General features: G+C 42.1%; 1 protein-coding gene across 2 annotated transcripts; it reads left to right on the top strand.

Moving 5' to 3' along the window:
- Window positions 1-16,473: 16,473 nt before the first annotated feature.
- On the top strand, window positions 16,474-44,663 carry HS3ST1 (heparan sulfate-glucosamine 3-sulfotransferase 1). 2 transcript variants are annotated; one of them, XM_056551589.1, is made up of 2 exons: window positions 16,474-16,975; window positions 43,438-44,663. In XM_056551589.1, exon 2 carries the CDS (start codon window positions 43,552-43,554, stop codon window positions 44,467-44,469), a length of 918 nt encoding a protein of 305 aa, XP_056407564.1. In that variant the 5' UTR covers window positions 16,474-16,975; window positions 43,438-43,551; the 3' UTR covers window positions 44,470-44,663. The 2 variants fall into 2 exon arrangements, with proteins under 2 accessions (XP_056407564.1, XP_056407560.1); XM_056551585.1 differs by lacking the exon at window positions 16,474-16,975 and adding an exon at window positions 28,241-28,270.
- Window positions 44,664-72,089: the final 27,426 nt, after the last annotated feature.

The raw sequence follows: 72,089 nt of genomic DNA, 5'->3' as shown, positions 1-72,089 counted from the left end.
CAATAAAAATGAAAAACGTCTGGTACGCCACTCTTTCCAAAATGGAGCCTCCAGCTGTTGCAAAACAACAACTCCCAGTATTGCCAGACAGCCGTTGACTGTCCAGGCATGCTGGGAGTTTTACAACAGCTGGAGGAACCCTGTTTGGGAATCACTGGCGTAGAATACCCCTATGTCCACCCCTATGCAAATCCCTAATTCAGGCCTCAAATGCACATGGCGCTCTCACTTTGGAGCCCTGTCGTATTTCAGGGCAACAGTTTAGGGCCACATATGGGGTATCGCCGTACTCGGGAGAAATTGCCTTACAAATCTTGGGGGTCTTTTTCTCCTTTCACCCCTTATGAAAAGGTGAAGTTGGAGTCTACACCAGCATGTTAGTGTAAAAAAAATAAACTTTTTACACTAACATGCTGGTGTTGCCCTATACTTTTCATTTTGACAAGAGGTAAAGGGGAAAAAAGCCCCACAAAATTTGTAACACAATTTCTCCCGACTACGGAGATACCCCATATGTTGGCACAAAGTGCTCTGGGGGCGCACAACAAGGCCCAGAAGGGAGAGTGCACCATGTACATTTGAGGTGATTTGCACAGGGGTGGCTGATTGTTACAGCGGTTTTGACAAACGCAAAAAAAAAAAACCCACATGTGACCCCATTTCGGAAACTAGACCCCTCACGGAATGTAATGAGGGGTGCAGTGAGAATTTACACCCCACTGGTGTCTGACAGATCTTTGGAACAGTGGGCTGTGCAAATTAAAAATGTTGTACAGCCCACTGTTCCAAAGATTTGACAGACACCAGTAGAAGGTAAATGCTCATTTTATGCCTTGTTACGTTCCTCAAGGGGTCTAGTTTCCAAAATGGTATGCCATGTGGGGGTTATTTTGCTGTCCTGGCACCATATGGGCTTCCTAAATGCGACATGCCCCCCGAGCAAAATTTGCTCTCAAAAAGCCAAATATGACTCCTTCTCTTCTGAGCATTGTAGTTCGCCCGTAGTGCACTTCAGGTCAACTTATGGGGTACCTCCATACTCAGAAGAGATGTGGTTACAAATTTTGGGGGGTATTTTCTGCTATTAACCCTTGTAAAAATGTGAAATTTGGGGGGGAAACACACATTTTAGTGATTTTTTTTATTATTTTTTTACGTATGCAAAAGTCGTGAAACCCCTGTGGGGTATTAAGGCTCACTTTATTTCTTGTTACGTTCCACAAGGGGTCTAGTTTCCAAAATGGTATGCCATGTGGTTTTTTTTTTGCTGTCCTGGCACCATAGGGGCTTCCTAAATGCGACATGCCCCAGAGCAAAATTTGCTCTCAAAAAGCCAAATATGACTCCTTCTCTTCTGAGCATTGTAGTTCACTCATAGTACACCTCAGGTCAACTTATGGGATACCTCCATACTCAGAAGAGATGGGGTTACAATGTTTGGGGGGTATTTTCTGCTATTAACCCTTGCAAAAATGAGAAATTTGGGGGGAAACACACATTTTAGTGAAATTTTATTTTTATTTTTTTACATATGCAAAAGTCGTGAAACCCCTGTGGGGTATTAAGGCTCACTTTATTCCTTGTTACGTACCTCAAGGGGTCTAGTTTCCAAAATGGTATGGCATGTGGGGGATTTTTGCTGTTCTGGCACCATAGGGGCTTCCTAAATGCAACATGCCTCCCAAAAACCATTTCAAAAAAACGTACTCTCCAAAATCCCCTTGTCGCTCCTTCGCTTCTGAGCCCTCTACTGCGCCCGCCGAACACTTTACATAGACATATGAGGTATGTGCTTACTCGAGAGAAATTGGGCTACAAATATAAGTATACATTTTCTCCTTTTTCCCCTTGTAAAAATTCAAAAATTGGGTCTACAAGAACATGCGAGTGTAAAAAATGGAGATTGTGAATTTTCTCCTTCACTTTGCTGTTATTCCTGTGAAACACCTAAAGGGTTAAAACGCGGACTGAATGTCATTTTGAATACTCTGGGGGGTGCAGTTTTTATAATGGGGTAATTTGTGGGGTATTTCTAATATGAAGACCCTTCAAATCCACTTCAAACCTGAACTGGTCCATGAAAAATTGTGAGTTTGGAAATTTTGTGAAAAATTGGAAAATTGCTGCTGAACTTTGAAGCCCTCTGGTGACTTCCAAAAGTAAAAACACGTAAATTTTATGATGCAAACATAAAATAGACATATTGTATATGTGAATAAAAAAAAAAAATTATTTGGAATATCCATTTTCCTTACAAGCAGAGAGCTTCAAAGTTAAAAAAATGCAAAATTTTCAAATTTTTCATAAAATGTTGGGATTTTTCACCAAGAAAGGATGCAAGTTACCACAAAATTTTACCACTATGTTAAAGTAGAATATGTCACGAAAAAACAATCTCGGAATCAGAATGATAACTAAAAGCATTCCAGAGTTATTAATGTTTAAAGTGACAGTGGTCAGAATTGCAAAAAATGGCTGGGTCCTGAGGTGTAAAATGGCTGGGTCCTTAAGGGGTTAAATATTTATATCAAACAATTACTTCCAGGGCCGTGACCTCAGGAAGCTAACAGCTAAAAAATAATAAAGTTACTATTATGTTGACCAGTTGCCCATAGCAACCAATCAGATTGCTTCTTTAAGTTTAAACAAGGCCACTGAGAAATGAAAGAAGCAATATGAATGGTTGCTATGGGCAACTGGGCAATTTTTCTATTCACAGGTTTTGAAAATCTTCCTGTTTATGCTTAAAAAAGGTAAAGGACCCCCATTCAATTAGGTCAATTATGAAAATTGTGTAGCTGGGTGCTTCATGAGGGGCAGTGGATGTAACCTCCATCATGGATCTGTAGTCCTCCCATTATCCACCTATATCATAAGAAAAGTGGAAAAACCTAAGATATCACTAGCAGTACTGTGGCCCAATGGCCAGAATTGGTTCGCTGGAGTCTCAGGTTCAAATCCCACCAAGGACAATAATTGGAGGAGATTTCCTAAAACAGAGTGGATGTAGAGTGGTGCATTTTACCATAGGAACCAATTAGATTTCTTCTTTCATTTTTCAGAGGTCTCATTAAATATGAAAGCAGCAATCTGATTGGTTGCTATGGGCAACTGTGCCACTCTTTCTTGCAGAATGATCTCCCACCCACTGGTCGCTCCACCCATTGAAGCAGGACAGGCTTCCTTTGCACACCTGACTAGTGATGTAATGTCTCAGTATGCACTCCAACCTGGGAAAACCTGAGTAATTTTGTATGCTGTTAAAAAAAAATATTGTCAAATAAAAAAACATCACAGAATACCCTATTAAACTCTACAAGGAGGCGTTGACTTCTCATAGGGAATCCTGGAGTCAACCACTGGAATATTCTCTGTTAGGAACAGTTGGCATATAGCTAGAGAGGAGACACAAGGACACAGCACTTTAGGTAAACTAGAAAAATGGTCAGAATAAGTGGATAAGTGCAAGAAAATGCACTTGGGCCATAAAAACCCAAGGGCTGAGTATAGACTATGTGATACAGTCCTAACCTCAGTATTTGAGGAAACAAATTTAGGGGTCATAATTTCACTCCCCTCCCATAGACTGATGAATGGAGGGGGCGAGGCGTGATGTCACGAGGGGGCATGAACATAGTGTTCAGAATGCCAGATGACTGCATGGAGATCGTGGGGGTCCCAGTGCCAGACACCTGCGATCATAATCCTTTGGATAGGGGATGTCTAGAGGCAGAGTACCCCCTTAAGGAGGAGAGAAAATTTAATAGAAGAACTACCCCAAGAGGACATAGTTTTATATTAGAGGGGAAAGGTTTATGCAGTAATATGAGGAAGTATTACTCTACTGAAAGAGTAGTAGGTACATGGAATAGCCTTCCTGCACGGGTGGTAGCTGCAAATACAGAGAAGGAGTTTAAGCATGCATGGGATAGGCATAAGGTTTTTCTTCATAGAAGATAAAGCCAGGGACTATTCATAATAATCAGAATATTGGGAAGACTAGATGGGCCGAATGGTTCTTATATGCCAACACATTCTATGTTTCTATATAAACAGTCATCAGGCATAGGATGGGCAACCGGGTTAGGAACAGAAAAAGCAAGGACTAGAACCTTTGCAGACAGCAAGAACCAAATGGATCCTATTGATCAGACTCAGACTAATGAGGGTTCTCGAAAAATCTGGGACACATTGACATGGGTTAAGGTCGGGGCATTAGGTGCATTGTCTGCTTAAAAGTGCCCCCGAGATTTCCCCCATCAGTATTAAGGACATCCCTGTGTCCCAAAATATCTTTTTGGTACACAAGGATGCCCAGGTTAACTCTCTGCGGCTCCGAATTAACTTTAAAAACGCTGGGGCTGCCAAGAGGTAGCGCATGCAGGGACATCACTGATGTCACTGTGTGCGCCCACAGGAGCGGAGCATTGGGGAGGAGGACGTGCTGGCCAGCATGGTAAGTTACCAGCGGCACGTCAGCTTTGATGCTCTGACCACTGCTCCTCCGGTCCCGGGACATGCTGCCATTCTAATGTGGGGGTACTATACTGCCAACCTAATGTGGGGGGGACTATGCTGCCAACCTAATGTGAGGGGAACTATGCTGCGTACTTAAAGGGGTAGTCCACTGCCCCAGTGGTTGGAACATTTTGTTCAGAACGCTGGGTGTGGGCTGCGGGGTTGACACGCCCCCTCCCATAGACTTGCATTGAGGTGGTGTGACGTGATGTGAAGAGGGGCATGGACGTGACGTCACACCCCCTCAATGCAAGTCTATGGGAGGGGGCATGTGGACCACCACACAATACTCTGATTGTGCCCCTCCCGAGACTAGACTCTGGATCCGCCCTTGCATCATACATTACATAGATTCACACATACACACATCATACATGCACACACCATACATGCTCACATCATGCATACACATATCATACATACACCCGCTGCTGCCTCCCCACAACGTACATTACATGCATGCACACATCACACATACATACATACACCATACATATACACACATGGTAAATATACACACACATCATACATATACATATAATATATACACCCGCCACTGCCCACCCACATCATACATTACATACATACACACACATCATGCATACACATATCATATATACACCCTCCGCTGCCCCCACATCATACATTACATACACACATCACACGTACACATACATCATACATATACACATACACACATCGTACATACACACGCATCATACATACACACACATCGTGCATACACATCTTACATACACCCGCCGCTGCCCCCCACATCATACATTACATATATACACACATGACACATACACACACACACATCATACATATACACACATCATACATACACACATATCATGCATACACCTGCCACTTCCCCACATCATAATTACACACATCACACATATGCACAGTATACATATACACATGCACACATTATACATCTACACACATCATACAAACACAAACATCATGCATACACATGTCATACATACACCAGCTGCGGCCCCCTTAAATCATACATTACATACTTTCACACATACACACACCATACATACACACATCATGCATATACATATCATACATACACCTGCCACTGCCTCCCCCATATCATACATTACATGCATACACACATCACACATTCATACGCCATACATATACACATACACACATCAGACATATACACCCATCGTACATATACACACATCGTGCATACACACATCACTCATACACATATCATATAAACGCTCGTCACTGCCCCCCCACATCATACATTACATACATACACACACATCATGCATACACATATCGTACATACACCAGCCGCTGCCCCCCCACATCATACATTACATAGATACATACATCACACATACACACACACATGTCATACATACACCTGCCACTGCCCCCCACATCGTACATACACACAGCATACATGCACTCATCATACATACACACACATCATGCATACACATATCATACATACACCGCCGCTGCCCCCCCATATCATACATTACATACATACACACATTACACACACATCGTACATATATACAAACACACATCATATATATACACACACATCATACATGCACACACACAACATGCATATACATATAATACATACACCTGCCGCTGCCCCCACATCATACATACACCCGCCACTGCCCCACCACATCATACATACACCCGCTGCTGCCCCCAACATCATACATTACATACACACATCATACATATATACACACATCATGCATACACATATCATATATACACCCGCCACTGCCCCCTCACATCATACATACATACATACACACATTACACATACATCATACATATACTGTATACAAACACACCCGCCTGCGCCCACTGTACAGAGCCTATAGCTGCGCCCGAGGCAACTGCCTCAGTTGCCTCATGGCAGCTACAGCTCTGAGACTGTGCATACATTTGATCCATAAGCTGAGTTGTGGAGCAGAGCAGGGACTTGGAGATGAACATCAAATACTGCTGTGGAGGAGTCAGCTTGGGCTGGCAGGTCATGCTTGATTTGAAAGGACTGTTGTATTGTAACTACTATTGAAATTAAGTCTTAAAGGGGTACTCGGGTGGAAAAAATATATATTTTTCAACTGGTGTCAGAAAGTTAAACAGATTTGTAAATTACTTCTTTTAAAAAATCTTAATCCTTCCAGTACTTATCAACTGCTGTATACTACAGAGGAAGTTGAGTTGTTCTTTTTTAGCGTGACCACAGTGCTCTATGCTGACACCTCTGTCCATGTCAGGAACTGCCAGCAAATCCCCATAGCAAACCTATCCTGCTCTGGACAATTCCTGACATGGACAGAGGCGTCAGCAGAGAGCACTGTGACAGACAGAAAATAAATTTAAAAATAAAAGAACTTCCTCTGTAGTATACAGCAGCTGATAAGTACTGGAAGGATTAAGATTTTTGAATAGAAGTAATTGACAAATCTGTTTAACTTTCTGGCACAAGTTGATTTAAAAAAAAAAAAATGTTTTCCACCAGAATAGCCCTTTAAGGGCAATCCTAAGTGGATATCAACCTGTCGTAATACAGATAAAGATAATTGTGGGAAACCATGTGCAGGAAGTTTTTTTTTTGTCTTTTTTCTTAACTACTTTAAAGTCAATTAAGTGATTCATCAAGGCATCGTCTGTATATAAGGTGTTACATTCATCTTTCTTCATATCTAGTAATGTGTAAACTATGTGGGAAATCAGCTTTTATACTTGATATTCTCTCGTGTTCATGAGTCTTTGGCAAACGTGCTATTTCAAGAAAACAACTACCTGCACATCCTATCTAGTTTAGTGGGTGTATATGGTGAGTAATATATCAAACATTCTGAACAAAAAATAAAAAACTACTATTCCCAATGTAATGTACTTATTTGAAATTCTTCCTTCAAAGTTTCTCTATTTCATAAATACTGTACATATAATATACACTGTTTAGCAACTGCAATTATGTCTTCCATAATTGTATTCCTACGTAATGTTTGACCACAGGACTATTGATTAAAGGACAAGTATCATGTAAAAAAAACTTAGCCCCTATCCGAAGGATAAGGGATACGTTTTAGATCTCTATGGGGGAGCCGTTCGGCAATCTTCGGCTATCCCATAGACCTATATAGAGGGGGGTGTGGAGGCCCCCGCATCGGGCAGGGGATTATGACACGCAGCTGTATAGGAGAGCTGGGGCTCTAAACAGGAGTTGGGGTCCGAGATGGGGGGGCCCCAGCGCTCGGACCCCAGTGATCTAAAACGTATCTTCTATCCTTTAAATAGGTGACACATTTTTACATGATACTTTTCCGTTAAGTACACAATGTTTAGAAACATATTCTACTTTAGACCTGATGTACATGGCTCGGAGCCATACAATAAGCTGGAAAGACTGCTTAAAAATGTTCAGGATTTTTCTCATCTAATTAAATAGTCAAAATAATCAAATAGTTAAAGGGGTACTCCGCCCCTAGACATCTTATCCCCTATCCAAGGGATAGGGATAAGATGTCTGATTGTGGGGGTCCTGCAGCTGGGGACCCCTGCGATCTCGGCTGCGGCACCCCAGACATCCGGAGCACAGAGAAACTTCGCTCCATGCTGGATGACTGGCGATGTGGGGCGGAGACTCGAGACATCACGGTTACGCCCCTCCCATAGACTTGAATTGAGGGTGTGTGGCCGTGAGTGGGGCATGATCATGACGACACAAGCTTTCGGCGCTGCACCTGACACTCTAAATGAACGCTAGGCGCAGCAGGGAGATCGCACGGGCCCCCAGTGCCAGGACCCCCGTGATCAGACATCTTATACCCTATCCTTTGGATAGGGGATAAGTTGTTTATGGGCGTAGTGTTTAGGGGCGGAGTGTTTAGGGGCGGGGGCAGTGGATACGGGGGTTGGGGGAAACATCAAGAGGGAAACACATCATCATGTAGGCCACTGGATATGCAAAATTGCTACATGATGATGTGTTTCCCTCTTCATGTGTTCCCCTCTTTATGCACTGAAGCTGGTACGTTCCCTGAGTTTTCCCAGCAAGATGGTGCACCACCACATTATGGGTGTCAGGTCCGAGCATTCCTAGATGAACAGTTTCCTGTAAAGTGGATTGGTCGTCGTGGGCCAGTTGAATGGCCCCCAAGGTCTCCCGATCTGACCCCCTTAGACTTATCTTTGGGGTCATCTAAAGGCAATTGTCTGTGCTGTGAAGATACGAGATGTGCAGCACCTGAAACTACGGATACTGGAAGCCTGTGCTAGCATTTCTCCTGCGGTGTATATAGTAGTATATAGCAGTGTATACAGATACTGGAAGCCTGTGCTAGCATTTCTCCTGTGGTGTATATAGTAGTATATAGCAGTGTATACAGATACTGGAAGCCTGTGCTAGCATTTCTCCTGCGGTGTTGCTATCAGTGTGTGAAGAGTGGGAGAAGAGGGTTGCATTGACAATCCAACACAATGGGCAGCACATTGAACACATTTTATAAGTGGTCAGAAACTTGTAAATAACTCATGAAAGAATAAAGTTACGTTAAAACCAAGCACATCATTGTTTTTCTTGTGACATTCCCAATAAGTTTGATGTGTCACATGACCCTTTTCCTATTGAAAAAACAAAGTTGGATTCAAAATGGCCAACTTCAAAATGGCCACCATGGTCACCACACATCTTGAAAAGTTTCCCCCCCCCCTCACATATACTAATGTGCCACGAACAGGAAGTAAATATCACCAACCATTCCCATTTTATTACGGTGTATTCATATAAATGGCCCACCCTGTATATTGAAGGCAAAGGAATACCTGGGACCCTACATACACGAACTATGCCATTCCCACTCACCGAATATTAGTTCTGTATAAGATATTTTTAGCTATATAAAGGATTGTATAACAGAGCAATAAAAGAGCCTTGGATTAAATGTAATACGTGGTGACTGTCAACACCCAGCAATTACCTGCAGCCTGGAATCTAGGTATTAGTTTTCTTATAACAAAGTATCCAATATACTGTATATTAAATGAATTAAATGAAAGGAACACCATTGTGGAACATTTAAAAAAAAAATTGTGGCTATGAAAATGAAAGCACACACAAAAATCCAGCATGCATTAAGACATATGCAAATTCTAAATACTTCTATAATTTTACATTGCATTACTACTATAGTTATTGCATTGGGGATTTAAGATGCACATTTGTATCAGAGCAGAATTAGGGCTTTTTCTTACATTAAATGTTTTTCTTTTAAGCATTTTGATTAGTATTTTTTATTGTGTTACATTTTGTACATTTTTTTTATTTTTTATTTTTGGTGTTTTAAAAGTCTTAGGCTACGATTATTTTGTAACTCATTTTGGTCAGTGGTTTTAACACAACAAGAAATGCTTCCAGTACCAACACAAAAACTATAATGCATTGCTGCTTACTGTGAGGCCCAGAAAGGTAAGTGGTGACTTGATATATCACCACTTTCAGGGATATTGCCACAGTGCTCTCTGCGGCCACCTCTGTCCATGTCAGGAACTTTCCAGAGCAGAAATGATTTGACATGGGGATTTGCTTCTACTCCACACAGTTCCTGACACGGACAGAGGTGTCAGCAGAGAGCACTGTTGTCAGACTGGAAAGAACTACACAACTTTCTCTGTAGTATACAGCAGCTGATAAATACTGGAAGGATTAAGATTTTTAAAAAGAAGTAATGTACAAATCTGTTTAAGGCTGGGTTCACCTCACATTTTTCCCTATACAGGACCGCATATGGCTGGGGAGAGCTAAAAACTTGTGCTCCCGTATCCCTGCTGTATGCAGTCCCATATGTAATTCATTTCAATGAGCCAACCGGAGTGAACCAGTCAGCTCATTTTTCCCCGTATGCGGTTTTCTACCGGTCCTAAAACCGTAGTCAACCACGGTTTTAGGTCCGGTAGAAAACCGCATATGATGTGAACCCAGCCTAATTTTCTGGCACCAGTTTATTTGAACACATTTGTTTTCCTCCGGAGTAAAGGGTACCTCTAATTGGACTCCCAGCATCATGATATGTCATAAAATATCGGGGCCCCTTCTGATCCTGTGACTGGTTTGCAGACTATTGCAATCTGGGGAAAGAATTGTTGGAAATCCCATAGACTTGCCCAAATCTCAGGCACTTTGATCATCATTTTTTCTTTTTTCCTTTTTTTTTCTTTAAAGCTATAATTGAAGTGCCCTTTTACAAAGAACACAAACTGGACACAAAAGAACAAAAATAGTTTTACTTTTACAATTCTTTTTTTTTATCTAATTAAGTAATTTTTTTATGGATTTCTTCTAAGTAGGCATATTATATGACATACAGTATGCTCTTGAACTAAACCTTCAAAAACTTGAAATCAGTCTAAATAAGAATCAAACTGGAAGGAACACCATCCAACCTGCACACTCAGATAATAATTCTTTATAACAAAATTAAGTTCCAAAAAACAATATCAAGTTTTCAACAGGAAAGCATTGCAGGGGACGTTTCTGCATTGTATTGTACTTTATATTTTGGGAAGGAGGTTATTACAAATCATTCCGTGTCATCCTTTTAATTACTGACACTTATAACAGTTCTTCAGCCGACAGGAGTCTGTCTGTATTGTACCTGGCTCAAAAAAAGTCACATGGCCTGAAAATTTTACCTGTGGCTATAATTAAAGTCTGGGCAGGATAGGACATAGAAATACACAGAGCACTGGGTGCTAATTTTGTGTAAGTGTACATAAGGAAAAAATTATTTGTTAACCTAAGTGAATCTTTTTCTTCTAAAGCAAAAATAAGTCTTCGTTTTTTTTTATTTTTATTTTTTTAAACGCTTTAGGTATAAAAATATGAGGTAAAGAAGTTTAATAAACCTTAAGGGGAACTCTGGAGACAAAGTGATTATTTTCAAAACAACTGGTACCAGAAAGTTTTACAGATTTGTATTTTATCTCTGTTTAAAAAACTCAAACCTTCCAGTACTTATCAACTGCTGTATTCTCCAGAGGAAGTTGTGTAGTTATTTCCAATCTGACACAGTTCTCTCTGGTGCCACCTCTGTCTATTTCAGGAATTGACCAGAGCAGAAGCAGAGCCCCCAGAGCAAACCTACCCCTTTAAAGGGGTACTCCGGTGAAAACCTTTTTTCTTTTAAATCAACTGGTGGCAGAAAGTTACACATATTTGTACATTACTTCTATTAAAAAATCTTAATCCTTCCAGTACTTATTAGCTGCTGAATGCTAGAGGAAATTCCTTTCTTTTTGGAACACTGATGACATCACGAGCACAGTGCTCTCTGCTGACTTCTCTGTCCATTTTAGCAACCATGCATAGCAGATGTATGCTAAGGGCAGCATAGTGGCTCAGTGGTTAGCACTGCTGCCTTGCAGTGCTGGGGACTTAGGTTCAAATCCCACTAAGGACAACAATAAATAAAGCATTATTATTATAATAACGTCAGCAGAGAGAACTGTGCTCGTGATGTCATCAGAGAGCATTCCAAAAAGAAAAGAATTTCCTCTGTAGTATTCAGCAGCTAATAAGTACAGGAAGGATTAAGATTTTTTAATAGAAGTAGTTTACAAATATGTAACTTTCTGCCACCAGTTGATGTAAAAGAAAAAAGGTTTTCACCGGAGTACCCCTTTAAAGCTACAATATCCCTCCTGATAAATTAAAGTAGGGTTTAGAAGGAAGCTATATTTGATTCTGCCAAAATGCTAAAATAACACATTTCTCAATAGACTTACCTTTTGAATTCCTCACTGTTTACTCAATGCCATTCTTCCGACCATTCAGTCTCTCTTTACATGTGTGTATGATGATGCATCATACAAGATGTGACATCGACACATCCCTGCAAAAACCCATAACTTCACAGTTCTGATGCAGATATCCAAACTAATGTTTTCAGATCCTGGTGGTTGAATCCCCTCCAATACCAAGCTCAATGCCAGTCTACTCAAACTATATGGGACTGCTGGAGATAGCCGATTACTGTACTCGGCTATCATCCGTGTTCTATAGATTTTAAATGGACTAGAAATGTGTATGGCAGTCCAGGGATCTATGAAGCTTTTATTTTGGGTTGGTAGGCCATGTTCACACGGCGCAATGTCCACCTGGAAAATTTCTGGGAGGACAGAACTTGCCGGCGCATGGACCGCTCGGAATTGCGCTCTGCTGCATCAGAATTTCCTGTGAAATTTTTTTAAGCGGAATTCTATGCAGAGATTCAACTGTGTGAATATGGCCTGATAGGACCCAGAGCTGCAACCATATTGCCTCAAACCAGCCATAGTGTAATGTTGCTTTGCCAGCTTTCACTGAACTTAATAGTGTGTCAGAATCACAATTGTAAATAAATAGAGAAGACAGAACATAAGAAACAAAGATTTTACTGTTTTGTTACAAAATAAAAAAAATCTAAAAGTTTTAGGTAACAAAAATAAGCATCATAAAGAGTGAATTGAGACATTGTTGCAGACATCTCAGCCACTGTTTATTTTATGTAAGTGCAGCTTGTAGAAATCCATGCGCTCAGCATCAAAACAACCCCATGTAGATAACCGAAAAATCTGCACCAAAATCTGCCACGAGCAAATCCATCACATAACAAAATTACATTTTCATCTCTGCTAATGTGCTAAAAATCTGTTCTGCTCAATGTGGTAACAAGGAATTTCTTTTGATAGAGGATCAAATTTTATTTTGCTAAAATTTGAATATTATTGATTCGTAACATATAAAAAAATATAATAAACTACATTAGGGTGCTTTCACACTACGTTTGTAATGTACGGTTGCTGGATCCGGTTGGGAGGGGCGAAAACCGGCCGCTCCTGTATCCCAGCTGGATCCGACCCGAACCCCATACATTTCAATGAGTCGACCGGAGTCAAACGCTGACTCCGATTGTCTCCTTTTTGCCCCATATACGGTTTTCTGGGATACGGGAGCGGCCGGTTTTCGCCCCTCCCAACCGGATCCAACAACCATACACTACAAACGTAATGTGAAAGCACCCTTACAGATATAAAAGAAAAATAACCAGTCAAGTAACAAACCTACATTTCTAAAACTATATATAATAAATACCTTATTAGAAAGATATAATAAACTATATTACAAATATAAAAAATAACTTGTTGAGTAACAGATCTGCATTTCTAAAACTAAGAAAATAAATGATATATATATATATATATATATATATATATATATATATATATATGTGCAACAAATAATATAAACAAATGCATGTACCATACCTCTAGGCATGTGCTAGCCCAGCCATCTGTTTGTTACCTGTTTGTAAGAGGAATGACATTCACTACGAAGCCCAGGTGAGCTTAAGCAACACAAATTTTTGTCGTCTTCTAAACAAATTAATGCTAATTAAATAAAGAAATAAACAAATAAGTAAACAAATGTATAAAGCTCAATGATTGCGGATGCTGTGGATTTTATCTTAAGAGTTTATTCACACATATTTAATGCACAGGATTTGAATCTACAGATTTTATGCTGCAAAGTTCAATGTAAACTAAATCACTAAATGACAGCAAATATCAAATCAAATATGTGCAGGATAATGTAGGTGTGAATAGAACCTAAGGGTCGGGTATTTTGCTGCTTATTTGCTGCTACATCTTTTCCTACCAGATTGACTTCAATGGGTAGGAAAATATGCAGTAAATATGGCACATGTGACCCTACCCTACGGGTATGTTCACACAGGTGAATTTCCATGCGGAATTCCGCAGGAAAATTCAACAGCAGCAGAGTCCCATTAATTTGAACATGTTTAATATTTTTGGGGATTCTGCATGAAAATGCATTGGCATTAGAGATGAGCGAATTTACAGTAAATTCGATTTGTCACGAACTTCTCGGCTCGGCAGTTGATGACTTGTCCTCCATAAATTAGTTCAGCTTTCAGGTGCTCCGGTGGGCTGGAAAAGATGGATACAGTCCTAGGAAAGAGTCTCCTAGGACTGTATCCACCTTTTCCAGCCCACGGGAGCACCTGAAAGCTGAACTAATTTATGGAGGAAAAGTCATCAACTGCCGAGCCGAGAAGTTTGTGACGAATCAAATTTACTGTAAATTCCCTCATCTCGAATTGGCATCTATGAGATGCCGTATTTCCGAACGGTCCAAACAGCCACTGCAGAGATAAGGAAGTAAGCGCTCCATAGAATAGTATTGTTGGACCCAGGGGGCTAAATATATATAAATTAGAACTGCTCACCCTGGGTGGTTGTGTCAGCACATACACAACAATAGGATAGGTATATAGAAGAAGGTTGTCTGCTGCCCTCCGGAGTATAAGTGGTAGTAGGTACTTGGCTTCAGAGGAACCTTGCTCACGGCGCTGATCGACCAGACAGAAAGATATGCTAAAAGAGGATTTATTGACCAGAACGCAACGCGTTTCGCTGCGCATGCGCAGCGAAACGCGTTGCATTCTGGTCGATAAATCCACTTTTAGCATATCTTTCTGTCTGGTCGATCAGCGCCATGAGCAAGGTTCCTCTGAAGCCAAGTACCTCCCAACAGCCACTGGTTAGTCAAACACCTGTTTTTTGTGCAGACATTCCGCACATTTTATGCCCATGTGAACATAGCCTAAGGGTACATTCACACATACAGGATCTGCTGCAGATTTGAAGCTGCAGATATCAATATAACTAATTGATTGAACACAACATCAACCCTGCAGATTAGATTTCAACCACTTCTAAGGGGCTTCTTCCCACTGCCAGCGCGCTCTGCTAAAGGGATCTCTGTCGGTCACTCCGTCAGGAGGATGTGAGTTAAGCTGAGGAAAAATAAATAGTGTATGTCCGGACACCCTGCAGACCCCACTCAAGTCAAAGAAATATGTCGGGACACAGCAATGTCAATTGTGCTGTGACTCATTCTGGGTCCGTATGGCGACAAAAAACAAACAAACCAAATTTACCCCGGACAGGTCGGAGCACAACAGTCGTAGGAACTTAGCCTAATCTGTAACAGATGCTGCATGTGTGATTGTGCCCTAAAAGTTTGTGTACTGTGATTATGATGATGATGGATATGCTTGGAGTTGTAGTTTTGCAACAGCTGGAGGCACCCTGGTTGAAAACACTGTTACGCCCCCTTCATATATGTGCATCTAACAATAATAACTAAACATAGTAGATGTGTTCTTTTTCTGTGTTGTCAGCTCTAGCTGTACTGAAGAAATACCATAGTGACCATAAAATATTGGCAGCCAATGGCTGTCCGGGCATGCTGGGAGTTGTAGTTGGGCAACAGTTGGAGGCCCCCTAGTTGGTAATCATTGTTTCACCCCCTTCATATATGTGCATCATATAATAATAATAGTAATAATAATAACTAAAAATAATAGATGTGATCTTTTTCTGTGTTGTCAGATCTAGCTGTACTGAAGAAATACATTAGCGCCAATAAAATATAGATACCTTCAGCTGTTTCCAAACTGCAACTCCCAGCATGCCCAGACAGCCAAAGGCTGGTAACAGCTGGAGACACCCTGATTGGGAAACACTGTTAAGCCCCCTTCACATATGTGCGTTGCCTGGCTGCGTTTCCCTGTGGCGCTGTAGAAAAAGCATCGGAATGAAACTGATTGTAGAACTGATTGCATTCATTTAAATGGGACAGTTCACATTCATCACCAATTGGATGGTGAAACCCAACACATTGATGCCTGACAGGGCAAAGCTTGAGATATGCACTTCCGATAAACTCCAGATCCTAAACTATTGATGCCAGCGGATGCCCTTTTGTCATCTGTTGTGGCATCAGTTGCAGTGAGTTTAGGCTGAGCCGAATGCCGGACATATGTGAACCCAGTCTCATAGAAAAATGCTAATTTGTTTAGTCACCGGACAGGTTTACGTGAAGGTTCTTCTTCATCACACATTCCTTCACTCAGGTATTTCTGAGTGCTCATTTACTCCGAACATTACGGTAGTAGAGGAGGCTTCGGCTGGAAGGCACCCTGCAGAGATACAACATAATAGTGTCTCAGTGCTGGGAAGTAACATTGGAGTTAGCAGTGCAGGCAGCACAGGCGCTGAAGACACAACTTCCCCAGTCTCTGACACCAATGACCAACGAGGCACTGTCACCTGTGTGCATTGCAACACAAGCATTTCGTCAGCACATGCGGCACTCCTAGCAGGAGAAGGGCCGGGCAGCCTCCAATAGGTGGTGGCAATGAGGTCCCAGGTTACAGGATAAAGGTTTATGGGAGGGAGAAAAGTGCAGACGTCACAGAACACACAGACTTAGAAGAGTGCAAACATCTGATCGCTTCTTACAAGGGCACCTGGATGGGCAGAGGTGCCAGGCTCCAATCATGAAGGCAGCACCTGTGTAGACTGGGCTCACCAGGTAAGTTTCTTCCTTAGTAGAGATTAGATTTACATTGTATTCATTTCTTTGTATCGGTATAGCTAATTTATTCCAAGGCAGCGTGACTGTTCTCAACACATCGCAGGGTTCTGTGGCTGCTGCAGAACATCTTTTTAGAGTCGTAGTAGTTTTTGAAACCTAGCATTACAGATGCCTGTAACCTGTATATGTAGCGATACACATACCTTTTTGATATACCAGAGATCATTGGTCTCCAAACTGTGGACCTCCAGCTGTTGCCATACTACAACTACCAGCATGTCTAGACAGTATGACAGATGCCTGCCATTATAGCTAGCGCTTATATATATATATAGCAATACATATCATAGATTAGTGGTCTCCAAACTGTGGACCTCCAGCTGTTGCCATACTACAACTACCAGCATGCTTGGACAGTATGTCAGATACCTGCCATTATAGCTAGCGCTTATATATATAGCAATACATATCATAGATTAGTGGTCTCCAAACTGTGGACCTCCTGCTGTTGCCATACTACAACTACCAGCATGCCTGGACAGTATGACAGCTACCTGCCATTATAGCTAGTGCTTATATATAGCAATACATATACCATAGATTAGTGATCCCCAAACTGTGGACCTCCAGCTGTTGCCATACTACAACTACCAGCATGTCTAGACAGTATGACAGATGCCTGCCATTATAGCTAGCGCTTATATATATATATAGCAATACATATCATAGATTAGTGGTCTCCAAACTGTGGACCTCCAGCTGTTGCCATACTACAACTACCAGCATGTCTAGACAGTATGTCAGATACCTGCCATTATAGCTAGCGCTTATATATATAGCAATACATATCATAGATTAGTGGTCTCCAAACTGTGGACCTCCTGCTGTTGCCATACTACAACTACCAGCATGCCTGGACAGTATGACAGCTACCTGCCATTATAGCTAGTGCTTATATATAGCAATACATATACCATAGATTAGTGATCCCCAAACTGTGGACCTCCAGCTGTTGCCATACTACAACTACCAGCATGCTTGGACAGTATGACAGATAACTTCCATTATAGCTAGCGCTTATACATAGCAATACATATCATAGATTAGTGGTCTCCAAACTGTGGACCTCCAGCTGTTGCCATACTACAACTACCAGCATGTCTAGACAGTATGTCAGATACCTGCCATTATAGCTAGCGCTTATATATATAGCAATACATATCATAGATTAGTGGTCTCCAAACTGTGGACCTCCTGCTGTTGCCATACTACAACTACCAGCATGCCTGGACAGTATGACAGCTACCTGCCATTATAGCTAGTGCTTATATATAGCAATACATATACCATAGATTAGTGATCCCCAAACTGTGGACCTCCAGCTGTTGCCATACTACAACTACCAGCATGCTTGGACAGTATGACAGATAACTTCCATTATAGCTAGCGCTTATACATAGCAATACATATCATAGATTAGTGGTCTCCAAACTGTGGACCTCCAGCTGTTGCCATACTACAACTACCAGCATGCCTGGACAGTATGACAGCTACCTGCCATTATAGCTAGCGCTTATATATAGCAATACATATAGCATAGATTAGTGGTCTCCAAACTGTGGACCTCCAGCTGTTGCCATACTACAACTACCAGCATGCCTGGACAGTATGACAGCTACCTGCCATTATAGCTAGCGCTTATATATAGCAATACATATACCATAGATTAGTGGTCGTCCAGCTGTTGCAAAGTGGACCTCCAGCTATTGCAAAACTCCAACTACCAGCATGCCCGGACAGCCATCGGCTGTCCGGGCATGCTGGGAGTTGGAGTTTTGCAACAGCTGGAGGTCCACCGTTTGGAGACCACTGCCACAGATAATGATATAATCTCCTTTTCTTCCAACAATACCTTTTTAAAACAGCCAACAACTGTCTGGACATGCTGGGAGTTGGAGTTTTGCAACAGCTGGAGGCCCTCAGTTTGGAGACCACTGCCATAGATAAAAACATTATCTCCTTTTCTTCCAACTATACCCTTAAAACAACAGAACAGAAAATATTTAAATTTAAATAAATGATATTATTTTTTTATGAAATACATATTTGTTTTTTATTATTACGATTCCTATAATTAGTCATTTATTGCACTTTTTTTTCCATTCGGAAATGTGTGATTGTGTAATAGTGAAATGTATCTGACAGCCGGATGAGTCATTAATGATAATTAACTTGATATATTGATAACTGTCACGGCTGCCAATGGTTTTGCCAATTGAACATTTAGAAATCATCTTTATTCTACAGTTTATCCTTTTTTATCCTTTATCTTATGCATTTAGTTGACTTGTGCATTTCGTAAACCTAACAGGATCAGCTCCGGGGATTGTCATCTATATTGAACCTTTTGGTCTTCAGCTTCTGCTCCCTTTTACTATATGAACAATTAATTCCTCCATTATCTTCTTAGTTGTTATGTCAGTCCCCTACATAGTAAGCTGACTGAGCAATGGCTAATCCCACTGTTGATCTAGTTTTGTGAATGGGAGACGGAGTAACCAGTATATTTAACCATTGTACTGGAACGTGAGGTGTCTAGTGTGCACAGTGGATGCTCCGGAAGGTGACATTTCCAAGGCAGACTAAGACTTTAGTTATTTAAGTCGGTTTTCCTGCCAGAAAACATATAGCATGTGCATAGCTCTGGGATTTACACCTATCTGGGGAATGACAGTCACGTTTTCGGGAGGTCGAATGGCAAGAAGGCTGCCCATGTCCGCTGCTCCCTGTATTCGAGTCAGTGAGAGTAAATAAAGCAGCAACCAGTATATGAAGAAAATAATCAAAATTAAACTTTTGTTGATCCAGAGGAAGAGAGAAAACTTCTATAATTAAAAGGGTAAAACAGCAGGAGAATAGGGGGGCGGCACTACTGGGGTACAGATGGTGGACAATCCTGATAATACACTGCAAAGTAGTGGGAAGGGTGGAGGATGTTCCGTCAAGGTGTGTTGGGGGTGAAGTGCTTACAACAGAGTCTAGGCAAAGTACGTAGAAAAAGAAATGATTTATTATTCAATCCATTAAAAAGACTGAGACTGGGCAGCAGACACCGATGGACATTTTGCAGTACCCTTCTTTTTCCAGCCAGTTGAACGTGAACATGCCTTTAATGAAAGAATGTAGACAAGCTGCATCCCCCCTGAATGAATGGAGCCCTGAGCTTGGCAATGTTCAGAAGACCCATTGAGAATGAATGGAGCAGTGGCTGTGCATGCGCCCTGCTGCTTCATTCAGAGGATTTTTGTCCTCCATTCTTAGTGCATGGACCCCCATCAATCCGCTAGTTATCCCCTATATCAGTGTTTCCCAACCAAAGTGCCTCCAGCTGTTGCAAAACCAGAATTCTCAGCACACATCTATTGCAAAACTACAACTCTTAGCATGCCCAGACAGCCTTTGGCACCACCAATTCTACTTTGCAGTGATAGTCATTTTACCCAAAAATCCACAGCAAAATGGAAAAATAATTAATTGTGTCACAAAATTGAAGAAAAAATGTAATTTTGTAAACTTTGGGGGCTTCCGTTTCTACGCAGTGCATTTTTTGGTAAAAATTACACCTTATCTTTATTCTGTAGGTCCATGTGGTTAAAATGATACCCTACTTATATAGGTTGGATATTGTCGTACTTTGGAAAAAAAATAACTACATGCAGGAAAATTTATATGTTAAAAATTCTCTTCTAACCCCTATAACTTTTTTTTTTTTTCCGTATGGGCCGGTATGAGGACAAATTTTTTTGTGCCGTGTTCTGAAGTTTTTATCGGTACCATTTTTGTATTGATTGGACTTTTTGATAGCTTTTTATTCATTTTTTCATGATATAAAAAGTGACAAAAAATATGCTATTTTGGACTTTGGAATTTTTTTTGCGTGTACGCCATTGACCGTGCGATTTAACGGTATATTTTTATAATTCGGACATTTCCGCACGTGGTGATACCACATATGTTTATTTTTATTATTATTTACAGTTTTTTGTTTTTTTTATGGGAAAAGGGGGGTGATTCTAACTTTTGTTAGGGAAGGGGTTAAATGACCTTCCTTAACTTTTTTTTTTCACTTTTTTTTTGCAGTGCTATAGCTCCCATAGGGAGCTATAGCACTGCACACACTGATCTCTTATGCTGATCCCTGCAAAGCCATAGCTTTGCATGGATCAGCGAGATAGGGGCTCGATTGCTCAAGCCTGTAGCTCAGGCTGGGAGCAATCAAACCCAGATCAGACGCAGCGGAGACAGGTAAGGAGACCTCCGCTTACGTCCTAGCTGATTGGGACATTGCGATTTTATCGTAATGTCCCGATCAGCCCGATTGAGCTGTCGGGAAGCGTTTACTTTCACTTTCAGACTGAAGGGTTAATAGCGCGCGTCACAACGATCGGTGCTGCGCACTGTTAGCCCAGGGTCCCGGCTATGAATAGCAGCCGGGACTGACCCGGTGTGATGCGGGGTCACGGCATGACCCCGTTTTAAACATCGGGATCGGGCGTAGGGCCCTTAAGAGGTTAATATTATTGCAAAGTTATCTGAGTTTATGTCTTTGAATGGGTACTCCGGAGAAAAATCAACTGATGCCAAAAAGTTATACAAATTTATATATTAATTCTATATAAAAATATTAGTCCTTCCAGTACTCATCAGCTGCTGTATGCTCCAGAGGAAGTTGTGTAGATATTTCCAGTTTAACCACAGGGCTCTCTGCTGACACCTCTGTCCATGTCAGGAACTGTCAAGAGTAGTAGCAAATCCCCATAGGAAACGTCTCCTGCTCTGGACAGTTCTTGACATGGGCAGAGATGGCAGCATAGAGCACTGTGGCTAGACTGGAAAAAATTACACAATTTCCTCTGGAGCATACGGCAGCTGAGTACTAGATGACTTAAAAATTTTAAATAGACATTATTTACAATGTGTAATCTTCTGGCACCAGTTGATTTAAAAAAAAAAAAATTCCTCCTAAGTACACCTTTAATCTAAATGGGTCCACCATTCTGTGATGGTTAATTTTATATCTTTATAATAGTCAGAGCTTCTGGTACTCTGCACCAAATCTTCTGCATAGACATAGAGGCAAATTTATAACATTTTATATTGTACTGTAGAATAGGGATGAGCGAATGAAATCTGACAAATTCGAATTTGTTACGACTTTCAGGAAAAATTTGATTCACAATGAATGCAAATATCGGTGCGATTTGATCGCCCGAATTGCTTCATTAAACTCCATTTAGTGTGTTTAGGCTTCAGGGCAAATAAAATGGCAGATTCACATGTGAGGACATGAGGCAAGGAATCCTGGGAAGTCGGGAACAAGGGTCGGCGGGATGAACCTGAATCACTTGCAGCCTATCAGCAGCCAGCCACCCCTGTGATGTCACAGCCTTATATAATCGGCAGCCACATCACATCACATCAGCGTTCTATTACAGAGCGAGAGGGGCAGACAGCAGTGTGTGTTGCACAGAAAATAATTTTTACAGCAGCGATTCCCCTCCCAGTCACATCAGGGTTCTATTGCAGAGAGAGAGAGAGGGACAGAGAGCAGTGTGTGTTGCACAGAAATTCATTTTTACAGCAACAATTCACCTCAAACGCAAATCCAGCCTAGAAGCACTGATAGGGAAGGGAGTGAGATTGAGAGAGAGTGGGCAAATTTTGGTGTAGTACACAGGGACTGTGTGCTGCAGTACTGGTGTGTACAACAACTGAACAGCTAATAGTAGCCAGCCAGTTAGGGTGAGCAGAGAACTAAAAGCACATTGCCCTTTATTAAGTGTAACTTGTGCGTACATCTAAGTGGTGTACCATTTTGTCCCAGTTAAAGTCTTAAAGGACCTAGATACTGTGAAAGGCCAGCCAAAAGTACATGAATGCTGGTGTTGTAGACAAATACTGTTTTAAGCGTAGTGGAGCATATTGTACTCCCCTCATATACGCACTAATTATGTCAGGCAGAGAAGTGCCAGGAAGTGCACAAAGGAGTGGCAGAGGCCTAAATTCATCAGGCAGAGGTCGCAGCAAACTAGGAGCGAGTGGCAGCTGGAGTCGCAGCCAGAGGCCTGAGATTACGGGATGAACAACATCATTCCACTGCTTTATTTATTACAACACGTGTTGGAAATGATGGCTGGTCAGGGCACTGGAGACGTGGGGCCTACATCTCACGGCCACATGAGCCCTGTGGGGGCTGAACAGGAGGAGGAGGGGCACAGTGGAGCACAGTTTAGGTTTCACAAGATGGGTGGTTTTTCTAGTTATCTCGCAGGAGAGAAGCAGCAGCCAGAGGAGCTAGAGGGTTATGAAGAAGGCGAGATAGAGGACCCAGACACACCATGGCAGTATACAGTGGAGATGGAGGCAGGGAGTCCCTCCGAGTCACTTGCACAAATGGCACAATGCATGCTCACTTGCTTGCGTAGTGACTGCCAAATTGTCAACATTCGGCAGCGGAATGACTTCTGTCTTTCCACTTTAATATACCCTCTCTACCGGCACAAAATGGGGGCCTTTTTTACACCCACTGAGAGAGAGGACAAACTGACCTACTACAGAGATATCCTACGTAGTCAGTTGGCCGATGCCTATCTGCGCCATCCTCCATCCTCACGCAGGTGTGACTCTGGGGGCGCACTCTGCGCTCATTTTCCACTGCCATGGCTGTTGGGGAGGGGTGGGGTGGCAGGAGCAGTACCAGCTCCATCAGCAGCAGCCTGAGTCTACAGTTGCTGATGAGTAGCTTTCTTCACCCGCATAGTGAAGCAACTCATCAGCAGCAGTTTCCTGATGGAGCTTACTGCATACAGTTCATAGATTAAACTCAATAGAAAACTATAATATGCAATAAACTGCTAAGCTCCCTCTTGTAATAGCTACTGAATTGTATCTATATGTAAAATGATCTATATACAGAATATTTGGAGCTTTGGATCAGGAACATGAAACTCCAAATGCAAGAAGAATGAATTAGCACAGAATGTTGGATCTAAAAACATGGTGCTAAAAGGTGGAGGTCTACTTTAAGCCGTCTGAACAATTGATTCATTCTACTGGTGCTTGAAAATTGGGTGTATAGGATGCTGAGGTCTGCATCCTGTATAGTTGATGCACCAGATTTTAGAAGCTGGGATTTTTACATTAGGACAGAAATGCCCCTTCAACCATACAGATCCTGCATTGTAATTCTTGGGGATTTCTATTCATTCACTCTAAGGGATTTACCACAAACACATGTGAGTTAATGTACAACCACTTTAAAGTTGCAATAAAAAGGAGTCTTAAAGGGATACTCCAGTGAAAAATTATTTTTTTTAAATCAACTTGTGCCAGAAAGTTAAACAGATTTGTAAATTACTTCTATTTAAAAATCTTAACCCTTACAGTACTTATCAGCTGCTGTATGCTCCACAGGAAGTTCTTTTCTTTTTGACTTCTGACTTTTGACTTCTTTTGTCTGACCACAGGGCTCTCTGCTGACACCTCTGTCCATGTCAGGAACTACACAGAGCACGAGAAGTTTGTTATTGGATTTTGCTCCTGCTCTGGACAGTTCCTGACATGGACAGAGGTGTCAGCAGAGAGCACTGTGGTCAGACAGAAAACAACAATACAACTTCCTGTGGAGCATACAGCAGCTGATAAGTACTGGAAGGATTAGGATTTTTAAATAGAAGTAATTTACAAATCTGTTTAACCTTTTGGCACCAGTTGGTTTAAAAAAAATATTTTCCACTGGAGTACCCCTTTAAGTAGAACTGATATAGTTCACGGTGAAGTGGACCTTTGTTCTATTCCTTGACTGAGACATTGCAGCCTAATCGATTCCTTTAATGGATGGGAAACCTTGTGAAAGAGCTGCCATACATATGCACATGTTTCCAGACACTGCAGATATGTCAGATTGAGAAAAAGAGAAGAGTTCTCTTTTTTTTTTTTTTTTATAAATAATTAAAATAAACAAATAATTAAACAAAACAGATAACATACATTTTAAATAAACAAAATTAAATAAATGATTAAAATAAATAAGCAAGTAAACTTGTCTGTGTTGTTTGAATACAAATAGTTTATTGTTGCATGTTATGATTAGATCACTGTAGAGATCTTATAGAATATATTCATTCTTCAACAATATAACAGAAATAAATAAATAAATAAATATATAATATAATATGCGCAAGTAAACCTGTCATTGTTGTTTGGATACATTGTAACCTGGGTTCATTTAGGTGTTACAAGCTCCAGACTTGTGTCCATGCTGGGGGGCTGGAATGCATGGGACATTCCTACACTGACAACATTCCTGATGGGGGTTGCAGTGTTTTTTTTTTTTTTTTTTTTTCAAGCATTTTATTTATTTTTATTTTTCAATACAGAAGGAGGTACAGTAAAAAACAAGTTTTAATTGCAAAAACATTGGCAGAGTATTGGCGATAATTTTTGGTTTATATTTTAGATTGCGGTAGTTATTGTATTTCCTTTTGTATATAAGTAAAACAAATGTGATCTTACTTTTTAGCTAAGTAGGAGTCGTCCCACCTCGGTATGTTTCTACTTAAACCGATTAGACTAAATACATACAGCTGTGAGCTTTGCTTCTAATATATTGAATAATATTTACTATATTAGGTTATAAGGTTTGGTGGACCTTTTCTGTGAGTACGGCCTACGAATGATGATTTACATTCTATGGGCATATTGCATTGTTTTGCCTTGACTTTTGCACCATATAGATAACTCCTGAAGCTAATCTTGGTGGGTGGGGGTGTCTTGTAGTTTGTAAAGAAAGAAAATCCTAGTTGCTTTAGTTCTGCAATAGGGCACAATGCATTCCTGTTGACTTCAATAGATTCCAATATTTCTCCAAAGCAGAGAGTTATTAGGAGACCCCGCTCTGTTACCTGACAGTATGGTATGGCAAACCTCATATTCATATAATTTTCCCATTATCCTGCTTCCTTGCATATTTGGATTTTTTCAACAAACTTTATTGGTGCCAGATGAACATAACAACAGAGGTGAGGTGAACCTTATCTGCTAGTCTGCCTACACCGACACTGCTATAGACCAATAGGTTGCAAGCCCCAATCTGAATGCCTTCCCTTTACAGTGGGGCAAACAAGTGTTTTGTCTGCCACCAAATTGTGCAAGTTCTCCCACTTAAAAAGATGAGGCCTGTAATGTCCATCATAGGTATACCTCAACTATGAGAGACATAATGAGAAAAAAAAATCCCTAAAATCACATAGGATAGGGGATAAGATGTTAGATCGCCGCGGTCCCGCTGCTGGGGACCCCGGGGATCACCGCTGCGGCACCCCGCCATCATTACTGCACAGAGCGAGTTCGCTCTGTGCGTAATGACGGGCGATACAGGTTCCGGAGCAGCGTGATGTCATGGCTCCGCCCCTCATGACATCACGGCCCGTCCCCCTAATGCAAGTCTATGGCAGGGGGCGTGACGACCACCACGCCCCCTTCCCATAGACTTGTATTGACAGGGCGGGCCGTGACGTCACGAGGGGCGAAGCCGTGACGTAACGATGCTCCGGACCCTATATTGCCCGTCATTACGTGCAGAGCGATCTCGCTCTGCGCAGTAATGATAGCGGGGTGCTGCAGCAGCGATCCTCGGGGTCCCCAGGATAGGGGATAAGATGTCTAGGGACGGAGTACCCCTTTAAGATTTTTTTTTTATAGAAGTAATTTACAAATCTGTTTAACTTTCTGGCACCAGTTAATAAAAAAAAAATTTAAAAAAGTTTTTTACGGGAGTATCTTTTAATGTTCTCCCCCATCACAGATAATGTTCTGTCAGTAAAATGGTGAGATGAATATTCAGCAGTGAAAAGATTTTCAATAGGTAAAAACTACTCAACTCACTCTCACTAACATTTCTAATCCTTCCCCTACAGCAGTGTTTCTCAAGCATGGTCCTCAAGTACCCCCCAACAGGTAATGTTTTCAGGATTTGCTTAGTCTGTCACAGGTGATATAATTATGGTCAGTGAATCAGGAATTACCACAGTTATATCACCTGTGAAAGACTAAGGAAATCCTGAAAACATGACTTGTTGGGGGTACTTGAGGACTTGACTGCCCTATGGTGTGTGTTCTGCATTTTTTTTTTAGTTGTGTGTCTAAGAGATGATTTTATAATGATAAATGCATTACAAAGGGAGGAGAGCAGCAATCCTGTGGCTAATGGCAGAAGCAGCAGAGTGGCAATCCTGTTACTGATAGCAGAGGCAGTAGAGCAGCAATCCTTTTACTGATAACACAGACAGGCTCGTTCTATGTATGCTGCAGTAAGTACGCCTTTGACTAAAGGTCCACCCCCACTTCCTACAAGTCTTAGTTGAAGTTTATCAAAACCTGTCCAGAGGAAAAGTTGCCCAGTTGCTCAAAGGAACCAATCAGCTCGCTTCTTTCATTTTTAACAAGGCCTCTGCAAAATGAAAGATGCGATCTTATTGGTTGGGCAACTGGACAACTTTTCCTTTGCACAGATTTTGATAAATCTCCCCCTTAGTGTCTCTGCTACTAGAGACTGACTGATTGATATATATATCAATCAATGTGTGTGTATATATATATATATATATATATATATATATATATAATCAACCTACAAATGCCAAAGGCGTAACAAGTTGTAACCCCAACACCAAATAAAATGCAAGTCAATGTATAAAAATTTCTAATTTTTATTGTAATTAAAAAGACATCTCTCTAAAAATGTATATAATAGATGGAATAAAAAATAAATATCAATCAATAAAAAAAAATTAACCACTAGATATATGCAAAATAAGTTTCTCATCACACCACCATATAAAGGTAGCGTGCCCTCTGATCAGCTCTGGTTTAGAACTTTAGAACAGTAGATGTTCTGTCAGTAAAATAGTCCAGATCTCAAGCAGTCCTCTATCTAAAGCCTATGAGTACAGTATACATCCTGAACAATGAAATAACCAAAGTTGAAAATTGGAAATTTATTTGCAGAACATCCATTTCATAGTGTGGGGAAAAGAAAAAGAAAACTGTAATAGACTGGAGCACAAATCAATAACTGTATTTTAGAAGCCGCATCTTTGCTGTTATGTAACGCAAGACCTTTTTGTCCTGATTTTTTTTTATGGCGACCTTCAAAAATGACCCACCATGACAGCAGTGCAGTTCAATACAGAACAGAACATTGGAAACTACAAGACAATGACGATTTTAGTGGTATCGGCTTCTCATGCTTGTTGACTTTGTAGTGATTCAAGGAAAAATAACTTGGCTGAAGTTACTTTCTGATGTATTTTATTTTGATGTATTGTATTTCATAACCCTTTAAGACAGCCAACCCCAACATCCACTGCCTTAAACATTGGTAGTACAAGTAATTCTAATGAGTACTTTTCATATTTATTGAGTGGTTTTACTTCTATTTACCTACATTTTAAAGGGGTACTCTGGTGGAAAACAAATGTTTTCAAATCAACTGGAGCAAGAAAGTCAAACAGATTTGTTAATTACTTCTCTTAAAGAATCTTAATCCTTCCAGTAATTAGCATCTGCTAAATACTACAGAGGGAGTTGTGTAATTCTTTCAAATCTGACCACAGCGCTCTCTGCTGACACCTCTATTTGTGTCAGGAACTGTTGAGAGTAGAAGCAAATTCCTATAGACAACCTCCCCTGCCACGGACAGTTCTTGACATGGACAGAGGTGGCAGCATAGAGCACTGTAGTCAGACAGGAAAGAACTAAACAACTTCCTTTGGAGACTACAGAATCGGATAAGTACTTCTAGGCTGCAATTTTTTTTTTAAGAGAAACAATTTACATATCTGTTAAACTTTTTGGCACCAGTTGATTTGAAAACATTTTTTTTTATAAGAGCAGTAGGTTCCCAATGTAGCGTAGCTTTTTGAAGTAAATGCAGTATGCAAGTATCTTACATGCATTTACAGGGTTGTGAGGAGAAGGTGGGGGGGGGGGGTAGAGAAATAATTGATTTCCTAGGTCACATGTGGTCAAAATTTATTATTTATATATTCTTTACAGTTTTTATTTCAACAGAAGGCATGAGGTGGTGCTGTTAGAAAATATTAACTCTATTTTTCTATTCATGGATAACTCCTTTATCTCTACTGCAGTAACTTCATTCACATAATTCAGTTAACGGTGCACAAACCCACCCCTTAGGCAGTTGGCCACACCTGCCATGTAAGTGTATGACGGGGAACCGACTTTCCACTGACAGAATTTGTCCATAGAGAAAAGGGCTAGGCATGTTTAATTTCAAGTGCCTGACCCGATGATTGTTAAAGAGATAAGATGCCACTAGAGGTGATTGGCTGTGGCTTTCCCCTACCCACTTCATAGAGGACACATGGTCCATGTGGTGGTCTAAAATAGCAGCTTAAAGTTCTTCCCAGTAACAATCATGAGGACAAGGCTCTTAATCTGTAGTGCATTGCTTGTGCTGTAAAAGTTTATACTGAGAAGCTAAAAGGAGAATTTTTTTTTTATTTCTCCCATATGCCCTTCTGGAATAAAAATAATACACCTTAACTTACCTCCCACCATTCCTCTGGTGCATCAGCTTATTGCTGGCGTAGTGATGTCCCACCTCAGCAGTTTATAGGCTAAGCAGCAGTGTGATGTAACTGTCCCAGTGTGGGTGGACAAGCAGGGCTCTGTGCACCGAGGACAAGCAGGGCTCTGTGCACCGAGGACAAGCAGGGCTCTGTGCACCGAGGACAAGCAGGGCTCTGCGCACCGAGGACAAGCAGGGCTCTGCGCACCGAGGACAAGCAGGGCTCTGCGCACCGAGGACAAGCAGGGCTCTGCGCACCGAGGACAAGCAGGGCTCTGCGCACCGAGGACAAGCAGGGCTCTGCGCACCGAGGACAAGCAGGGCTCTGCGCACCGAGGACAAGCAGGGCTCTGCGCACCGAGGACAAGCAGGGATCTCTGCACTGAGGCTCTATGACACACTGGCTCATACATCAGGATGATTGACAAGCAAGGAGCCTGCACAGGACCCTGCTTGTCCCGCCCTCACTTCCTGTATTTGGACTACTCACAGATACACACAGACAATAGCTACAGGGAAAGCATTTTTTTCTCCCAAAAATAAACACATTTTATAATCAATGTATATAATAACAAATATACAGATAGCGGTTTTATCTACATTGTATCAAAAGTATTTGTTAACAACAGGTACACTTTGACATTAGGTGACCGTTTTGTTTTCATTCCCTGTCTTTATTCTTTCTTGACTAATTTCAAGATAAAGAATCTGCTACAAGGTTCACATATCCTGTCACAGGACAGCCCATGTGCACGCCAGCTATAAACACAAATGTTCCCATAAATCAATCTTTTCTTTTTATTTCTTTCCGGAATGATAATTGCACACCTGCAAGCGATTTGTGCCCAGTGTAAAGTTTCTTTGCCAAGTTTACCCAGTGTTACAACCTATTCCAGCTTACTGTTATAATGTAATATATTTAGGGCGTTGCATCTTTGCTGAGGGTATTTCACGTTTTTAGGATCTCAGAATGTTGCTTACAGCAAGCAATGCATGCGATAAAGTCTTGTTTGCAAGGTAAAATCGGAAACTATGTTTTTGTATACATCAGTGACAATTTCAATACATGGAATAATATTACTTTCCTGTACATCAGGGATTGACAAATCTCAGCCACCATAGTAATAAAGAAATTATCTACAATGGGTCGACCTTCCTGTCAGCCCTACGTTGTCACAGGAAGTGTCTGACATGCCGAAGACCCCTTTTTTCAGAGATTGTTCGAAGAACAGGACTTAGCAATGTTGAGACTTGCTATCCATCCACTTTAGCAGAAGTGCTGGGACTGGGACTACTATAGCATGTGACTTAAAAAGAAACTGACAGTAGGATCACCCAAACTAACCTGAATATAGCCGCACTAACCCGAATATAAGATTTTTCCATTAGTTCACTAAGCCGTGAGGACGCTCCTGGTGGAGCGAAACATGTTGGTGAGGTATTTGATTTCTGAGTTTTAATAGCTGACACACGCCAGTGTAAGTGTGTAGTCTGCAGTTTGGCAGAGTTTTAGTATTCCAAGCAGGGCTCAAAAATCTAGTACCTCTAATCACACCACTGGTGAAATGTGCATGTGTACATGTATCCAAGCATTGACTTATACTACAGTGTTTTTTAACAAATCACACATGCTTACATTAACACTCTGTTTCTATCAATATTTAAGGAATACTAATCATAATAAAAATAGGGTTTAAGTAGGGGGTAGATTTCTTACCAGGGGTGTATATAGCCTTTGGGCCACATGTTGTTTTAGTGATTTTGACCATTCACCCCTTCTCCGGTGAGTAGCATTCTGGGTTACATCTGCTGTAGCATATGGGCTCTTCAGGGGTTGTTATGACATCTAGGGCACTGATGCTTTGCACCATAGGCCTTACAGTTTCTGCTGGTGCTATTTATACTGGGGAATCTGGCACCAATATGAGGCCAGTATCTGGTACTAGAATATACAGAACATTGGCTGAAGCCTGGTTAAGTTTTACTTCCTCATTTATTTTTTATTTATTTTTTGGTAGGTTTTCTACAATAGTGGATTGAACATTGACAATCGCACTCAATGTTACTGTTACTTTAGGTAGATAATGTTAAGCCAGGACTATCCAGGCATGCTGGGAGTTGTAGTTCTGCAACATCTGAAGGGCCAGATATTGCCGAACTGTGGCCCTCCAGATGTTGCAAAACTACATCACCCATCATGCCCAGACAGCCTTTGGCTGTCTGGGCTTGCTGGGGGTTGTAGTTTTGTAACTTTTAGAAGGCCACAGTGAAGATCACTTACCAGCAATCTTCACTGCAGCCTCCACCACCAACGCACGATGCTGCTGCTCCAGTAAGCCAGCATGCTCCCCCCTTCGCCACACTGGTTGCCCTGTTCTGATCGACCAATGACAGGGGATAGGAGGAGGTAGCACCCCTGCCACCTCGCTCCTATCCCTCAGGGTGATCGGCGTGGTCTCTGACAGTGCCGATCACCCTTATTTTCCGGGTGATCAGGTCCCCTAGGCATTGCCACAGGATGCCTGCTGATAGATATCAGCAGTCATCCTGGTCCGATCACCGCACAGCGAGCGGTAGTGATCGGAAATACGGAGGGTGTACAGGTATGCCCTCTTTCCTTGAGTACCAGTACTTAAAGGGGTACTCCGCCCCTAGACATCTTATCCCCTATCCAAAGGATAGGGGATAAGATGTCAGATTGGCCCGGTCCCGCTGCTGGGGAGCCCCGGGATCCCTGCTGCGGCACTCCGCTCTCATTACAGCACAGAGCGAGTTCGCTCTGTGCGTAATGGCGGGCGATACGGGGGATGGAGCAGTGTGACGTCATTGCTCCGCCCCTCGTGACATCATGGCCCGTCCCCTTAATGGAAGTCTGTGGGAGGGGGCGTGACGACCACCACGCCCCCTCCCATAGCCTTGTATTGAAAGGGGCGGGCCGTGACGTCAAGAGGGGCGGAGCCGTGATGTAACGATGCTCCGGCCCCTGTACTGCCCGCCATTACGTGCAGAGCGAACTCGCTCTGTGCTGTAATGAGAGCGTGGTGCCGCAGTGGGGATCCCAGGACTCCCCAGCAGTGGGACCGCAGCGATCGGACATCTTATCCCCTATCCTTTGGATAGGGGATAAGATGTCTAGGAGCAGAGTACCCCTTTAAGTACCTCTGTACCCAACAGGTTAACCCCTTAAGGACTCAGACCATTTGGGCCTTAAGGACTTTTCCCTCCTCGCCTTAAAAAAATCATAACTCTTTTTTTATATTTTCATCCACAGACTAGTATGAGGGCTTGTTTTTTGCGCAACCAGTTGTCTGTTGGAATGCCATCACTTACTTTACCATAAAATGTATGGCGCAACAAAAAAAAATACTATTTGTGTGGGGAAATGAAAAAAGAAAACCGCAATTTTGCACATTTTGGAAGGTTTTGTTTTCACGCCATACAATTTACATTAAAAATTACATGTGATCTTTATTCTTTGGGTAAATATGATTAAAATGATACCCATGATAACATACTTTTCTATTACTGTTGCACTTAAAAAAAATTGCAAACTGTTTAATCAAATTAGCGCGTTTAAAATCCCCCTATTTTGAAGACCTATACCTTTTTCATTTTTCCGTATAAGTGGCGATATGAGGGCTAATTTTTTGCGCAGTGATCTGAACTTTTTATTGATACCATATTTGCTTATATTAAACTTTTAATACTTTATTTATAAAATTTTTTGGGAATAAAATGTTATCAAAAAGCAGCTATTTTGAACTTTTTTTTTTACGTTCACGCCGTTCACCATACGATATCATTAACATTTTATTTTAATAGTTGGAAAATTTATACATGTGGCGATACTAAATATGTATATAAAATATTTTTTTTTTTACACTTTTTGGGGGTGAAATAGGGAAAATGGGACAATTTACGTTTTTATTGGGGGAGGTTTTTTTTTCACATTTTTTTTACTTTTATTTTTACACTTTAATAGTCCCCATAGGATACTATTTATAGCAATCATTCGATTGCTAATGCTGTTCGGTGCTATGCATAGGACATAGCACTGATCAGTATTATCGGTCATCTTCTGCTCTGGTGTGCTCGATCGCAGACCAGAGCAGAAGACCCATGGAAGGCAGCGTAGGCAGGTGAGGGGACCTCCGGCTGCCATGCTGGATGATCAGATCGCCGCGGCAGTGCTGCGGGCGATCCAATCATCCATTCAAAGTACCACGATGATGCAGATGCTGTGATCTGTATTGATCACGGCATCTGAGGGGTTAATGGTGGACATCCGCGCGATCGCGGATGTCCACCATTACAGGCTGGTCCCTGGCTGCTATCAGCAGCCGGGACCTGCCACGCATGATGCATTATGCATAGGACGTAAATGTACATCCTGGTGCGTTAAGTACCAGCTCACCAGGACGTACATTTACGTCCTGCGTCGTTAAGGGGTTAAATGGGTACTCCGGTGGATCCCTTTTTTTTTCAAATCAACTGGTGCCAGAAAGCTTAACAGATTTGTAAGTTACTTCTATTGAAAAATATCAACCCTTCCTGTACTTTTCAGCCGCTGTATGCTCCAGAGGAAGTTGAATTGTTTTTTCCAGTCTGTCCATGGTGCTCTCTGCTTACACCTCTGTCCATGTCAGGAACTGTCCGGAGAAGGAGAGGTTTGCTATGGGGATTGCTTCTACTCTGGACAGTTCCCAAAACAGACAGAGGGGTCCAGCAGGGAGCACTGTGGTCAGACTGCAAAATTCAACTTTCTCTGAAGTATACAGCAGCTGATAAGTTCTGGAAAGATTGTGATTTTTAAATAGAAGTAATTTACAAATCTGTTTAACTTTCTGGAGCCAGTTGATATGAAAATATGAAATTGTTTTCTACCAGAGTACCCCTTTAAATAGCACCACCTTGGCTATCACTTTAGGCATACTATAGACCCTGAAAAAGCATTCAGCCATATATCCTCCCTCAATAATGCATGTAAGGGAGAGCGGTGACTATGCATATTGAAATCCAACCACCCAATTTTCTTCTACACATGGGATGGTTGGTAGAGATGAGCGAAGTTACAGTGATTTAATTCTTCACAAACTTCTCGGCTTGGCAGTTGCTGACTTTAGGCTAAATACATTTGTTCAGCTTTTAGGTGCTCCAGTGGGCTGGAAAAGGTGGATACAGTCCTAGGAGAGAGAGTCTTCAGCCCACCGCAACACCTGAAAGCTGAACTAATTTATGCAGGCTAAAGCCATCAACTGCCGAGCCGAGAAGTTCATGACGAATAGAATCACTGTAACTTCGCTCATCTCTAGTGGTTGGCCAATCCAAGTTTGGCTGACCTTCCTGGCCAGCCTCTTGTATAATAGCCAAATTCAAGGAGTCATAATCTCAACAATTGTAAGGTCAACATTTCATGCATTCCCGAATACAACTAGTAATAAGACAAGGTGTCAAGCTAATCTATTTTTGCCAACAATGCTTTAGGATTCTTTTTTTTAAATCATTTTCATGTTTGTATTTTGGTATTAACCGGTAGAGCTAGTGGAAATATACATCTTTTTCCTTTGTCTGTAATAGTTTCAGAAGTTTGAACTATTCAGTTATTGTAGTGCATGTTTGTTCTCTAGATAGAATTCATGACCTTGGAATGTAAAAGGATGAGAGAGATTCGCCCTCGTGTTATATCATGTACTTTTTCTTAGAAATGTTGTCTTTTTCATTTTAAATTCATGGAAATTTTTTCTTCTGTATTTAGTTTTTTTTTGGAAAATATTTTTCAGATTTCGATTGGATCGGCAGAATTTTATTGAAGTGTATTGCCGATACATTCATGCATTATTCCAAGCAGAAATTTGGTTGTGTGAACATAACCTAAGATAGGTTTTTAAAGGGATTATCTTATCAAGATGACCCTGCCCATATGTCTTGTTACAGCATTTGGATATTACATTTAGTATGTTTACATGCAGAGATATAAAGAGCACAAAATATTTACCAAGTAGTCAAAATTGACCAAGGGACTGACTTGTGATTTTTTCCTAATCCTAGTACGCCCTACTCAAACAAATTACATCAATAGACTCGCAAAACAACAACTATTTATTCACATTGAACCTAACTACTTTATATAGTTCTATTACATGTATACTGCAATCATATTTTGAAGTGCTGCACCCAGTTTCTAATGTGAATTCCCACCAGTCCATGTCCCCAGTGGTATACACTCACTGGTTTCCTTATATCGACACAATTGAAATATAATTGTTTTTGAACATTGGAGAAGACCAGAGAATCCAACATTAACCCACAAAAATATATTAACTACATATAAACTACTTGCAGATGCTGTCTTGCACATTCAAGGGCACCAATGCTGCAAGACAATGATATTACCCTAACTTTGAGAACCCCCAATAATGCTGCACCATGGCAAAAGACATCCTATATCAGCTAGTGATGAAAGTGGACAGGTCACTGACCTTCCATGAGATGACACTACCGAAGTGTTCTGTCACTATGAGACTATCAGCTTCCAGGGTATATACCATTATAGCCCTGTCTGCTTCACTGTAGAAGAAACTCAGACATGCATGAGATAACATGTAACTATAAAAAGAAGCTGAAAAAAAGTAATTCAGTAGAAAGTAGATATACACTTAGCTATCTTTAACAGAGTTGACAGTTCCCATGAAATAAAACCAAAAGGAGTAGTATCTAAATAGGTTTTCTCATTTGGGCAAGATATCTCATATCCATAGGATAGGGAACAACTTGTGAATTGGTGAGGGTCTGACCGCTGGAACCCCTATTAATCTCCAAAATGGACTAAAAACACAGCCTCGAATGAACAGAGCAGGCCACATATTCAGACACCACTCCATTCCTTGTCTGGTGGCCTTCTGAACATTGTCAAGCACAGTGTTCGGAGGACTCCCACCCATCTACAAGTTATTCCTTATGCTGTGGATAGGCTATAACCTACCAATATGAGACCAAACAATTTAGTTTAGAGACCAACTGTTTACAATTTCCCAGATGCAGATAGATAGATAAAGGACTCACGTTGAGTGTCCTGTTCCTGTTTGCTAATTCATGGAGGCATCCTTTCCCTTAACAGTGTAAGGCTAGGTTCACACTACAGAATTTCTGATTGGAATTCTGCTGTAAAAATTCCATTTGGAAATTCTGATGCAGCAGAATCCTATTGCTGTCAATGGGATTTCGTTGCACGGTGCACATTGCGAAATTTCAGCAACATTCTGCCACTGAAATTCCTCGGCCAAAAGAATGATTTTGCTCATTCTTTTGGCAGAATCCACCTGGAATTCATTGCCATCCATGGGGACGGCAATGTACGAACGGTCCTTTTAGCCAGGCTGGGAATCTTCGGGCAGAATTCTGTGTGAACCTAGGTTTATAAAAAGATAGCCAAGCTTGGATTTAGCCCTTTCCATTGATATCTATGGAACATGTGGAAAAAGTTAGTCAGAAAGAACCCTCTGTTTTTCAGTCAATGGTGAGCACTGCCTTTACGAATAAGCAAATTGAGGTCACAGAGTTATTCTGATACTCAAATATGTGTGTATATATTTCACCGCAGATCGTCATATCTGTGTTGTTTAATAGTTTAGATACTAACTTTACACAAGTAGTTCACAAATGGATACGATTAGCAGTATCTTGACGTACAATGGAGTCATTTCTCGATCAATGTGGAGATTCAATCCAGTAAAGCGATGTTTCTTCTGTATCGATTGTCTACATGTTAAAGGAAATTTAAGACTGTAGGAGGATGTACAGTATTGAGAAAAGGTCGGAGATGCAAATGGTTCTAATTGGTTTAAGATTTTTTTTAGTTAGGTTAAATGTAAACCCACCGATCCCTAGTTTGTTGTTTTTAGTATAGTTTATTATTATATTATTACAATTATTATGTTAGGAATTGCTTTAGCACCATACAAGTCCCCACTCCTGAAAACAATAATGACACAAAGTGACCACACACTGCCTATTAAAATTATAGAGCGAGCCCAGTATGTATGCCCACCAACAATATACATGATGGAGAGAGCCTAGAGCAATGTTTTCCTGCCAAGGTGCCTCCAGCGGTTGCAAAACTACAACGTCCAGCACTGACCTAGAGCAAAGTTCAGTGACTTACTGTGAATTTTTTAGTTTATGCCTGAAGTTATAATCTAAGATATTCATTATTTTATACTAGAAGAGTCTTGTTGATGACGCTTCGGGAAAGCATCATGGAACTTGATCTAGCACTTGACTTCTGTGATTTGAAAAGCTTTTAGTACAGTTCAGAACACATATCTGATAGAAATGTTCTCTATTTAGATGCCAAAATTATTTAACATTTTTGAAGGGTTTAGTAAAACACCAGAGTGCACTTGAGCCTGCATCACTATGAGATTTTCTGCAATATTTTGACCTAGTTAAGTGCATTGATCCTCTTTAGTTTCTTTAGTGAAGAAAACTTTAAATGTCAGTCAAAGAGATCAAAAGGTAGTAGACTGCAACAGCCATATTGTTAAGCGGTGTTGTTTCTTTTCATAGGAGTAATGGTATAATTCAGATTCTCAATATCAGCACAAAGAGAGAGAGTGTGCAGTGTGGAGTGTCTTCTGTTTTTAGGCTGGGATTACATATGTTGGGCACAGGTGAACTCAGCCTAAATCTTGACGCAACTGATGACAATATGACAATATGCATCAGTTGTCATCAGTTGTGTAGCATCCGGCGTGCATTCTTTCTGATGGCCAGTTTGCTGCGTTCCCCTGTCTGGTGCCGTCCGGCATGTGCAACCATCTGGCATCCAAACTGAGACTGTTAGATTGTCAGCAAAATTTCAGCTAGATTGGCTGACCATGTAATGTGTATGGGAGCATCAAGACGCTCCTCCGAAAATGATGTCTGCGGAGAGAAAGATCAGGTGGTTGAATTTCAACGTCTGACCCTTTTCTGGTCACAGGAGTGAGGCAGTGATCTGTGTACACTCATAGACTATTTATGTAGGAATCAGGATTGACATTGATAAATAAATATAGTGTCCAACAGCAACAAGTGGAGAGAACCTAATGAGTCCTAATTGAAGTAAAACCATGACATACAGAGCACTTACGCATTTTGGGTCTCAACGAGCCTTGGCTCAATGGCTTTATGTCACTCATGCCATGACTAAGAGCTCTCACAGCATAACTTGAAGCTCCCACCTGCTGTACCTTAGGTCATGTTTAATACAGATTCTTCTTGTGGCAAAGGCTGTTAGGTAAAAAGTATAGTTATGCAACTGCATGCCTGTGCCAATGTCTATGCATTGTTTCATTTAAAAAAATAAATTAACCCTTTTTGAAATTAACCCCTGAAGAACCAAGCCCATTTTCACCTGAAAGGGTAACTCCAGCAGAAAACATTTTTCTTTTAAATCAACTGGTGCCAGAAAGATAAATAGATTTGTAAATTACTTCTATTTAAAAATCCTAACCCTTCCAGTACTTATCAGCTGCTGTATGATCCACAGGAAGTTCTTTTCTTTTTGAATTTCCTTTTTGTCTGACACAGTGCTCTCTGCTGACACCTCTGTCCATGTTAGGAACTATCCAGAGTAGGAGCAAATCCTCATAGCAAACCTATCCTGCTCTGGACAGTTCCTGACGTGGAGAGAGGTGTCAGCAGAGATCACTGTGGTCAGACAGAAAGGAAATTAAAAAAGAAATGAACTTACTGTGGAGCATATAGCAGCTGATAAGTACTGGAAGGATAAAGATTTTTAAATAGAAGTAATTTACAAATCTTTTTAACTTTTTGGCATCAGTTGATTTTAAAACCATTGTTTTCCACCAGAGTACCCCTTTAATGGATGGCATATTATTGCTATTAGGCATATCAAAGAATGGATTCAAAGAGCACCTCATAGGGCCCTATTAAATGGGGTAATTATTGACCCAACAGGCCAATCTTGCCCTATGTAGGGCCAAAGATCAGCCAGAGAGCAAGCAAGTCTTTGTTCAGTGAGTGATCAAGTAGTTTTGACCCACAAAAAAAAAATGTCAGCCGCACATATTCCTGTTTAAAATGGCTAATTACCACAAAGGGTGGCAGAAACTATCTTCCTAATGCTTAACCCCTTAAGGACCGGAGGTTTTTCCGTTTTTGCATTTTCGTTTTTTGCTCCTTGCCTTTAAAAATCATAACTCTTTCAAATTTACACCTAAAAATCCATATGATGGCTTATTTTTTGCGCCACCAATTCTACTTTGTAATGACGTCAGTCATTTTGCCCAAAAATCTATGGTGAAGCGGGAAAAAAAATCATTGTGCGACAAAATTGAAAAAAAAAACGTTGTTTTGTAACTTTTGGGGGCTTCCGTTTCTACGTAGTACATTTTTCGGTAAAAATGACACCTGATATGTATTCTGTAGGTCAATACGATTAAAATGATACCCTACTTATATAGGTTTGATTTTGTCGGACTTCTGGAAAAAATCATAACTACATGCAGGAAAATTAATACGTTTAAAATTGTCATCTTCTGACCCCTATAACTTTTTAATTTTTCCGTGTATGGGGCGGTATGAGCGCTCATTTTTTGCGCCGTGATCTGAAGTTTTTAACGGTACCATTTTTGCATTGATAGGACTTATTGATCACTTTTTATTCATTTTTAAATGATATAAAAAGTGACCAAAAATGCACTATTTTGAACTTTGGAATTTTTTTGCGCGCACGCCATTGACCGAGCGGTTTAATTAATGATATATGTTTATAATTCGGACATTTCCGCACGCGGTGATACCACATATGTTTATTTTTATTTTTATTTACACTGTGTTTTTTTTTTTTATTGGAAAAGGGGGGTGATTCAAACTTTTAATAGGGGAGGAGTTAAATGATCTTTATTCACTTTTTTTTTTCACTTTTTTTTTGCAGTGTTATAGGTCCCATAGGTACCTATAACACTGCACACACTGATCTTCTATGTTGATCACTGGTTTCTCATAAGAAACCAGTGATCAACGATTCTGCCGGATGACTGCTCATGCCTGGATCTCAGGCACTGAGCAGTCATTCGGCGATCGGACAGCGAGGAGGCAGGAAGGGGCCCTCCCGCTGTCCTGTCAGCTGTTCGGGATGCCGCGATTAGCCGCGGCTATCCCGAACAGCCCGACTGAGCTAGCCGGGAACTTTCACTTTCACTTTTAGCCGCGCGGCTCAGCTTTGAGCGCGCGGCTAAAGGGTTAATAGCGCGCGGCACCGCGATCGGCGCTGCGCGCTATTAGAGGCGGGTCCCGGCTTCACTATGACGCCGGGCCCGCCATGATATGACGCGAAGTTCATGTAACCCTGCGTTATATCAGAAGAGCAGGACCAAGGACGTACCGGTACGTCCTTGGTCCTTAAGGGGTTAATGGTCTAGTCACACATACAGTATTCTGCGCAGATTTGATGCGCAGGATTTTCTGCTGCAAATTTCAATGTAAACTGAATGACTGAACACAGCTTAAAACCCTCCACCTCAAATCTGCACAGAATACTGTGACCCTAAAGGAGAAGTCCCATGAAGGAAAATGCAAAGGATAGGGGATAAATGTATAATCGACTGCTGGGGGCCCCCCTTGATCTCCTATATGGCGCTCCGGCTTTCCTCGCGCATTGAGTGGGGGTCGGCACACGCCCTCCATATGCCTCTATGGGATAGCCAGAGATAGATGAGTGCTATACTTGTGCATCTCGGTCTCTCCCATATCGATGCATGGAGGGTGCTCTGTGCGTGAGACGAGTTGGAGCGCTGTACAGGAGATCACTGGGGGGAGTCTCAGAGTCAAACCTCCTACGATCAGACACTTATCCTCTATACTTTGGATCCATTTTTCTACATGGGACTTCACCATAATGCCATGTAATCGAGAACTGATGTATGTGACCGTCATTCGTTTAGAGCACGGTTTGGGCAGACTAATGTGGGCTGGGGAACCTCTCCCACAATTCATAGACAACCCTGTAATTTTAGGGTCTCTGTGTAATGCAGTGTTGCCAGATAATCCTTCAAAGTAAAGATTTGTTTAATAGATACATTTTCAGAAATTATCAAAACCTGTGGAGAGGAAAAGTTGACCAGCTTTCCATAACAACCAAATCCGATTGCTCCTTTTATTTTAAAAAAGGCCTCTAAAAAGTAAAAGAAGTGATCTAATTGGTTGCTATGGGTAACTGGTCAACTTTTCCACAAGTTTTGATAAATCTCCCCAAATGTTATAAGCGAATTGAGTTCCCAAGGGCAAAAAAAGAGAGATGAAAAAAAAAGTAGATGACTGAAGCTATTGTTAAACTGATGTAGTAATACTGTGGTTTAGAGTAGTATTAATAAACAATATGGCACCCATTCATACATCAGTCAGTGTAAGTACTACCTCCCTAATCCTTTAAAACTTTATAGAAGTAGAGAAAGCTGAACTTAAATCAGGACTCCTGAAGACTGAAACATCCACAAAATAAAAGAGATATAAACGTTCAGACATTTAGCCACACTGCTGAGGAATAGGTGAAATATTGGCAATGCTTCACAAGGCATTACATTTAGGGCTTATAAGCAAAGAAAACGAACACAGTTACTTGTAGGATATGATTTGTTTTCTTTAAGAAAATGTATTGTAAACTTATTTAATACCAATTAAAGTTTATGATGAAACACATGAATCGCTGCTGGATCCTTTAGGCCAAGCTATACATGATTTATGTGTAAAGATCAGAGCACAGAAAGAATTCCAACTATCTTGCGAAAGGCAAATTATTCTAACAACAGAAGTTTATGTAGGGTTCATGGCATCCAGTCCCTTTAAGGGATTCCACACATTGTTCATAGTAAGTGACTGTACCACCCCAAAAGAAGTTAATCTGCAGGATAATTTCAAAATCGCAACATATGATGGCCTCAGTGGTCGGACCCCCCCGTGATCAGCTACTTATCCCCCGGCCTGTGGATAGGGGATACGTTACCGTATTTTTTGCCAGAGTACTCCTTTAATAGTCCTCTAAGGGAATAAGCATCTTCCTTTAAATATTTGTAACACCTCCTTTTTTCCATTTTTTTTTTCAAATAAATCAATGGTGATGTTAATGAAGAACAGACCATATTATGTAGCCCAGCTCAGTTGTCTATATCTTTGCTTATAAACAATTTCTCTATTTTTTGGGACCCAAGGACCATTTGAATCTAAAAAATAAGGAACATAAAGGAGTTTCCTAGACAATACTGTAGTGGTTACAGCAAAACATAGGTGTTGGCCTGCATAATTATCTGCATATTGATAAAGTAATAAAGTAAAAATATACATAAAGTAATAGAGTATCTATTAGGCTAGGTTCAGACTACAGAATCTCCGGGCAGAAAATTTCCGCCCGGAGATTCCGAGTGCGGCCAGCGCTGACTGAATCAGTCGGCACTAGGACCGCGTGGACACTGCAGTCTCCCATAGACTGCAATGTGTTCTGCGGAGATTTCTGCCTGAAGAAAGAGCAACCCCTTTCTTCAGGCAGAAATTTCCAAGCGGATTTTCCGTTCACAAATTCCGCTTCACAAATTCCGAAGTGTGAATTTGTGAACAGAAACCCATTCACTACACTATACATTTTAGCAAGCGGAATTTCCGCCTGCAATTTCAGAGAGGAATTGCAGGCGGAAATTCCTTAGTCTGAACCTAGCCTTAGAGTAAAGTAATAGATAAAGTAATAGTATTTTGATTGGTAATTTAAATATATTTACATTTTCTAATATTTTTTTCTCTTTTTTTTTTCTAGGTTATTAATAAAAATATTATAGGCAGAACGGAGCAGAAAGAAATCCCTCATTCAACAACTTCAGCCCTATGGATAACCATCATTCTAACTGAAGGCAAGCACTTGAAACTAGTCATGGCCTTGCTACTTTTTGGAATGTGTTTTTTCTTTATCCAACCTCAGGGAGTGCCTTCTCGGCCTACCTCAGGTGACATAAGGATCTTCACATCTTCATCTCCAGCTTATGAGATAAACAACATCCCTCATCCTAATGGTACCTACAAGCATCTGCCACACACCATTATTATTGGAGTACGTAAAGGTGGGACTAGGGCTCTGTTAGAAATGCTCAGTCTCCATTCTGACATTGCTGTTGCTGAGAGTGAGATACATTTCTTTGATTGGGAAAACCAATATGAAAAAGGTCTACAATGGTACCTGAGCCAAATGCCGTTCTCCTACTCCCACCAACTTACAGTGGAGAAAACTCCAGCCTACTTTACATCAACTCAAGTTCCTGGACGGGTCTACAATATGAATAGCACCATCAAGATCTTACTGATCTTGAGAGATCCCATTGAAAGAGTTTTATCAGACTACACCCAAGTCTATTATAATCACTTGCAGAAAAATAAAACCTATCCTCCTGTGGAGAGCCTACTTCTAAGGAATGGAGAACTCAATACCGACTACAAAGCAATAAACAGGAGTTTATATTACAGTTATATGGAAAACTGGCTCAACTACTTTCCGCTCAAAAACATTCATATTGTTGATGGAGACTATTTGATCAAGGATCCATTCCCTGAAATGCAGAAGGTAGAGAGGTTTCTGAACCTTTCTCCTCAGATCAATGCATCCAATTTTTACTTCAACAAGACCAAAGGGTTCTATTGCTTACGGGACAGTGGTCGGGAGCGTTGCTTACATGAGTCCAAAGGACGGGCTCACCCACACATAAGCTCCTTTCTCTTAGGGAAATTACGGGACTACTTCTACGAACCCAATAAGAAGTTCTTTGACCTTGTCGGGAGGACATTTAATTGGCTGTAAATGAAAAAGTTAGGTTGTAACATGAACTTTTAGGAATGTTACTTTGTATTTAATATTTAAGCTATAACTTATTTATAAAAGGACTATGTCTAAAGGACTAGGATATGAAGAAATAAGCTAGTTTTATTTTTCTACTGTATAACTGTGACTACTCTTTGTATAGATTTTCAAGGATAATAAACAATAATTTTGGAATACAGCAAAATATTCATTACGTTTCTTCTGCTCCAAAAGTTTTCATTTTTTAGCATCTTTAGCAAGTCTTTTAGAATCGAGCAAAGATTAAATTGGTTTTAATATAACGTGTTTAACCCTAAAAAATTGGGTCAAAAAATTAAAAATTGACAATATTTGCAGATCAATGTGGAAATCTGCAGATATTCTTTAGAAAATAGAGGAATTTACCAGTTTTGACATATAGTTTTCAGAGTTTCAACTTCAATGCTGGTTAGCATTGTCCAGTGTGCTCATACCATGGCTCAATTCATCCTGTATTATGGAGGAACTCTACTCTAGAAGCAATTATAATTACAGAGAATCTGACAGTCTGTGCATTGATGTTCAGACTCTGGGCACATGGTATGGGGAAGTTGGCGACCTGAACCACCTTATGTGAGCTATTATTATTATTATTATTATTATTATTATTATGCAATTTTATAGTGCCTTTGGTTCCAGGGTGCCGTACAAAAATTTAAAACATAACACAAACACACATATAATAAATGTGCCACAGAGTAAATAACAGATTGATATCAATGCTTGAACAGGCTTAAAATCTACAAGGAGAGTGGAGGAATACGGTAGGTGAAGGAGACAGTTGGTAATCTATGAGAAGTTAGGGAAGTGGCCGCTCATAGTGCAGGGGCATACAGGTTATTCTAGGTTGCAGGCTTTTCTGAATAGATGGGTTTTCAGGTTGAAGGTTTTGATGGTGGGTGAACGCTTTATATGATAGGGTCTATTCACATGGCCGAATTTCCAACTATGCTTCCCCCATACACTAGAACTCGCTACCCTAAGGGTCTAATCACACGGCAGAATTTCTGCCGGAGGAATCCCGCCTTATGTAGAAGCCCAATACACTTCTATGGGTTTCTGCACTACCATTGATGGATTTCCACTAGCGGAATTCTGCAAGCGGAAATTCTGAAGTGTCAACGAGAGTGTTGAAACCCATAGATGTGTATTGGGCTTTCACATCAGGCGGAATTCCGCCAGCCTATTCCGCCGACAGAAATTCTGCCGTGTGAATAGACCCTTAAGGTGCCAAGTTCTAGTGTATGGGAGAAGCACATGAGAAATCTTGGAGGCTGCTGTTCAAGGTGCGGATGAGGGATGAGCACAGGCGGAGGTCTTGAGAGGATCAGAGATTACGTGGTGAGCAGTATCCAGAGATCAGGTCAGAGATTTTTGGAGGGTACAGGTTGTTAAGCAATTTAATGATTTGCTAATAGATATACGAACTGTGAATAGGGTACTTCATATTGTATCTTTCCTCAATGTACCATTTTCTAAAATAATCGAAGCCAAAATATTCAAAACCTTCTCCCGAGACATCATAATTGTAAAATTCTTATATGAATGGCAGAAAAGGCCTTTTCAAGTTTCACTCACTGATAGGAATGCTTTTTTTTTTTTTTTTTGTTAAACTTAGCTAATGCTAAAAGAAGGATAAATGCTCACAGATCAAGACCAAGATTTAAGATATATCGAGCTGGCCAAATGTTGCACCAATACCCTAGGTACAATAGGATAAACAGAAATATGAGAAAAGAATTTGGAGCTCAAGGTCTAAAAAATATATGGATAAAGATGAGTTAAAGATCAATTGATTTGTTGTATTAAATAAAAGAAATAGTCAAATGCATATACACAGTACACAGTCCAAACACAGGGCCCTTGTGGGTGGTTATGGTAGAGTAAAGGTACAAATGATGCAAAGAAAAAAAAATATATAAATAAATAATAAAGATAGCAGCATAAAATATATAAAACCTTAAAATGCTGAAAAAAAAGGTGGCCACCTCTCATCTGCAGTAAAAAAATTGGTTCTGTGAGCAATGCAGAACAATGTAATTCATGGAATAGTCATATGGTATGTATGCAAAAAATGGTGGCGATTTATTAACAATGTTCAAATCATCACTAATGCACAAATAAGATAAGAGATGATCCTGTAATAGATACTGGTACATGGTACTGCTCACCCTTAGACGTTTAAGCGAGTCCTCCTTGGTTCTTGCACTGAGAGCATCTGATAGAGTTCCACGAGCCCTATCAGTATGCAGAACTGGATGTGGCGAAGCGGGGGCATCTCGCTGGGTCTGCGGTAATGGCTATGGTGTGTAGTTCTTCTTGCGCTGCGGTATGTAGTTGTTACGCCGAGCGCTCCGGGTCCCTGTTCCTCCCCGGAGCGCTCACGGCGTTCCTCTCTCTGCAGCGCCCCGATCAGACCCGCTGACCGGGAGCGCTGCACTGACACTGCCGGCGGGGATGCGATTCACATAGCGGAACGCGCCCGCTCACGAATCGCATCCCAAGTCACTCACCTGTCCCGGTCCCCGGCTGTCACGTCCTGGCACGCGCGGCTCCGCTCCTTAGGGCGCGCGCGCGCCAGCTCTTTAAGGTATAAAGGGCCAGTGCACCAATGATTGGTGCCTGGCCCAATCAGTCTGATTAGCTTCCACCTGTGCACCTGTCTATATAACCTCACTTCCCCTTTCCTTCCTTGCCGGATCTTGTTGCCATTGTGCCTTGAGAAAGCGTTTATTGTGTTTGCCATAACTGTGTTCCTGACCTCTTGCTATCTTTATTGACTACGAACCTTGCCGCCTGCCCCGACCTTCTGCTACGTCTGACCTTGCCTCTGTCTAGTCCTTCTGTCCCACACCTTCTCAGCAGTCAGCGAGGTTGAGCCGTTGCCGGTGGATACGACCTGGTTGCTACCGCCGCAGCAAGACCATCCCGCTTTGCGGCGGGCTCTGGTGAAGACCAATAGCAACCTAGAACCGGTCCACCGTCACGGTCCACGCCAATCCCTCGCTGACACAGAGGATCCACATCGAGCCTGCCGAATCGTAACAGTAGATCCGGCCATGGATCCCGCTGAGAAGCCGCTGCCAAGTCTCGCTGACATATCCACAGTGGTCGCCCAGCAATCCCGACTGATCGCCCAACAAGGTCACCAGCAGTCGCACTTGACCGCCATGCTACAGCAACTTCAGTCACAGCTACAGCAGCAACCATCTCCTCCGCCGGCTCCTGCACCTCCTCCGCAGCGAGCGGCCGCTCCTAACCTCCGCTTGTCCCTGCCGAACAAATTTAATGGGGACTCTAGACTCTGCCGTGGTTTCCTGTCACAATGTTCCCTACATTTGGAGATGTTGTCGCACCAATTTCCTACAGAACGGTCGAAGGTGGCTTTCGTGGTTAGTCTCCTGTCTGGAAAGGCCCTGTCATGGGCCACACCGCTCTGGGACCGCGATGATCCTGTCACCCCCACTGTACAGTCCTTCTTCGCTGAGGTTCGCAGTGTCTTCGAGGAACCAGCCCGAGCTTCTTCTGCCGAAACTGCCTTGCTGAACCTGTTTCAGGGAAATTCTTTTGTAGGCGAATACGCAATCCAATTTCGTACCCTCGCCTCTGAATTATCTTGGAACAACGAGGTCCTCTGCGCGACATTTAAAAAAGGCCTATCCAGTAACATCAAAGATGTGCTGGCTGCACGAGAAATTCCTGCCAACCTGCATGAACTTATCCATTTGGCCACCCGCATTGACATGCGCTTTTCTGAAAGACACCAGGAGCTCCGCCAGGGAAAAGACCTTGATCTCTGGGCACCTCTCTCACAGTATCCTTTGCAATCTACCCCTGTGCCTCCCGTCGAGGAGGCTATGCAAGTGGATCGGTCTCGCCTGACCCATGAAGAGAGGACTCGCCGCAGAGATAAAAATTTTATGTCTGTACTGCGCTAGTACCGAACATTTCTTGGTGGATTGCCCTATTCGTCCTCCACGTCTGGGAAACGCATGCACGGACCCAGCTCACGTGGGAGTGGCGTCTCTTGGTCTGAAGTCTGCTTCTCCACGTCTCACTGTGCCCGTACGGATTTCTCCTTCTGCCAACTCTTCCTTCTCAGCTATGGCCTTCTTGGACTCTGGTTCTGTGGGAAATTTCATTTTGGCCTCTTTTGTTAATAAGTTCAACATCCCTGTGACCCGTCTTGTCAAGCCGCTCTACATTTCCTCGGTCAACGGAGTAAAGTTGGACTGCACTGTGCGTTAGCGCACAGAACCCCTGCTCATGAGCATTGGACGGCATCACGAAAAAATATAATTTTTTGTTTTGCCCAACTGCACATCTGAAGTCCTCCTCGGTCTGCCATGGCTCCAACGCCACTCTCCTACCCTTGACTGGACCACCGGGGAGATCAAGAGCTGGGGTGCTTCTTACATAGTTACATAGTTACATAGTTAGTATGGTTGAAAAAAGACATACGTCCATCAAGTCCAACCAGGGTATTGAAGGGAAGGGTGTAAGGGGATAAGGGAAAGGGATGTAGTTTTATAATTCTGCATAAGCATTAATGTTATTTTGTTCCAGGAATGTATCTAACCCTGTTTTAAAGCTGTTAATTGTTCCTGCTGTGACCAGTTCCTGAGGTAGACCGCTCCATAAATTCACAGTCCTCACGGTAAAGAAGACGTGTAGCCCCTTTAGACTAAACCTTTTCTTCTCCAGACGGAGGGAGTGCCCCTCGTCCTTTGCGTGGGTTTAACCTGGAACAGTTTTTCTCCATATTTTTTGTATGGGCCATTTATATACTTATATACGTTTATCATATCCCCCCTTAAACGTCTCTTCTCAAGACTAAACAATTGTAACTCCTTTAATCGCTCCTCATAGCTAAGATGTTCCATGCCCCATATTAGTTTAGTCACGCGTCTCTGCACCCTTTCCAACTCCGCAGTGTCCCTTTTATGAACAGGCGACCAAAACTGAACAGCATATTCCAGGTGAGGCCGTACCAATGCTTTATAAAGGGGGAGTATTATGTCCCTGTCCCTTGAGTCCATGCCTCTTTTGATACATGACAATATCCTGCCAGCTTTGGAAGCAGCAGCCTGACATTGCATGCTATTCTGTAGTCTGTGATCTACAATTTCACCCAGATCCTTCTCTACCAGTGACTCTGCCAGTTTAATCCCCCCTAAGACATACGACACATGCAGGTTATTAGTACCCAGATGCATAACTTTACATTTATCCACATTGAACCTCATTTGCCAAGTGGATGCCCAGACACTTAGTCTATCCAAGTCATCTTGTAACTTATGCACATCCTCTATGGACTGTACCGTGCTACAAAGCTTGGTGTCATCTGCAAAGATAGAAACAGAGCTGTTAATACCATCCTCTATATCATTGATAAATAAATTAAACAGCAGCGGGCCCAGTACTGAACCTTGGGGTACGCCACTAATAACTGGGGACCAATCAGAGTACGAATCATTGACCACCACTCTCTGGGTACGATCCATGAGCCAGTGTTCAATCCAGTTACAAACTAAAGTTTCCAAGCCCAAGGACCTTAACTTACCTGTCAGACGTCTGTGAGGGACAGTATCAAACGCTTTGGCAAAATCCAGAAACACTATATCCACAGCCATTCCTCTGTCAAGGCTTCTACTCACCTCTTCATAAAAGCAAATTAAATTTGTTTGACAACTTCTATCCTTAGTAAACCCATGCTGGCTATCACTTATAATACTATTATCCCCTATGTATTCCTGTATGTAATCCCTTATAAGTCCTTCAAACAATTTACCCACAATGCACGTTAGACTTACCGGTCTATAATTGCCTGGCGAAGACCTAGAGCCCTTCTTGAAGATTGGTACCACATTTGCCTTGCGCCAGTCTCTTGGCACAAAAAATGCCTCACGTCTGCTCCCAGTCCCGTCAGTCAAACCTCAGTGTCTCCTCCTCATAGCCCCTGTCCTGGTAACACTCTACCCTGTGCCAAGCTTCACCCTCTGCCCCCCCATTCCCACTCCTTCTGAACTGCCTGCCGTTGATGAGTATACCCAGGACTTCTCTGTCCTCCAGAAGGAGACTCTACAATCGCTCCCAATGTCCTCATCCCATGTGGAGCGACAACCGGACAAAAAGAGTGGGAGACCTAAGGGGGGGGGGGGGGTACTCGCGGCGTTCCTCTCTCTGCAGCGCCTCGGTCAGACCCGCTGACCGGGAGCGCTGCACTGACACTGTCGGCGGGGATGCCATTTGCATAGCGGGACGCGCCCGCTCGCGAATCGCATCCTAAGTCACTCACCTGTCCCGGTCCCCGGCTGTCACGTCCTGGCGTGCGCGGCTCCGCTCCTTAGGGCGCGCACGCGCCAACTCTTTAAGATTTAAAGGGCCAGTGCACCAATGATTGGTGCCTGGCCCAATCAGTCTGATTAGCTTCCACCTGTGCACCTGTCTATATAACCTCACTTCCCCTTTCCTTCCTTGCCGGATCTTGTTGCCATTGTGCCTTGAGAAAGCGTTTATTGTGTTTGCCATAACTGTGTTCCTGACCTTGATATTTCTATGGACTACGAACCTTGCCGCCTGCCCCGACCTTCTGCTACGTCTGACCTTGCCTCTGTCTAGTCCTTCTGTCCCACGCCTTCTCAGCAGTCAGTGAGGTTGAGCCGTTGCCGGTGGATACGACCTGGTTGCTACCTCCGCAGCAAGACCATCCCGCTTTGCGGCGGGCTCTGGTGAAGACCAGTAGCAACCTAGAACCGGTCCACCGACACGGTCCACGCCAATCCCTCGCTGACACAGAGGATACACATCCAGCCTGCGGAATCGTAACAGTAGTTCTTGTTGCGCTGGCCGGCACATATAGCAGTGTGCAAGTATGGCAGATGAGTCGGCAAGCCGGCGTCTGCCTTGTGTAAAGTCTGCGCGCCGGATCTGAGGTTTCCCAAACGGTACAGACAAGGATATGATAGCAAAGAGCAAAATAAAATGAAATTTAGTATAGTAGTACTACAGTGGTGGCGGTGCTATTTCTATATTATAAAGACCTTACTGCAAATATCTATTTTACCGAAGAAGGAACCTCTGGAGGTTCCGAAACCACCCACAAGGGCCCTGTGGGTGGACTTTGTATATGCATTTGACTATTTCTTTTATTTAATACAATAAATCAATTGATTTTTAACTCCTCTTTATCCATATATTTTTTTTTAGCCCTTGAGCTCCAAATTCTCTACTCGTGTTTCTGTTTAGCTATTGCTAATGCCAAATTTTTGGTTAAACCCAGAAAATACAGGTAAAATACAGTTTAGCCCATTGCACAATGCTTTGCTCAAATTGCTTTGTGTTGCAGTGCGATGGCTTTCTATGGGCTCGTTCTACTGTCACACTGCTGGGATTTGTAGTGCAGAATGATTAGACACAATAATGCAGGTCAACCCATTGCACAATGCTTTCCTTAAATTGCTTTGTATTGTAGTGTTAAAGCTTTCTGAGATAAGTATTTGCACACTGTTCTCTCAAAATTTTTGCTCCAAGATGGCAGCTGCAATGCAGTGCATAGAGCTTCATCACTCCTTTTAATCCCACCCCTATGCTCTCTCCTGATTGGCCTGTGGGGCTATATGCAAGCACTAATTGGCTAACCTGGGATCATATGATCTTGCTGCTAGCTGCAAAGTATGCTGGGCTACCCTGATGTCATCTCAGTGTTCCTACTTCCACATCCTAAGCTGAAATGACACCAAAATGTGTTGCTCGTCCCTTCTCCTTGAATAGCACTGCTTCCAGGTGCACACATGCCAATCCATGCAAAGTTCTAATGTTCGCGATACAGCATTTTAGGTAATGTCCTGGGTGAGACTGGGTTCTACAAGCATTTATGAAACCGATTGAAAAGGTATATACATTTATGATTTAGTTTGTAATGAAATGTATGAAATAGATAGATAGGAAATAAGGAAGAAAAAGTAAAGACATTTACGAAATATAGAAGTCAAAGAACTTCATTATACTGAATGTAGTCTATAGAAAACATGGGTACATTTGCACATTGTTATGAAGCGCCCCCCTTAAACTCACTTTAAAGATGATATTAGGCAATGGTACGGTAAATAGAAAGTGCTTGAAATAATGGTTGTAGGGGAATTTCTTTCTGTACAGGTCAGTTTGATAATACACATGCAGATCTTTAGGGAATTTCAGATTCTCAGGAGTTACCCTGCTGGAGCTGACAGCAGACACCATTACCATTTCTCCTGTATATTCTTCATTCCTGCGCAGTCACAGGCTGTCATGATCTCTGTCAGCACATCACGATAGACGACGTCTGCAGTGCTTTGAGATAATATTGCATTCTGCTGGCAGCTCCAGCAGTCTGAGCTTACATCTTGAAATTTAAAGATCTCTATTGCCCTGTATTCATTTTATCAGAATCATCTTGTATGCATCCGTGATCTATTGTATTATGCTTCTATTAGCATTATTTTTTTATATAAATTGTTTCTGGTAATTGGCTTAACCCGATCAGGACCCATGACTTAACGGTACATCCCGACACCCTGGGTCTTAAGGACCCATGACGTACAGTTACGTCATGGGCAGTTCCAGTCCCCGCCGTGCGCCGGGCGGGGATTGGAGCGTGATGCCTGCTGAAATCATTCAGCAGGCATCCCGTGCAAATGCCCAGGGGGGTCATCAGACCCCCCATGTCGGCGATCGCGGCAAATCGCAAGTGAATTCACACTTGCGATTTGCGCGATTCCGGGTCATTACGGGTCTATAGTGACCCGGTGACCCGGAATGTAAGGGGGATCGCGGGTGTCTAAGACACCCAGAATCCCCCTGAAGCGATAGGAGTGAGGTGGCATGGGTGCCACCCCTCCTATCCTTGCTATTGGTGGTCTAGATGCGACCACCAATAGCAGATCGGGGGCGGGGGGGGGGGGGTTTACTTTCGTTTTCCCCGTCCTGCCCTCCCACAATAGGCGGGGCAGGATGGGGAAACGACGGGGACCGGCGCCGAAGATCCACTTACCGATCCGGGCGGGCGACGGAGGCTGCAGGCGACGGAGATCGGCGGGCGGCGATGACGTGCGGCTGGATCCGACGGAAGCCGGTGAGTTGCCTAGCAACATCTGGAGGGTACAGTTTGAGACCATTATACAGTGGTCTCTAACTGTAGCCCTCCAGATGTTGCAAAACTACAACTCCCAGCATGCCCAGACAGCTGTTTGGGCATTCTGGAATATGTTGTTTTGCAACAGCTGTAGGGCTACAGTTTGAGACAACTATATAGTGGTCCCTAAACTGTAGCCCTCCAGATCTTGCAAAACTACAACTCCTAGCATTCCCAAGCAACTGTTTGCTGTCAGGGCATGCTCGGAATTGTAGTTTTGCAACAGCTGGAGGACCACAGTTTGGAGATCACTTTGCAGTGTTCTCTAAAACTGTAGCCCTCCAGATGTTGCAAAACTGCAAATTCCAGCAAGTCAAAACAGCAATCAGCTGTCTCGGCATGCTGGGAGTTGTAGTTGCGTACCTCCAGCTATTGCATAACTACTTCTCCCAGCATGCCCGTCGGCGATCAGTACATGCTGGGAGTTGTAGTTTTGCAACAGCTGGAGGCACACTGGTTAGAAAATGCTGAGTTAGGTAACAGAACCTAACTGAAGGTTTTCCAACCAGTGTGCCTCTAGCTGTTGCAAAAGTATAACTCCCAGCATGCACGGTCTGTCAGTACATGCTGGGAGTTGTAGTTTTGAAACAGCTGGAGGTTTGCCCCCCCATGTGAACGTACAGGGTACATACACACGGGCAGGCTTACAGTAAATTTCCTGCTTCAAGTTTGAGCTGCGGCAAATTTTTCGCCGCAGCTCAAACTCCTAGCGGGAAACTCACCGTAACACGCCAGTGTGTTACATAGTTAGTACGGTCGAAAAAAGACATATGTCCATCAAGTTCAACCAGGGAATTAAGGGGTAGGGGTGTGGCGCGATATTGGGGAAGGGATGAGATTTTATATTGTGTGAATGTACCCTAAAAACACTACACTACACTAACACATAATAAAGAGTAAAACACTACATATACACCCCCTTACACTGTCCCCCCCCCCCCCCCCCCAATAAAAATTAAAACCATATTGTATGGCAGTGTTTCCAAAACGGAGCCTCCAGCTGTTGCAAAACAACAACTCCCAGCATTTCCGGACAGCCACTGACTGTCCAGGCATGCTGGGAATTTAGCAACAGCTGGAGGCTGGCGTAGAATACCCCTATGTCCACCCCTATGCGATCCCTAATTTAGTCCTCAAATGCGCATGGCGCTCTCTCACTTCAGAGCCCTGTCGTATTTCAAGGAAACAGTTTAGGGCCACATATGGGGTATCTCCGAACTCGGGAGAAATTGCACTACAAATATTGGGGGCTTTTTCTCCTTTTACTCCTTATAAAAAGGAAAAGTTGGGGCTACGCCAGCTTGTTAGTGTAAAAAACTGAAAAAAAATTTACACTAACATGCTGGTGTTGCCCTTTACTTTTTATTTTCACAAGCGTTAAAAGGAAAAAAAGACCCCAAAATTTGTAACGCAATTTCTCCTGAGTACAGAAATACCCCAGATGTGGGCGTAAAATGCTCTGTGAGCGCACAACAAGGCTCAGGAGTGAGAGCGCACTATGTACATTTGAGGCCTAAATTGGTGATTTGCACAGGGGTGGATGATTTTACAGCGGTTCTGACATAAACGCAAAAATATAAATATCCACATGTGACCCCATTTTGGAAACTACACCCCTCATGTAATGTAATAAGGGGTACAGTGAGCATTTACGCCCCACAGGTGTCTGACAGATTTTTGGAACAGTGGTCCGTGAAAATGAAAATAACATTTTTCATTTGCACAGCCCACTGTTCCAAAGATCTGTCAAACACCAGTGTGGTGTAAATACTCACTGCACCCCTTATTAAATTGTGTTAACGGTGTAGTTGCCAAAATAGGGTCACATGTGGGGGGGGTCCACTGTTCTGGCACCACAGGGGGCTTTGTAAACGCACATGGCCCCTGACTTCCATTCCAAACAATTTTTTTCCCAAAAGCTCAATGGCGCTCCTTCTCTTCTGAGCATTGTAGTGCGCCAGCAGAGCAATTGACGTCCACACATGGGGTATTTCCATACTCAGAAGAGATGGGGTTACAAATTTTGGGGGGTCTTTTCTGCTATTAACCCTTGCAAAAATGTGAAATTTGGGGGGAAGCACACATTTTAGTGAAAAATTATTTAATTTTTTTTACATATGCAAAAGTCGTGAAACCCCTGTGGGGTATTTAGGCTCACTTTACTCCTTGTTACGTTCCTCAAGGGGTCTAGTTTCCAAAATGGTATGGCATGTTTTTTTTTGCTGTTCTGGCACCATAGGGGCTTCCTAAAGGCAACATGCCCCCCAAAAACCATTTCAGAAAAACGTACTCTCCAAAATCCCCTGGTCGCTTCCTTCGCTTCTGAGCCCTCTACTGCCCCCGCCGAACAATTTACATAGGCATATGAGGTATGTGCTTACTCGAGAGTTGGGCTACAAACATAAGTATAAATTTGCTCCTTTTACCCCTTGTAAAAATTCAAAAATTGGGTCTACAAGAACATGCGAGTGTAAAAAATGAAGATTGTGAATTTTCTCCTTCACTTTGCTGCTATTCCTGTGAAATACCTAAAGGGTTAAAACACTTACTGAATGTCATTTTGAATACTTTGGGGGTGCAGTTTTTATAATGGGGTCATTTGTGGGGTATTTCTAAGATGAAGACCCTTCAAATCCACTTCAAACCTGAACTGGTCCCTGAAAAATAGTGAGTTTGAAAATTTTGTGAAAAATTTGAAAATTGCTGCTGAACTTTGAAGCCCTCTGGTGTCTTCCAAAAGTGAAAACTTGTCAATTTTATGATGCAAACATAAAGTAGACATATTGTATATGTGAATCAAAAAATGTTTTATTTGGAATATCCATTTTCCTTACAAGCAGAGAGCTTCAAAGTTAGAAAAATGCTAAATTTTCTAATTTTTCATCAAATTTTGGGATTTTTCACCAAGAAATGATGCAAGTTACCACAAAATTTTGCCACTATGTTAAAGTAGAATATGTCACGAAAAAACAATCTCGGAATCAGAATGATAACTAAAAGCATTCCAGAGTTATTAATGTTTAAAGTGACAGTGGTCAGATGTTAAAAAAAATGGCCGGGTCCTACAGTGAAAATTGGCTGGGTCCTTAAAGGGTTAAAGGTGTACTCCACTGGAAAAAACAATTATTAAATCGACTGGTGGTAGAAAGTTAAACAGATTTGTAAATTACATTCCAGCTGCTTTATGATCCACAGAAAGTTCTATTCTTTTTGGAATTCCATTCTGTCTGACCACAGTGCTCTCTGCTGACACCTCTGTCCATGTCAGGGACTGTCCAGTGTAGGAGCAAATCCCCATAGAAACCTATCCTGCTCTGTCCATGTAAGGAAATTTTCAGAGTAGGAGAGGTTTCTATGGGAATTTTCTCCCACTCTGCACAGTTCCTGACATGGACAGAGGTGTCAGCAGAGAGCACTGTGGTCAGACAAAAAGGAAATTAAAAAAGAAAATAACTTCCTGTGGATAATACAGCAGCTAATAAGTACTGGAAGCATTAAGATTTAGAAATCTGTTAAACTTTCTGGCACCAGTTGATTTAAGGAAAAAAAAAAAAAAAAAAAAAAAAAAAAAAATATATATATATATATATATATATATATATATTCCCAGTGGAGTACCCCTTTAACCCCTTAGGGACCAGGCCATTTTACACCTTAGGACCAGAGCGTTTTTTGAACATCTGACCACTGTCACTTTAAACATTAATAACTCTGGAATGCTTTCAGTTATCATTCTGATTCCGAGACTGTTTTTTCGTGACATATTCTACTTTAACATGGTGGTAAATTTTTGTGGTAACCTGCATCCTTTCTTTTTGAAAAATCCCCAAATTTGATGAAAAAATTGAAAATTTTGCATTTTTCTAACTTTGAAGCTCTCTGCTTGTAAGGAAAATGGATATTCCAAATAATTTTTTTTAATTCACATATACAAGATGTCTACTTTATGTTTGCATCATAAAATTGATGTGTTTTTACTTTTGGAAGACACCAGAGGGCTTCAAAGCTCAGCAGCAATTTTCCAATTTTTCACAAAATTTTCAAACTCACAATTTTTCAGGGACCAGTTCAGATTTGAAGGGTCTTCATATTAGAAATACTCCATAAAAGACCCCATTATAAAAACGGCACCCCCAAAGTATTCAAAATGACATTCAGTCAGCATTTTAACCCTTTAGGTGTTTCACAGGAATAGCAGCAAAGTGAAGGAGAAAATTCCCAATCTTCATTTTTTACACTTGCATGTTCTTGTAGACCCAATGTTTGAATTTTTACAAGGGGTAAAAGGAGAAAATGTATACTTGTATTTGTAGCCCAATTTCTCTCAAGTAAGCACATACCTCATATGTCTATGTAAAGTGTTCGGCGGGTGCAGTAGAGGGCTCAGAAGCGAAGGAGCGACAAGGGGATTTTGGAGAGTACGTTTTTCTGAAATGGTTTTTGGGGGGCATGTTGCATTTAGGAAGCCCCTATGGTGCCAGAACAGCAAACCCCCCAACATGGCATACCATTATGGAAACTAGACCCCTTGAGGAACATAACAAGGAATTAAGTGAGCCTTAATACCCCACAGGTGTTTCACGATTTTGCATATGTAAATAAACATTGTTTTTTTTCACTAAAATGTGTTTCCCCCCAAATGTCACATTTTTGCAAGGGTTAATAGCAGAAAATACCCCCCAAAATGTGTAACCCCATCTCTGAGTATGTAGGTACCCCATAAGTTGACCTGAAGTGCACTACGGGCGAACTACAATGCTCAGAAGAGAAGGAGTCGTATTTGGCTTTTTGAGAGCAAATTTTGCTCGGGGGGCATGTCGCATTTAGGAAGCTCCTATGGTGCCAGAACAGCAAAAAAAAACACATGGCATACCATTTTGGATACTAGACCCCTTGATGAACATAACAAGGAATAAAGTGAGCCTTAATACCCCACAGGGGTTTCACGACTTTTGCATATGTAAAAAAAAAATAATGTTTTCCCAAAAATGTGTGTTTCCCCCCAGATTTGACATTTTTGCAAGGGTTAATAGCAGAAAATACCCCCAAAAATTTGTAACCCCATCTCTTCTGAGTATGGAAGTACCCCATAAATGGACGTCAAATGCACTACGGGAGCGCTACAATGCTCAGAAGAGAAGAAGTCACATTTGCAAATTTTGCTGAAATGGCCGGACATGTCGCATTTAGGAAAAACAAAAAAACACATGGCATACCAGCAAAAAAAACATTTTGGAAACTAGACCCCTTGAGGAACGTAGCAAGGGTAAAGTAAGCCTTAATACCCCACAGGGGTTTCACTACTTTTGCATATGTAAAAAAAAAAAAAATGGGGGTTTTCCCAAAAATTTTATATTTTTACAAGGCTAAATAACAGAAAAGACACCCCACAATTTGTAAATACATACCTGTAAGGACATACCTGATTTTTGGATGATTTTGGCTCCAATGGTGCACACCAGGTCTTGGTATAGGCATGAGGTCAGTCAGGGGCCTTGAGCTTTTCATAGCCGAGGATGTGGGACCCCTCCTCAAGGAACGTTAATGGGGGGAGCACTGAGCCCTAAAATAGGGGAACACTATGGGGGACAACGGTCCGTAACTGGGGTATACAGGTGGGGTACAGAGGCCCGTAATATGGGGTACAGTGGGCCAGAAAATTATAAATTATAATAAAAAAGGATATATTCCCAGAATGATGACCCAGAGCATAGCCAAAACTAAAAAAAATATGCCCACCCCAAACCCTATGCTCTGAGTCATCATTCTGGGAATGTGATGTGTGTGGCCGTCCCTAACCTGTTGCCTCAAATGCGCACCCGCTCAGGTAGAGAAAGAGCGCTGCGCATTTGAGGCAACATAAAAAAGTCCCCGATGATAGTGACTCAGTGACCTATGACCCATTTTTGAAAAAAACACCCCCAGAGGTCTTATCAGGTATTTTTTTTTTTTTCATTTTTTTTTTTTGGGGGGGGGGGGGGGGGGGCAATTTAGTGGTTTTAGAAGGTTAACAATTTGGAATGTACTCTGGACTTGGTACATTGGTCAAATTATGGAAAATTAAACTGAAAAGAGAAAATGTAGGGCTCCATGGTAGTGTGATACTCCCTGAAGCAGCCTATGCAGAGGCCCGGATTTTCTGGGCAAGTGTCGCACTGATACGTGGTGTCCTTCCGTATCCCCCTCCTGCTACACACTCTGCATCTTTTCTGGGTTCGTCCCTTCTTTCCACTGTGGGGGATCACACCTGGAAAGTGTTGGGCTGGGACGATCCTGGCGCCTATAACTCCAGACCCTTGGGAAGTCCAGCCTGATCTTTCCCGGTCGCCAAAGATCAGGAACCTTAGGACTTCTTCTTGGTACTGGAGGAATGTCCCTGTGTTGCCAGCGTACTGGGATAGTACAAAAGCGTTGTACATGGCAACCTGCACCAAGTAGACCGCAACTTTTTTGTACCATGCCCATGTTTTCTGCATGGTGTTATATGGCTTAAGGACTTGATCTGAGAGATCAACTCCCCCCATATACCGATTGTAGTCCCAAATACAATCGGGCTTGAGGACCGGTCCCACGGTACCTCGCATAGGGACAAGGGTGCTGCCGTTCCCATGAATAGTGGTGAGCATAAGGACATCCCTCTTATCCTTATACTTCACCAACAACAGGTTATCATGGGTGAGGGCCCAGGACTCACCCGTGGGGATAGGCGTCTGGACCAAATTTAGAGGGAGGCCTCTCTGGTTCTTCCGCACGGTCCCACAAGCGGACGTGGATCTGGCGGAAAGGGATTTGAACAGAGGGATGCTGGTATAAAAGTTTTCCACGTATACGTGGAAACCCTTATCCAGCAATGGGTGCACAAGGTCCCAAACGAGTTTCCCGCTAACACCCAGAGTGGGGTGACATTCTGGGGGTTCAATACGGGAATCTCATCGCTCATATAATCTAAACTTGCAAGTGTACCCGGAGGTACTCTCGCAGAGTTTGTTGAGTTTCACGCCATACCGCGCCCGCTTCGAGGGAATATACTGGCGGAAGATAAGTCTCCCCTTTAAACTGATGAGAGACTCCTCTACAGAGAGGTCCCTGAGCGGTACGTAGGCCTCCAAAAATTTGGCCCCAAAGTGATCGATGACCGGCCTCACTTTGTAAAGCCGATCATGGGCGGGATCACCTCGGTAATGACATGCCGCATTATCTACATAATGCAGGCATTTCCGAATGGCCTCGAACAGCCTCCGTGTCATCACCATGCTGTAAAGTGGGGTCTGATAGAGGACGTCCCCGCTCCAGTAATGACGAGCACTTGGTTTTTTATCCAGGCCCATATGCAGCGTGAGGCACCAAAATGTCCTCATTTCTACTGCATCAATGGCGTGCCATTCATTGGGCCTGGCCAAAAGCGAAGTATGTAGTGTGTGGTGCTTGGTGCTTGTAAAAAGTGTACAACAGTAATAGAAAAAAAAAGCTGCGGCCCCCCAAAAAAAAGGTGTGGCACACGCAGCTCACTGAACCCCTAATAGGACCCGGGGTAAGGGATCAGACCCTAATATGACCCTGGGGGACCTATTAGGTTTTCAGGGGGGGGGATTTGATTTTTTATTAAAAGAAAAAAAAAAGCTGCAGCAAAAAAAAAAAAAAAACAGACGGCGCACGCAGCTCCCTGAACCCCTAATAGGACCCGGGGGTCAGGGATCAGACCGTAATAGGACCCTTGGGGACCTATTAGGGGGTTGGGGACTTTTTTTTTTTTTTACTTTTTTAACTTTATTAACTCCTACCTGTCCCTGCAATCCGCTGTCCCTATTCTAAGGCTGGAGAGGGGGCTCCGGAGCTCCGAGGGGGGATCCACGGTCTTCTCACTGCTGCACCCGCTGACTGAACACAGAAAGTGGGTGCAGCAGTGGGAAGGGACCGTTAACCCCTCCTCTGCCGCGCTACTATTGGTCAGAGGATCGCCGGCCAATAGTAGCGTTGCTGGGGAGGTGACAGTATTGTCACCTCTCCCCAGCAACGGCAGGTGATTGGCGGTGTATCGTACACCGCCGATCACCATCTAGTTCCGGGTCATCGGGTCACCACTGACCCGAATGACCGGAATCACCGCAGATCGCCCGCGCCGACATGTGGGGGTCCCGGGAGGCATTTGCCTCAGACGCCGAGGGGGCGGAGTGTGATGTCACATTGTCCTTTGGATAGTGGATAAGATGTATTTGGCCGGAATACCTTTAGGGGTACCCTGCAACTAGACATCTCATCCCCTATCCAAAGGATAGGGGATGAGATGTATGATCTCGGGGGACCCCCACGATCCCTCCGGCAGCAGCCCTGTTTCTAAGCTGCACAGAGCGAGGATCGCTCTATGGCTAATGATGGGCGATGCAGGGGGTGGAGTATCATGATGTGATGGCTCCACCCCCTTGTGAGGTCACACCCCACCCCCTCAATGCAAGTCCATGTAAGGGGGCGTGGCAGCCATTACGTCACAATACATCCCCTGCATCACCCATCATTAGCCACCGAGCGACCCTCGGTCTGTGCAGGTGAGAAATGGGGGTGCTGCAGGAGAGATTGCGGGGGTCCCCAGCGACAGGACTCCCACAATCAGACATCTTATCCCATATCCTTTGGATTGGGGATAAGATGTCTAGGGAGTATCTACCTGTTATAGTAGTATTTGGGGGAGAGCGGAAAGACTGTTCACACTACTGTCAAAGGTTCTACTTCGAAACTCTATTATCAATTCACATGAGAAGAAGAATATTGCATGCAGAACAATTGTTGACGAACTTTATCTAAAGTCAATTGTTCCCTCTTCATCATACCATGGATCTGGCACTGCTTTGTGAACAAACCCTAGGTAGTATTTTAGCAAATTTGGGATATTTTTCGAGAGTTTCGGCGAAGCCCTTTTAATATAGCAAATTTTTACACGTCAGCACTCCCATTGAAATTATGTGTTCATACTAGATCTTTACAAGAACAAGATAAACTCTACATTCCAGTAAATACATTAAATGACAGATGTGCAGATTTCCTCGCACTAGAAAAGGCATAAAGGTTTAAAGAGAGCGTGTGAGCTCAAGTTCACAAGACTGCATTACAACTACTTCTGGAAATTTGGTATGTGAGAAGGCCATGTTTGGAGGAAGACAAATCCAACGAAAATACATATAGTCATAGAATTTCACAGTAGGGGATGTTAAATCATAAATAGTCACTGTGGTTTCAAACAACTTACCTCAATTTTTTTTAATTAATGTTTATTATTATTTATTTTTATTATTATTATTTTTTATTTTTATTATTATTATTATTATTTATTTTTATTTTTATTATTATTAATTGTATATGGCCTTTGGTTCCAGGGATCTGCACAAATAAAATGGGGTTAAAAACATAAAATATACAAGTAAATCATTTCATGCACCAACAATGACTCCTTACCCCAGAAAAAAAACGGCTCTTAAGTCTTGACCACTAGGTGTCTCTGCTCTCCTCTGCCTATTATTTGGGGAAATCTGCCTCTATCAACAGATCAGGACAAATTACAGAAAGTGGAGACAGGCTTTTCTACTGCTTTGTTCAAAACCTGGGTTGTGTACTTGCAATGTGTGAGTTAGTCTGCCTGCTAAAGAAGATACACACCCTCAAAGGTAAATCAAGGCTTCTCTGTTCTCAATCACCAACCATAAAGCTAATCGCAGCTGTTCCTTGTGTGAATAAAAATTTTCTTACTGTATTTCCACAGTGCTACAGTATAATCTGCTGCTCTTTTCAGCTTCTCAGTAGCAGCAGCAACAGTAGAAACTCAGAACTTACATGTCTGTGGCATAGCAAGATGAGTATGCTGTGCTCTGATGTGACTTGTTAGGCAACAAAGGGAGGGCATACTAGCAAACAGGTGATCTGTGCTCCCACCCCCTGGAATGGAGAGAATGAGAAATAGCTGTGCACCATGTGACTCTGAGACTCAAAATCAGCAGTGATAAAACTGTCATTTGTTACCTTATTACTCTTTACATGGCAGAATTTCCGCTTGCAGAATTCCGCCTCAAATTAAAGTCCATAGACTTCTATGGTATTCCGCACTCCCATTCACACTTCTGAATTTCCGCTTGCGGAAATTCAGAAGTGTGAATGGGAGTGCGGAATACCATAGAAATCTATGAAATACAGACAAGGAGAGCGCTCCTAGTGTGATAACGTATTGTAAAGAACCACTGGGTAAATAAACCATTTTACCTTTGAAGTCTTGTGCGCGTCTTTTATCCTGGGCTGTTCCTTGGAGGGATCCGTCTGATAGAAATCTATGGGCCTTAAAGGGTTCCTTTCATCAAAAAAACTATTTGATACATTATAGATTAATGTATGCAGAATAACTTTCCAATAGCATCTTATTAAAAAAAATATGCTTCTTTCTGTTTAATTTTCCACTTTGAAAAAATTACCACTAGGGGTCTCCCTTCCAGTCTTTTTTTTTTTTTTTATAGATTTCAGACTCATGCTGGAGTCCTAAATCTCAGACTGCAGCCAGGAAACAGACAGACTCAGCACTGCTCCCTGCCAGGGAGTTTATCTGTGTCCCGGCTGAAGTCTGAGATTTAGGACTCCAGCATGAGTCGTTATGTTGGGAGAGAATATATGAAAACTATCGATGGTCCGAAATGAATGACCAAACATTCGTGAGAACTTATCGTGCAACACCAAAGACATTCTAAGATTGATTGTTAACCAAAGAGGGTGTACGTACCCCGAGGGTGTACGTACCCCGCCACAAAGAAAGCTGAGCAGATGGTATATACAATACTGTACGATATACAGATATCATGTTATGAAGGAAGTACAATCTGCAAGCATAGTGTTCTAGAGCAGGAGGAGCCAAGCAGATGATATATACGGTGCAATCTGCAGCCTTATGATGTAAAGTGGGAGGAGCTGAGTAAATGTTATATAGGATATAATATATATGAGAGAGGAGCTGAGCAGCTGATGTATACAATATAGTACAACATGCATGTGTTATGTTATGAAACAGGAGAAGCTGAGGATATAATAGGTGCAATACAGTACTATGCCTGAGCCACATGGATAATGCTGGAGGTGGTGAGCAGATGATATATACAATACAGTATGTACTGCAGGTATCATGGCATAGAAGCAGAGGAGCTGAGAATAGGATACATACAAACACATACACAAAATAGTACAACCTGTAGACATTATATTATCTGAGAGCTGAGCAGCTAGTAGATAGAATACGGTACAAAGGCCAAACCTAAGACAGCACAGCCTGTGGTAGCATACCTCGGAGCAGGAGAAGCTGATTAGATAACAAACGCAATACAACTGTGCAGAGCATGTAGCACACACAGCTCAGCAGATTCTGTAGACAGCACCATGAGTGAGCATGTATTATACACATTACGGTAAGCAGTGCAGCCACCTGACTTAGGGCAGGAGAGAGGAGTGAGCATGTAATACACACATTACGGTAAGCAGTGCAGCCACCTGACTTAGAGCAGGAGAGAGGAGTGAGCATGTAATACACACATTACGGTAAGCAGTGCAGCCACCTGACTTAGAGCAGGAGAGAAAAGTGAGCATGTAATACACACATTACGGTAAGCAGTGCAGCCACCTGACTTAGAGCAGGAGAGAGGAGTGAGCATGTAATACACACATTACGGTAAGCAGTGCAGCCACCTGACAGAGCAGGAGAGAGAAGTGAGCATGTAATACACACATTACGGTAAGCAGTGCAGCCACCTGACTTAGAGCAGGAGAGAGGAGTGAGCTATGAATGCAGCTCACATCCTGGTTAGCAGGCAGGAAAAGTTTATGTCAGCATCTATAACAGTTTAGCATGAGGAGGCAGGGAGCTGCGTACATGAGCCATCTCCTCCTGTGAGCAGAACTCGAGGAGAAGATGCCAATAGCAGGACAGAGAGGCAGGCCTCCGCCTCTCCCACAAATCCAGGCTGATTACAATCAGCCTTAATTATATATATATATATATATATATATATATATATATATATATATATATATATATCTTATTCGTTATGGTGTATAGGGTTAACAAACCATATAGCTTTTTAATAACAAAACTGTTTTTGAAATTGTAAGTGACATTTTATTCCATTGCACCTTGAGAAACATTTATGCTTTTCACATGACACTACACCACACATTACACAGCTTATGGCTAGATTTTTACACATGTGAGTCAAAATGTTTAAATGTCAAAGGATAATAATTGCAAGAATGTCCCTTTAAGCGTAACATACCCCAGAGCCTATCGAACTACGACAATGGGCTCTATGAGTCGTTTCCTTGGAAAAATCAAAGAGCCACTAAAGCTGACATCTAATCAAACGGGAGAATATAAAGAAGAGCTACTCATGTGGAACCGGAACATATCTAACCATCATAACGTAGGGATTTCCCACTGCATCGACCAAAGAGACTTTCATACAAGACTGTATGCATTAAATGCACATTTGAAAAATAATAAATGAATAAGAAATTTACAAATACAATTCCTTCCTATAACATAGGGCCATTTCTAGCTGAATAGGCCGACATGACCCTGTGGAATAGAGCCAGCGATCAGCCAATGAATAAGCTTGTTTGTTGTCTAATCGCTTCTTTTTGACAGATTAAAAAAATAACATTGTTGGCTGCTCTTCTCCTCACGTAATAGGGTATGTGAGGCTGACAAGTGACGGGCCATGCAAACGACCTAGCGATCATTCAAGTGACCCAGCCCATGTAATTCTTGAGAAGGGATCTCAGTGCTGAGATACTTTCTGATCACTAGGCTTAAAGTGGCTCTCCGGCGCTAAGACAACTTATCCCCTATCCAAAGGATAGGGGATAAGATGCCTGACCGCGGGGGTCCTGCCGCTGGGGACCCCCGTGATCTTCCATGTCACACCCCGTTAGCTTTAGCCCCCGATGCGGCATGGAAGATCACGGGACCCCCGTGGTCAGGCATCTTATCCCCTATCCTTTGGATAGGGGATAAAATGTCTTAGCGCCGGAGTACCCCTTTAATTGTGTGAAGCCTCTGGTCCGCAATCTGATCACAGCAGACAGGCTGCATAGACTATCCTGGAGCACTCTGACTGAACAACAAGTCAGGGAGGGAAGTGCTTTGCCGTGCACTTCACTCTGCTATAATTAGTGCTCCAAGGGGGTCTCAGCACCAAGACCCCGACTGATCTTGCCTTTTGATATGTCTGTAGGTCAATTTTAATGACTGATGCTTTAATGGCACTAAATGTGAAATTCCATCCCTTTTTTTTTTCAAATTAGAAGTGTAAAAGTGCAAAAAACAACAACAAAAAACTGAAATAGTGCCCTTGAGTCCATTCTCCTCTTTTAACTACACTTGCAATTCTAAAATTAATATTTCAAATTCCTCAACATTGCTTATTTTTATTTATTTTTAAAACATGTGACGGCCTTGGCGCACAGCAATGTACATATATATTGCACTGTACAGAGTTTATAAAGAGACGGCAGAGGTTGTGCTCGTTTTATAGAACGTGAGTGGCGGCTGCTATTAGCAGCCGATGCTCACAAGAAATGTAGGACATCAGTGATTATGCTAATATCCACCATTAACCCTTTAGATCAATGCAGATCATGGCATCTAAAGAAGGAAATGGAGCTTCCTCTGAGAGCATCCCCTGACGCCCCCAGAGGAAGCTACATTTAGGAAGAAAACAAATGTTGGGGTGTGCACACCAGATACCAGGATTTTTTGCTTAACACTTTTTTTTATCTTTGGTCTGGATATAGTTACATAGTTACATAGTTAGTACGGTCGAAAAAAGACATATGTCCATCAAGTTCAACCAGGGAATTAAGGGGTAGGGGTGTGGCGCGATATTGGGGAAGGGATGGGATTTTATATTTCTTCATAAGCATTAATGTTATTTTGTTCCATGAATGTATCTAATCCTGTTTTAAAGCTGCTAATTGTTCCTGATGTGACCAGTTCCTGAGGTAGACCGTTCCATAAATTCACAGTCCTCACGGTAAAGAAGGCGTGTCGCCCCTTGAGACTAAACTTTTTCTTCTCCAGACGGAGGGAGTGCCCCCTCGTCCTTTGGGGGGGTTTAACCTGGAACAGTTTTTCTCCATATTTTTTGTATGGGCCATTAATATACATTTATCATATCCCCCCTTAAATGTCTCTTCTCAAGACTAAACAATTGTAACTCCTTTAATCGCTCCTCATAGTTAAGATGTTCCATGCCCCATATTAGTTTAGTCGCGCGTCTCTGCACCCTTTCCAACTCCGCAGTGTCCCTTTTATGGACAGGTGCCCAAAACTGAACAGCATATTCCAAGTGAGGCCGTACCAATGCTTTATAAAGGGGGAGTATTATGTCCCTGTCCCTTGAGTCCATGCCTCTTTTGATACATGACAATATCCTGCCGGCTTTGGAAGCAGCAGCCTGACATTGCATGCTATTCTGTAGTCTGTGATCTACAAGTACACCCAGATCCTTCTCTACCAGTGACTCTGACAGTTTAATCCCCCCTAAGACATACGATGCATGCAGGTTATTAGTACCCAGATGCATAACTTTACATTTATCCACATTGAACCTCATTTGCCAAGTGGATGCCCAGACACTTAGTCTATCCAAGTCATCTTGTAACTTATGCACATCCTCTATAGACTGTACCGTGCTACAAAGCTTGGTGTCATCTGCAAAGGTAGAAACAGAGCTGTTAATACCCTCCTCTATATCATTGATAAATAAATTAGACAACAGCGGGCCCAGTACTGAACCTTGGGGTACACCACTAATAACTGGGGACCAATCAGAGTACGAATCATTGACCACCACTCTCTGGGTACGATCCATGAGCCAGTGTTCAATCCAGTTACAAACTAAAATTTCCAAACCCAAAGACCTTCACTCACCTGTCAGACGTCTATGAGGGACAGTATCAAACGTTTTAGCAAAATCCAGAAACACTATATCCACAGCCATTCCTCTGTCAAGGCTTCTACTCACCTCTTCATAAAAGCAAATTAGATTGGTCTGACAACTTCTATCCTTAGTAAACCCATGCTGGCTATCACTTATAATACAATTATCCCCTATGTATTCCTGTATGTAATCCCTTATAAGTCCTTCAAACAATTTACCCACAATGCACGTTAAACTTACCGGTCTATAGTTTCCTGGGGAAGACCTAGAGCCCTTTTTGAAGATTGGCACCACATTCGCCTTGCGCCAGTCCCTTGGCACAATACCAGACACCAGAGAATCTCTAAATATCATGAACAGGGGTACAGATATTACCGAACTTACCTCTCTAAGAACTCTTGGGTGTAGTCCATCCGGCCCTGGGGATTTGCTTACATTTATATCACTTAACTTACCTTGTACCATCTCTACATTAAGCCAGTTCAGTACATTACATGATGTGTTACCAGCACTGACCTGGCCAATGTCAGCTCCTTTTTCCATAGTGTATACAGAACTAAAGAACCCATTCAGTAGCTCCACTTTCTCTTGATCGCCTGTGACAACCACCCCATTATCATTATTAAGGGGTCCTACATGCTCTGTCTTTGGTTTTTTTGCATTTATGTATCTAAAAAAATATTTAGGATTAGTTTTGCTTTCTTTGGCCACCTGTCTCTCATTTTTAATTTTTGCTGTTTTTATAAAATTTTTACAGATTTTATTTACTAAGTAACTATATTGTGGTCGCTATTACCAAGGTTTTCCCTCACAGTTACATTACCAACCAGCTCTGCGTTGTTGGAAATGATCAGATCCAACAAGGCATCACTTCTTGTTGGGTCCTCCACAAACTGGCCCATAAAATTATCCTGCAATAAATTTAGGAATTTTCTCCCCTTTGTAGTTTTAGCCAACCCCCGGCCCCAATCTATATCTGGATAGTTAAAATCTCCCATTATTACCACTGTACCTGCCCGGGCGGCCCTCTCTATTTGTTTATACAGCCGACCTTCTATCTCTTCAGTGATATTAGGGGGTCTGTAGATTACACCAAATATAATTTTTTCAGTATTTCCCTCCTTTTGTAATTTTACCCACAGTGATACCGCATCCTCAGAATCATCACACACTATGGCATCGTTCACACTGACTTTCATACCACTTCTTACATACAGACAGACTCCACCACCTTTTCTGTTCATTCTATCTTTGCGAAACAATGTAAACCCCTGCAGATTGACAGCCCAGTCATGCGAGGAGTCCAGCCATGTCTCAGTGACCCCAACTATATCAATATGTTCCTCCAGTATCAAGGCCTCAAGCTCCCCCATTTTATTTGCTAGGCTTCTGGCATTTGTGAACATACACTTTACATTTCCATCCTTTATGTTATTGGGGTAAATGGGATTCAAGGGTGTTAGTTTTATTTTCCTATGAAGCCTATTTCTATTAACTATTCTAACCCCTCCCTCCGCTCCACCCCCAGGTACATTTATAATTCCCACCTCTCTATCTACACTATCTTCCCCCTCTTTGCTGTAGGTTCCCTCCCCCCAAGTCCCTAGTTTAAACACTCCTCCACCCTTCTAGCCATCTTCTCCCCAAGCAAAGCTGCACCCTCCCCATTGAGGTGCAGCCCGTCCCTACAGTAGAGCCGGTAACCGACAGCGAAGTCAGCCCAGTTCTCCATGAACCCAAACCCTTCCTTCCTACACCAGCTTCTGAGCCACTTGTTTACCTCCCTGATCTCCCTCTGCCTCTCTGGTGTGGCTCGTGGTACTGGTAGTATTTCAGAAAATACTACCTTGGAGGTCCTTGCCTTAAGCTTGCGGCCTAAGTCCCTGAAATCATTTTTAAGGACACTCCACCTACCTCTTACTTTGTCATTGGTGCCAATATGTACCATGACTGCTGGGTCCTCTCCAGCCCCGCCCAGCAACCTGTCAACCCGATCCGCGATGTGCCGAACTCGTGCGCCAGGCAGACAACACACTGTTCGGCGATCCCGGTCTTTGTGACAGATTGCCCTGTAGATTGCTGTAATGTACAGCAACTGATAAGTACTGGAAGGATTTACAGAATTTACAAATCTCTTTAACTTTCTGGCACCAGTTAATTTGAAAAAAAATTTTTCCTCTGGAGTACCCCTTTAAGGATGTGTTTGTCAATATTAGATTATAACTGTTCTAGCTGCTAGAAGCAGAACTGTGAACTCAACTCTTATATATATTACATCATTGTAAATCAATGCAGGATAGGCAAAACAACTTATTTAGAAAGGTATAAAAATGTTAAATATAGTACTACAACAGATACCCTGATCAGCCATAACATTAAAACCAGATTACATAAATATAATTTATTATGTCAAGGGCTGGGATATATTAGGAAGCAAGTGAACAATCCTTAAAGGATTACTCCCCTGGAAAACATTTTTTCTTTTAATCAACTGGTGCAAGAAATATAAACATATTTGTAAATTACTTCTATTAAAAAATCTTAATCCTTCCTGTACTTATCACCTGTTGTATGCTCTAGAGGAAGTTCTTTTCTTTTTTTAATTTATTTTCTGTCTGACCACAGTGCTCTCTGTTGACACCTCTGTCAATTTTAGGAACTGGAGGAGGTTAGGTTTGCTATGGGGATTTGCTTGTACTATGGACAGTTCCAAAAATGGAAAGAGGTGTCAACAGAGAGCACTGTGGTCAGACAGAAAGGAAATTAAAAAAGAAAAGAACTTCCTCTGGAGCATACAACACCTGATAAGTACAGGAAAGATTAAAAGGTTTTAATAGAAGTTATTTACAAATCTGTTTAACTTTCTGGCACCAGTTGATGTTTTCCAGGTGAGTACCCCTTTAATGAAGTTGATGTTCTGTAAGCAAGAAAAATGGGCAAGTGTAGGAATCTGATAGACAAGGGTAAAATAGTGATAGCTAGAGGACTAGGCCAGAGCATCTCCAATAGAGCAAGTCTTATAGGGTCTGCCTGGTGTGCAGTGCTTAGTATCTAGCAAAGTTGGTCTCAGGAAGGGAGACCTGTAAACCACCAACAAATATCAGGGGCACCATAGCTAGTCACATTGGTCCAATCCCTCAAAAGAGCTACTATAGCACATATTTCTGAAAAGGGTACTGCTGGCTCTAATAGAAAGGTGTCCAAAGCTGCAGACTGGTCAGAGTGCCCATGCTTACTCCTGTCCTGAAAGTACCTACAATGGGAATGAAAGCATGAAAACTAGACCATGGAGCCATAGAATAAGGAGTCCTGGTCTGATGAACAAACCAGGACTCCTTATGTGGATGGCTGTGTGCATGAGTGTCACTTACCTGAGATGGCACCTAGATGCACTATAGGAGGAAGACAAGCAGGTGGAGGCAGTGTGATGCTCTGAGCAAGGTTCTGCCAGG

This window comes from Hyla sarda, chromosome 1 (assembly GCF_029499605.1).
Source record: "Hyla sarda isolate aHylSar1 chromosome 1, aHylSar1.hap1, whole genome shotgun sequence".
In the NCBI taxonomy this organism is placed as follows: Eukaryota; Metazoa; Chordata; class Amphibia; order Anura; family Hylidae; genus Hyla; species Hyla sarda.
The sequence above is the reverse complement of the archived record's forward strand: the minus strand, read 5'-3'. Positions and strand labels throughout refer to the sequence as shown.